Here is a 70157-nt window from a genome sequence, read left to right as displayed (position 1 = left end):
ATACAACAATGCTAACAAATGGATTTTACTTGGTATCCACCTCACAAGAGGTGACTAATCCAAGGATCCACGCACACACACACACACCTCCACTAATAAATACTCCTTTTCGGTAACTACCGAAGGCGGAGAAGCCCTACAAGACTCTCAATACAAGTAGAAGAAAGGGTAATAAAGAATAAGCAAAAGCTTACAAGAGATGCAGTAAAACCCCTAACCCTAGTTTTCTTCTTCTTGCTTTTGATCCGCCTCTTGACTTGGAAGAGCTTCCAAGAACCTTCAAGAACTGGCGATCTGGAACTTAGAAAGTGCTGTGGAGGAGCTGGTGAAGAATCGTATGAGCTGTTCGGAAGTTGTTCTAAAGGAATCGAGCGCCTGCAACCTTTATCGAAGCTAACGGTCGGATCCCGATCGATTGGAATGCTCCCAATCGATCGGGGAGGCTTTGTATCGCCTCTGTGCTCTGAAAATTCACCTGGATCGATCAATGGATCGATCCAAGGCTTGTCGCGACACACAGCACCTTCCCAATCGATCCACTGATCGATTGGGACCTATGGATCGATCCAGAAGGCTACTGTGCGCTCGCGACTTCCTCCCAATCGATCCACTGATCGATTGGGATGAAAGCTTCTCGCGGGGACACCCCAATCGATTGGCCGATCGATTGGGCTCCAGCCAATCGATCGGATGATCGATCCAGCTGATGGCTTTTGCCCAAAATCAAGTCCCAAGTCTCCCAAACCAACATCCGGTCACCTTTGACCTGTTGGTTCATCATGCCTAGCATCCGGTCACCTTTGACCTGCTAGGATTCCCTCACCAAGTGTCCAGTCAATCCCTTTGACCCACTTGGACTTTTCTCCATCATGCCAAGTATCCGGTCACTCCTTTGACCTACTTTGACTTTCACCAGATGTCTGGTCAACCTTGACCCATCTGGATTTCTCCGTGCCTGGCTTCACTAACCAGGACTTCCAATCTGCCTAGCTTCACTCACCAGGACTTTCACCTAGCTTCACTCACTAGGATTTCCATTCTACCTAGCTTCACTCACCAGGACTTCCACCTAGCTTCACTCACTAGGATTTTCACCTGGCTTCACTCACCAGGATTTTTCTCTGCCTGGTTTCACTAACCAGGACTTTCACTCCGCCTAAACTCCCAGTTAGGACTTCCCAGTCAAGTATCTGGTCAACCTTGACCTACTTGACTCTTCTTCAATTAACTTTTTATTGTCAAATATTGAAACCCAAACCAAGACTCAAACTTGGTCAACCAGGTCAACCTTGACCTAAGGGATATTGCACCAACAACGGGGAGGAAGCACAAGGCTTTTTACGCTTCACAACAAAGGGACCTTCCTGATCTGATGAGCTTGATGATTCCTGAGGTTGCTCAGATGGAGGTAGTAAACCAAGAGAGGAGGAAGGGTGATTGAGATGACAATCCCTTAATAATTCTTCTCCCATTCTAGTCAAGACTGCTCTTGTGAGTCGAGTATTCTTGTACATAAAAGCAAGGAGGATAACATCAGCTAGAAAAAGAGAGAAATTCATGTTAAAAACCATATGAAAATGATCAAAAAGCATACATAAGGAGAATAATCTTACCAAAGGAAATGTCCAAGGTTGTGTCGGCTGGGCTGAGACCAAAGGCAAATAATAAGCCTTCGGCGATTAAGGCAGACAAGTTAAATTTTGCTCCTTTTAATTTTCCCAGCGAAGAGCGAAGAGTGAGATCTTTAGAAATATTGCCCAATTGAGGAATGGAAGAAAGGTTTCAATGCCAGGCTATGAGATATGGTGGGGGAGAAGGAAGATACATAAAAAAGAAGTTGTCCCGCCATTCTCCTTGAGGGGGAATTCTATGGAACAGAGTGGTTTTAGGGTGTGATTGAAACTTAAAAACATTATCTATTGGATCGAAAGCACTAGGAGGGGGGGTGAATAGTGCTCATAACTTTCACTTTCGTTTCGGAAGACTTTCGAGTAAACGCAGTGGAAAAGTAAACAATACAAACGCAAACACTAAGGATTTTTTACTTGGTTCGGAGCTTGGGACGACTCCTACTCCAAGGCCCACGCTCGTTAAGCTTTTATTTTGGGCAATTACTATAAGTTCGCAAGAGTATAATTTTAGAGTACAACAATTAAGTACAGTAAGAAAATATACTAACAACTTTTAAGAATAAGAAATTCGAGGCTTCAGGTTGTTGGTGTCTTGCTACAGCTTTATTGGGTGGTTCTTTGAGCAGTGCACGGAAGATGGATCGCATTTTCGTTGTTATTTTTTGTTGCTGCTCGAGACTACCTTTTATAGCCTGTGGAGGATGCCTCCAACACCATGGAGGGAGCTCGCATCCGCGCTGAATCTGCAACGTGGATAAAGTCCGACCCGGTCACAGTCTATCCGCTTGAGGGCGCCCTCAACCTCCATGAGGGCGCCCTCGCGCCTTGCTGCGAGAGGGTCTTCTCCAGTTTACTTGAGGCAAACCACTCCAATACACTTCCTGCAAAATATGCTAGTACAACATACCCTGCAAAATATAGCTTAGCACAATAAAATAAGTTAAACATAAGAATTTGACAGTCACCGGACTATTCGATTCTGACTTTGGATTTCTGACTGGAAACCGTAGGTTGAACCGATGCCTACTGTTCCCTCATCGGGGAACGCATCCTCACCTACTCCACTCAGAAGAGTTTACTTGTTGCCAGTTGATCCTCCAGACTAACTGGACTTTTGCTCAACCCCCGAGCCTCCAGGACTTTCCGCTGGACGTCTGCTCCATGACCCCCCCCCCCAGTCTTTCACCTGGTTCGCGACACCAGGACTTTTCACCTAGAGTTCTCGACTTTAGAACTTTTGCCTGAAGCCTTCGGCCCGCTAAGACTTCCCGCCTAGGGTTACCACCCCCTAGAACCTAGGATTACCTAGGGTTTTCCACTTGCCTAACTACAACTAGGACTTTTGCCTAAGTATACTTAGGACTTTCTTGTAAGCTCATTCAAACATGTTAGATTACAAATAACCTTAACTTTGAACCCTTTGCTATTATCAAAACTTAGGTTCGATCATCATATGCTTCTCGCACCAACACTATCTTCCACTTGATGAGGAATGAAAAAATGGTGGAATAGTCGAGGAGATAAAGGAAAGTCAATTAGACGAGAAACAACAACAAACCCAACCATAATAGAGAATGATTAGGGAATAAATTGATTTAGGGGAAGGTCAAAATACCTACTAACATCAACAAAAAAGGGATGAATAGGAAATCAGAAACCATATAAGGTCTGCTCCCAAAAGATGGTCACATTCTCTGGAGGGGGAAGATGAGGATGATCTTTGGAAGTAGGGGTGGCTAGATACGGAGGAAAGTCATAGTTTCATTGAAGCTCATAGGCCTCCTGTATTGTAAATCGGGAAGAGCATTGAGCATACCACTCACCGGAGGTTGACATTGAAGGATCAGTGAGAACAAGAAGAACAGTTAGTGGAAGACAAAGAGTAAGAAATATGCACGCTGGAGGAAGAAGACGAAGTGTTAGGGATTTTTCTCTTTTTTCTCTTTAAAAACCTTAGTAGGGTATCGAAAAGGGTGTTTTAAGAAGGAACGTTAGATCGAAGTAAGAAAAAAATGGGGTCAAAGAGGAGTCGTTGGATGGATTGACAAGGTGGCAGACATAATGAAATAGGTACATTCCAGATGTCATGGGTACACATGTGTCACCAATAGAAAAATAATATTAGTAACGGATATAAAAAGTTACGTTCCCAAGATATTAAAGCCATTACCAAGGTTAAAAGTTTCAAGATCCCAAGAAAGACTAACTATGTATATATACTCCTCATATTATAAACTGGTCGGTCATTATTAACTCGGTCATCCGTTATTAGCCGATCGAGTCTGAAGGTTAATTAAAGTTACAATATCTGAACTTGATCGGTCATCGAAGGCTGGTCAAGTGTTAAGTTCGAGTGAAATTAAATATAGAAGTGAGCTTGTCAGGCTGGTAAAGGTCAGACAAGAATTGTTATTAAGAAATAATGTATAGATTAAAACAAAGATAATCTGCTTATAAGAAGATTAATAAACGATAACCCTAAAGACAATGAAACAAATCTGAGCGAATGTTAAAACCTGGATGGATGCCAATTCTGATTAAAAATAGTAACTTAACCCTTCAGTAATAAAACCAAGTCAACTAAAATCAATATAACTTCATCCAAGTATGCAAATTTCTAGATGAGGACAGAGACAAATTGTGCAAATAGTTAAACATCATAAGAGAGAGTTAACAACTAAAATTGTTTTACATCACAAAAACATATTGAAAATTAGATCCACAAGCTAGATCAGCTTAGGAAACAGATCAGGGGGTATGGTATCAAGCAATTTTCGACGATCAAGGAAATTGGTTGGAGGATGAGAAATTATATATCCTTTGTCTTTTAATTGTTTTATACCCCCCCCCCCCCCTTCAGCCCCATGAGTAAAGGCTCTGGCAATCGAAGCAGTAATAAGAGCATTGAATTCAGGAGACGCTAAAAGTATTCTTTTCCTCTTTTCAAATCGCTCATCTTCGCATGCCTAATAATCCATCAGAGCATCCTTAGATTCTTTCAATTCAGACTCTTTGGAGGAAATATTCGCTTGAGCTGTGGTTAAGGATGAACGTAGAAGGTCTAGCTCAGAGTCCTTAGATTGCAAAGCAGAGTCTTTAGCAGCCAATTCTAAAGCATGAGCATCCTCTAGTGCCTGTAATTGAGAGGACAATTGAGCATTTTCGGCAATATACTTATCTAGTTTGGATGCCAATTCAGTGCAAAGGCTGGTCTCTAATTTAACTTGAGACTCAAAATTCTCTGCAGAGACTTTCCATTGACTTGAATTTTTAGATTCTGCCTTAAGAAGTTTGCGGGTCTCTTGCAATTGGGTGGATAGCTCAGATATTTCTCTGGAGGCGTGAGAAGAGGACACTCCAGGGGTTTGCTATCTTAGTGCGTCATTTTCTTGAGCCAAATCATATAATTGGAGGACCATACTCATATTAATAACCCACCGCTGTTGAAAGGAAAGTTATTATTAGAGTGCATTAATGAAAAAACAAAGGGACGAAGGGCATGTTACCTTAGTTTTCTTGAAAGAAAACTTATCAGCCAACTTAACAGATGTGAGTTTTTCAAGTTGTTGACAGGCCTCTACCCAAACGGTGGTTAAAGACCCCCTCCCCCTGTTAGAGTGTATACTAAAAGTCTAGCTTTTTGTATAAACTTTTATTTTGAAATAAGAATCACATTGGTCAAATGTCTACATTTATGCTAAGTGTAGTTATCCATTTAATTTATATTGTAGATAACATGGTGTGAGAAGACACACAGAAGATCATATTATCAGTTCCTTATAAATTATAAATAGCAGCTCACAACTAAGATGGAATGGGACAAACCATTGGAGTGGTTGTAATGTAATTTGGTATTAGTTTATCTTGACTATAAAATTACACTAGTACACTATGAGTGTATTGAGCAAGACCATTTGAGGTAGTTTCTTTTTATACTGACTATATAAAAGAATAAAACCTCTGTTATTATGGAAGTGTGTACTCTTAATCATGATATAATAACAAGCATGTATACTTAATATTTATTTCTTTAATTTATCAAAGGGTGTGATTTAGTTCATTAAATTAATAGGTTCGATAAGTTGGGAAATGATATTATTTATATGGTGTGTTGTTGATTATAGAATGAAACTGTGTCCTAGTAATCTAGGTTGATGATGTCCCCTTGAGGAGCTCATAAGGATTGTCATGTAAACCCTGTAGGTGGATTTAGTCCAACATGACGATAAGGTTGAATGGTACTACTATTGGAGCTAGATATTAATTAAGTGAGTTATCAGTAACTCATTTAATTAGTGGGCATTCAATATCTTAAACACAGGGAGACTAACACACTCATGATAAGAAGGAACTCATATTGTAATATGGGATTGGTGCGGTAGTGCAATAATAACTCTTTAGTGGAATGATATATTATTGATGAACTTGAGTTGGGTGTTCGGGGCGAACACGGGAAGCTCAAGCTCATCGGGAGACCAAAATCAATTCCTCCTCTAGGTTCCTATTGTAGCCTCTTATATAAAGCCTTATATCCACCCAAAAGCCTAGCTTCTTAAGGCCCAAGCTTGTCCCCAGGGCGTAGCATAGCTGGGGACGCATAGTTTCGTGGCCGAAAGGTCCAGGGTTCGATTCTCGGGGTGTCATTGCCTGGGGTTAGCATCCCGGCCATGTGCTTTCAGCTGTGTACCTGCATTTACCTCCCTCCATATCCGTGGGACTGGCTCTAGGGAGGCCGCTGATGTGGCGGTTCCACATTTTTTTTTCTTAAGGCTCAAGCTAGGGCCGGTCAAGCCTTGCTTGGAGACCAAGCAAGGGGCCGACCAAGCTAAGCTTGGAGCTCAAGCTAGGGTCGGCCAAGCCTTGCTTAGTGCCCAAGCAAGGGGTCGGCCACATACAAGAAGAAAAGGAAGTTTTATTTTTTGTAAAATCTTTCCTTTTATAGAGATCCATAAAAAAGATTTAAAAGGATGATTTTAATATAAAACTTTCCTTTTTTAAATTGGTCACAAAAAGAAATAAAAGGAATTTTTATTTTGTTAAAAACTTTCCTTTTATGATGATTTAAAAAGAGAGTTTTAAATTTTAAAATCTTTCCTTTTATAGCTTTCTAAAAAAAATAAAAAAGAGATTTAAAATCTTTCCTTATTTGTAGTTATCTATAATGTAAAAGAAAGATTTTAATTTTTGTTATAAAACTTTCCTTTTTGTAACCATGTTTTATTTTAAATCTTTTCTTTTATAAGATATCCATAAAAGGATTTAAAAGAGAGAGATTTTAATTTATAAAACATTCCTTTTATAACTATCCACAAAAGGGATTTTAAAAGAGAGATTTTAATTTTGTTTAAAATCTTTCCTTACTTGGAGCACAAGCTTGTGGCTGACCATGTCATGGGAGAAAAAGAAGTTTTATTTTTGTTATAAAATTTTTCTTTTTTTGACAAGATCAAGAAATATAAAAGAGAAGGAGGAGGTGCCTCACCTCATAACACATCTTCTATTCCTCTCTATTCTTCCTTGGTGGTCGACCCTTGTTCTTTCTCTTATCTCCTTTTGTTTTCTCTCTTGGAGGCCAGCGGCATCAATTGTGGAAGATCTCTTGGTGGTCGGTTGCTTGAAGGAGAAGAAGAAGAGAAGGAAGCACTCTTGTCTAGCATCCCTTGGAGGTTATTTGGTGGCTGGATCTTGGAAGCCTTGGAAGAAGATTGAGTGGATTTCATCTTGGAAGATCGTCGCCCACACGACGTCCAAGAGAAGGAGAGGAATACAATAGAAGATCAAGAGGTCTAAAAGCTATAAAAGGTATAACTAGTTATTAGTTTCCGCATCATAACTAGTTCATCTTTTGTATAGATTTTGAAAAACCAAACACAAGAGGTTATCATTTTTAAGTTATCATTTTATTATCGATTTTTATTTTTCGATTTCATGTTTTGATAATGTATTTCTATTGAGGTCTCTATAATTAAACCTAGTTTACTGTAAGAAGTTAAATATTCGATTTCTTTGTGAGGCTTTGTCTAGGAAGTGGTAGATAATCTCATACCCAAGAAGGCCTAGTACCTCGTCATGTTTAGCCTGGAAGCCGATCTTTGAAATAGATATTTGATAAGTTCTGTAATATGGTTTAACTTAGGAAGATCACATCGGTTGAACTTCCAGTAAGAATGTTAAGTTTCATTCCCAATCCAAGTTTAACTTCTAAAGGGAAATTTGGATTAATAATATTAAGCATCGTTTGCAATCTAAATTTAACTTTAGTAGAGCACATGGGTAGCTAGGATAGTTCTATGCTTGTACAAATTTTTGTACAGGGGAACTAGCATGGTATTTCGAATAGCAACCAACACCCCCAATAATATTGGAAGGGTGGAAGAAGATATGGAGGAGGATGATAAAGAACTATGAAGTGAAGGAGGAGAGAAGAGAAGAATAGGAGGACCCTGAGTTCCATGGTTAGGTAAAGGAATTGGTTCTGGGAAGATCATCATGAACTCAGGATCTAAACTGGTACTTTGAAGGGGAGGATCTTCTAGTGGTTGAATGGAAGGGGAAGCGAGCATTGGGTATAAGGAAGATAGGGTAGGTTCTGGAGAAGTGGGTTGAATATCTCCTATAGCTATATCCTCAGGAACAGAGATAGCCCGTTTCTTAGGGAGGGGTGCTAAGGTTAACCTCCGCCCAGGGTGTTTTCTGGTAGGAGTAGTTTCTGGTGTCTGTTCTGGTAGCTCCAAAGGGGTATCCTCCAATAAAGGAGGTAAACTCGTGGATGTCTCCCCAGAGGTGGTATAAGAACTAAAAGCGAGAGTAGGTTGGGTAGAAGGTTCAGGCAAAGGAGCATTAGAAGCTTGAGTTGATATGGAATTAAGCTCTACATTGAGCTCCCTTTCCTTAGCTAGTAATGCCTCCTCTTCCAGGTGGATTTTCTTGTCAACCAAAGTTCTAAATATAACATCCACTACAACAAATAAAAAGTATTTTAGTTAGTAAAAGAGTGATGGTTGAAGTGTAAAGACTTACCAAAGGAACATTGCAAATTTTTTTTGAACAGGACTCAGGCCAAAAAGATATAGAAGACCATTACGTAGCCATTTATGGACGTAAAAGTGGTGACCAAGTAATCTATTATAATAATCAGAGAAGGTCGGTTGTTGATGAAGTTCTTTTACATCAGGAAGAAGAGGGAAAGAAGATTGTCATGTGGTAGACCATGTAACTGATCTAGGAAATTTTATAAAAAAAGAAGCACGATTTCCAATCCTCGTTGGAGGAAGGCATGTCTGTGAAGAACATTATCTTAGGACGAGACTGAAAAAGGAATACTCATGGCTCTGATTTTTTGGGATAGAAAAACATGAAGAAGTTTTGAGGAGTAGGAGGGATATTAAAAAGATGGAATAGCATGTATAACGCACATAAATATCTAAAAGCATTTGGAGCAAATTGTTGTAAAGGGATATCAAAATATTGGCTTATTTCTGACAAGAATGGAGGAACAGGGAAACGTAAGCTTGTTGCTAATTAGTCTTTGAAGAAGGTAACATAGTTATCAGAAGGAAGATGGGGATGAAGGTTGCGGGACCTGGATGCAATATTCTTTAGGTATTTCATACTGAGTGCGAATAGAAATTCGATCATCAGTGCTAAAGGAGGAACATACCAAGGAACTAGTGACTCTTCAGCCATGGAGAAAAACAAAAACACTTAAGGAATAGGTAAGTTATTATGTCCTTAAGGATGGAAAGTAACAGAAGGTCGGGGAAGATGAAGAAGTGCAAAATGTTGAAGAAGGTTGAAAAAGAGAAGCGCTAGAAAATGAGTAAAGGAAGACGAAGAGTAAAGAAATAAAAAAGAGTTAGGGTTTAAGAATGTATAAGGATCTCCGTCAAAATGAAACAGCTCGTGATGGGAAATGTGTTGATTTGCTAAGGGGCATGTGATAGGATGTCAATAAAGAAGCATGTTAAAGGTTGCTTCAAGAAATAGAAAAAAAAAGGTCACGTGGCGATCACCCATAAAGAGACATTTATAATAGATAGAACAGACCAAATCATATACCTAGACATTATATCTTCGAGCGCCTCTAACATTCTCTTTCTGTTGAAGAACCAATTACCAAAGAGATAATTTTGAAAAATTGTGCGATTCTCAAGGTATAAAAGGAGAAGATAGAAAAAAAATGACTTAGGCAAATAAAACAAACAAACAAAATTGAAACTCGTGTCTAGTCAATCGGTCATACCTCTTTCGACTAGACTTGAAGGGGAGGCTAGTGATGCGGGTTATGATAGGTTGGTCTGTTGAATGAAAAAGGAGTCAGGATCAAGAAGGATAGGAGAAGTGTATAGCCGGGTGAACGTATAATTAATAAGATAATGAATGACCAAGTAAAAGGCTTTTTTGCGGGCGCTCGGTCAGGCAAAGCCCGACCAAGCGTAAAGACACTTAGCCTTATAAGAAGCTCTTAATATATTACCCGCCGAGTAAAAATCGAGCAAGCACCCATGCGCCTACACATGCTCGGTTAGGCAAAGCCCGACCAAGCGTAAAGGCACTTAGCCTTATAAGAAGCTCTTATTATATTACCGATTGGTGAAGGCTAAGCGAGCATCCATGTGCCTACACATGCTCGATCAAGCAAAGCCCGACCGAGCATAAAGACACTTAGCCTCATAAGAAGCTCTTAGTATATTACTGACCGAGTGAAGGTCGAGCGAGAACTCATGTGCCTACACATGCTCGATCAGGCAAATCCCGACCAAGCGTAAAAACACTTAGCCTTATAAGAAGCTCTTAGTATATTACCGGCCGAGCGAGCACCCATGTGCGTACATATGCTCGGTCAGGTAAAGTTCGACCGAGCGTAAAGACACTTAGCCTTGTAAGAAGCTCTTAGTATATTACCGACCCAGTGAAGGCCGAGCGAGCATCCATGTGCCTACATGCGCTCGGTCAGACAAAGTCCGACCGAGCGTAAAGGTATTTAACCCTATAGAAGCTCGTTATATATTATCGACCGAGTGAAGGTCGAGCGGGCACCAATGTGTGCCTACACGCGCTCGGTTAGGCAAAGTCTGATCGAGCATAAAGACACTTAGCTTTATAGAGGCTTGTAGTACATTACCGGCCGAATGAAGGTCAAGCGGACACCAATGTGCCTACACGTGCTCGGTCAGGCAAAACCCGACCGAGCGTAAAAGTACTTAGCCTTATACAGGGAAATCCCGATAGAGCGTAAAGGCACTTAGCCTTATAAGAAACTCTTAATATATTACCGGTCGATTGAAGGTCGAGCGGACACCAATGTGTGCCTACACGCTTTCGGTCTGGCAAATCCCCACAAAGCGTAAAGACACTCAGCCTCATAAAGTTCATAAACATTCTCGGACAAAACATGCTTAGCAGGAGGTATTCTCAATATATACATAACCGGCTTGAACGATTCGTCGAAACATACTTAACAGAAGTATATAAGTATGACAACTTGGCAAACTTAAAGGGAAATATCTTCTAGAAGCTTCTTCAGTTATAATGACGTGTTCATATGCATATCTCATCATAAATAAGAGTCACAAATGACAAAAGAGGTACATCTAGGATACAAAAACAATTCCTTAAAAGATTATTGCACGAAGCTCAGGAGATGACTTCATCTCCTAACAAAAAATGTAGATCCGCTATATTACCGGTCTCCCTAGTGTCGGCCCCACGAATATGGAGGGAGGTACATGCAGGTACATAGGCATCAGACGCATGGTGGGGTAAACCCCAAGTCGTTAGTTCATGAGAATCAACCCCTGGCCATTACGCCAGAGATGTCATGCCCCCACCGTTTGTGTTACGCCTTGAGGGCACTTCATCTCCTAACAAACTCTAACAAATCGGGGACTACTTCATGACTATGGAGGTCATGTAAGGTAGTATAAAAATAGGGATCCTCTTCGTTGACAAAGTACGCAAATTCTAGCATTTAAACTCTATTTCAAAGTATTTCAGTTACAGTCCTTCTTCTTCTTCTTCACTTTTGAGAGAGAAACTGATTTGAGCATCAAAGGGCCTAGCCAGGGATCCCCACCCCAGTCTTAGGTCACTAACACTTTGTTGATTTGTCTCGCTGTGCACAGGATCGTGGAGAGGTTCTTTTAGGTCTCCAGAAGGTTATCTTCATCAAGGATCATCGTTCACTGGAGTCAACGTACCATTTTACATATTTCAGATAGGATCAATGATGAAATTTAAAATTCATCGTTAATCAGCTACAGAAGATTATTTCGATAGTTAATTTAGTGGGGGATAAAAATCTGTCATTAATTTCAGATTTTTTTATATTATAAAAAAATTCATCAGTTAATAGAACTCGATGTTTTAGGAGGTGCTTGGTAGGCGGGTTTCGGATGCTAGAATGGGAATGAAATCTATTTCATTCCCATTCTTGATGCTTGGTAGATGAGAATCGGAATCAAAATATGGATTTGATACCCTTACTTTCATAACCCACCCACCCCTAGATTATCGTTAAACTCATTCCTCCCTATCTGTGTGGTTTTTTTTTTTTACGGTCCAACCCCTTGAGCCGAACCTTTTCTTCTCTTTTGATTTTCGCATTTCTGCGTCTTTCTTCCTCACTTGTCGTTGAGCCTCAACTCGCCTCTTTGCCACAGTCTAGTTTGTCGAAGGTGAGTCAGTTGCCCCAACTCGTCTTTCTTTCTCTTTTGATTTTCACATTTCAGTGTCTTTTTTTTTTTACCTAATTTTCGTCAATCGGAATTAGTGTCCTTTATTTTCTATTGTCTCTTTATTTTCTATTGGTGAAAACAGTGATCCTTTTTCTAGGACTATGGAACTCGATCGTCGCTTTTGAGATCTCTCTCTTCAGTGGATGTAGTTTTATCATTTTCGTTCAATCACTTCGTCATGACATCTTTTATTTTCTATGATCTTCATTTACTCTATAAATATTTTTTGAAATGATTGTATACTACTTATTAGGGTAAAATGAGAAATAGAAACGGTCGTTACACAAAAGCTTTGCCGGGGGCAAAAGCGGTACTTAATTAGCGATGAATGATTAACAGGAAGAATTTAGGTCACGAAAAAGAAACGTGAATAAACACAAGATATATAAATTGACATAAAGTCTAGTTTTTTTAATAAATAAATAGACTGATTTTTTTAAGGAAAAAAACAAATTTTTTAAGAAGTACTATTAAAACAATTATTGAACTCTGAAATGTCAATTCCCATAGACCTATTTTATATAAATTTTCTATGATAACAAAGATAAATAAAAAAATACTTAGAGAGATTATTCAAACAGTTAATATTTTTAGGATTATCATACCATTAAAGAAAAAGCCTTATAATGTATCATAACTAAAATTCAACCCTCACATTCATGACTAATCACTTGAATGATATACTTGCTCACTTGGTGTGGCTCCTGACTCATTTATTATTTCTAGGAAAATATAGAAATAATTTTTAAAAATAAATTATAGATTTGAGTAGTCTAGGTTACGTTAGATTCGAGCCTATTCAAGACCTATCTGAACCATCCTCATCCGATTCAATCTACAAAATCGTATTAGGATATATTTGGTTGAAGATGTTCTAACGTAAAATTATATTATTTAATCCTATTTGATTTAAATAATAAATGATTTTTTTGATAATGGAGTATATTCATCATGTCAATAAATACGGGATATAATTCGGAATTTAATTACTTTGAAAGTATAAGATTTTACATGATTTTAAAATTAATAATTTTTAACTAAATAGATTATATATTATTTCCTGTAATCTTGATTATGTAATTATTAAATAATCACATAACTAAAATTTGTATCATAACTTGAATTGATGTGAGATTGGATGTTGATTTCCTACCAAAAATAACTACATTAATGGCACTATTCTATTTTGGGAGAAAGACAAGGTGATATTTTAAAATAATTTTATCAAAGTAGTTTTCATTAAAAAGGACTTTTTGTTTCAATATTAATATAACTACTTTAATTTAGTTAAAATTAATATAACTCTGCTCAAAAAATTACTATATATAATAATTTTATTAGTAGTTGTTTTGAATATTATATAACAACTTTAATTAGTTAAAACGACAATATCTTATATCAATTCTGAACAAAGTTACTATATACTTTTTTTTTTTTGGATAAACATTATTTTGAGCCTATTTGACAATAAGAAAAATAAGGAGTGTTTTTTATGCTGTATTCTATTTGTCAGAAGAAATGATTATTGGTGTTAAAATGCAACACCACATGATTATTGGTGTTAAAATGGACATCTTCCTAAACCTAACTATTTAAATTTGGCTTTTATTGTTTGGTAATTTAAAGTTAATTAAGAATTTATAAATTTTTAATTATTCTGATTCAATCGAGATGTTGTTGGAACATGCAAACCCACGTGACAGAGCCCCTCAACGTCGACGGAGAGACGACTTTTCTACGGCGCTGTTCTCCGACGACAACGCCGTGCGGCCCCACGCCAATTCAGCCAGTAGCGCAGGCCTCTCTCCGATCCTCTCACTGCCCATCTCCCTCGCTAGCTGCTGCTCTATATAAAGAAGCTGCTTGATATGGATCCGTCATCGATCGCCAGAGCATCGCCATGCAGACCTCTCTCTCCTCTCCTCTCCTCTCCTGTCAACTAAACATGGACAACAAGAAGACCGCACCTCCTAGTAAACTAGGGTTTAACAGAGGAACCTGGACTGCTGCCGAAGACAAGATCCTGCTGGACTATGTGACAGCTCACGGCGTAGGCAAGTGGGGGAAGGCCTCCAAAACTTCAGGTCGCTCTTCATTTATATAACGATCGAGGCAATTGATCATCTGTGTATTAATTTGATTGGTTTTGGCGGTTTGCTTTGCTTTAGGCCTGAATCGGTGCTCGAGAAGCTGCCGGCATCGATGGCTGAACTACCTCCGGCCGGACATCAAGAGGGGGAGCATATCGGAAGAGGAAGAGGACCTCATCGTCAGGCTCCATAAACTCTTGGGAAACAGGTGGTCATGTGTGTTTATATATAATTTTTCAATAATTCAAGTGTTCAAATTTTGTCCGACTAATCCTGAAAATAGACGGCCAATTTTCCCTCTTGATTCATCCATCGGATAAATTCGAAACACAATGCACGTTTAAATGCTCGTTATATCTAAAATTTAAGATAAATAATTTATTTTATTAAATTTAGATAATCATTTTTCATTATACACTATATTAATTATCTTAAAATTTCCATCATCCTTAATTTTTTATTATTTCTTCTCTTTCTTTTATTTTTTTATTATTATATTTATATAATGAATGAGAGAGAGATTGAAAAGAATGAATAGAAAAAAAGATTAAAAAGAAATATTATTTTATTTTTATGGTAGAGGTTTCATTTCCTAAATTTAGAGAATCTCTATTCATTACATCTAAATTTAGGAAATGGATAAAAAAAATTTAACTATCCTATCTAAAATTTAAGATAAAATCTTTGAATAGAATAATTAATATGAATATTCTTAATCATTTAAGTTGAACAACGTTAAAATTTGCAGGTGGTCTTTGATAGCTAGGCGATTGCCCGGTCGAACAGATAATGTAATTAAAAATTTTTGGAACACCGTGATGAAGAAGAAGCTCAAAGTCAAGTCGGGCACGAGCACGACCGAGTGCCAGAGCTCAACTTGCAAAAGTGAGTCGACTCCTTTAAGTGAGCATGGCGGTGGAAGGGAGCACTGCGCAAAAGAAGTCCTGATAAATGAAGACAAGACACTAGATGCTTCTTTCACACATTCGTTGGAACATCACGATGTTTTAGAGAAACTAGCGAGCTTTGATGCCGACGAACTCTGGCCGCAGAGAGATGTTTTTGAATTGGAATTCTTCGAACAAGATGCCGGAATTTGGGGAGGTGCTGATTCTCCGGTGACTTTTGGTGGTGATTTGTTCATGTAGCCATGTGCAATCTCGTATCCTCAAGCATGATCATGAATTCTAAATCGAAATTCTAGCAACTTTATCTACTCAAAAAGAAAATATATATAGGAAGCAGTATCATCGAAATTAAAATTATAGCATAGCAAAATTAAAACTGAAACGACCGTCCTCCACGTACGAAATCCAGTGAACCTGGGAAGAAGAACAGTAGGTGGATCGGATGTTAGTGCGATAATATCGTACTCTCCTCATCAATGGAAGATCTCGAATTACTCAATCCTATTGGGACCATGTGTATATAACAATGGAGCCGATTTTGTTATCAGTTCAGCATTAATGATCACAGAAGGAGTTGACGAGTTCTACTCATGTAAATTCATATCCAATGATACGAACTTACAGCATAGCCAAAGTGAACATGGGAGTGGAAAGGAGTGCACTGAAGCAGTACCAATCATTGAAGACAAGATACTATAATGCTTCTTTCTCACTTTCGGTTGAAGATGAGGATTTTTTTCAGGCAACTATAGCAAGCTTTGAGACCGACCAACTCTGACCTAGAGGCATTTTCGACATCGAATCCTTCGAATCAGATGGCGGAATTTGCTAGAGGTGCTGATTCAGTAGTGTATTTTGGTGGTGATTTGTTCATGTAGCCATGTGCAGTTTCATGTCCTCAGAACACATGAATAATGATATGATCTTACTATTTTGAAAGTTTCTTTTTCTTGATTATCGGAACGTTGCGAGGGTTGAGTTGTAAAGTTACAAATATAATTTTATAGTAAAAATATATGAAAAAAATTATAAATTTATAGGAGAAAGATATTTCTATTGGTATGGGATCTTTTGAATAGAGCCCAAAAATAAAACCATGAAGATTTAATCTCAAAGTGAACAATATCATATTAGTGTGGAGATATCTTAATTCTTTTGGTCCTAACAATTCTTTTCTTGATTAACGGAATATTGTAAGGGTTGTGTGGTAAAGTTACAAATATAATTCTATATTAAAAATATATAAAAAAAGATCATACATTTATAAGAGAAAGATATCTCTATTGATATAAGGCATTTTGGGTAAACTCAAAAATAAAACCATGAGAATTTAGTCTCAAAATAAATAATATCATACCATTATGAAGATATCTTAATTTTTTTATCATAACAATTGGTATCAAAGCTCAGAATGTCAGAAGGTCTAACCACCGACTGTGCACAAGAGTTATCGTCTAATCGAGCCATGTGAGTAAAATATTAACCTTAAACAAAGGAAGTGGAGACTCCCATGTCTGGATCAAGAGAACCAGACACCAGGTAAGAAATCCTAGTAGGTCAGTTGGACTGAAGGGCGGAAAGTCCTAGTTGCGGCTAGACAATGAGGTCATATAGGTAAGTTAGATCGAGAGGTAGAAAGTTCTAGTTGTGACTAGGCAAAGAAATCTTAATAGGTCGGTTGGATCGAGGGGTAAGACGAACTGGTGGGTCAAGAATAGGAAGTCAAATGGATAGGCTTTCCGGATAGGCTTTCCGCTTGAGGGGGGACCCTGTGGTTCTTCGTTTGAGAAAGGGATTTTGGAATTGCAAGGTTGCAAACATAGTCTCATTTTAAAAACATATGGGAAAGATCATGTGTTTATAAGAAAAAAAATATCTCCATTAGTATGAGGTCTTTTAGGTAGAGCCCAAAAATAAAATCATAAGAACTTTGGCCCAAAGTGAAAAATATCATACCATTGTAAAGATATCTTAATTCTTTTAGTCCTAACAATTGGTGCAATTGTCCCTGGGTCTAAGTTGGCCTAATATATGTAGATTGTAGGTGCAATTGTCCTTTTGGGAGATTTTTGGTGGTCAAAGGTTAACCAGTTTGATATAAGAGTGTAATCAAGAAGGTCAAGGTTGACTAGATACTTTACTGGGAAATTTTTTACTGAAGGTTAGACAAGGGCACGATCAATGGGATGGTTGAAAGAAGAAGAAAAACTTGTAAGTACCCTGTGGTTGTTTTGATGTGATCAACCAAATCAAGTTAGTTCTTGTTATGGTTTGATCCTTGTGTCTAAGTGTGCAGGAACTTAGGAGCACACGAAGTCGAGCGAAACACGCATCTAGCGAGAAGGATGGCACGGGAGAGAGTCGATGGCCTCGATGCGTCTGAGGGATGAGGCGCTGCGGAAGAGTACGCTGACGGATGAGAAGGAAGCATGGGACATTTTCGAGGGATGAGAAGCCGGAGCGGAAGGTTACTTGAGAAGGCCGGAAAATCGTTCGGGTGAGCCCTATTCCGGATGGCCGAATTCACCCAAGCAAGCGGAGCCGAAACGGAAGACCCGGATGGAAGTCAACCTGAAATTGATTGTGGTTCAAGCGCCCGGAGCTACTCCGGGTGCCTAGACCAGTTTGGTCTAGCCAGGGTGCCTTTGCAAGGTGTCCCTGTGCGAAGGCGCTCCGAGCGCCCGGAGCTGTTTTAGGCACCCAGACCATATAAAATATTATCTTTTGCCCATTGCATAGCCGTTGCGACATGAATAAACTTTTTTCCACACCAAGTCGCCTGGAGCCCTTCCAGGCGCCCAGACCATGCCATGTCAGTAACGGCCAGTTTCGGCTAGTGGACTATAAATAGAGCTCTGTTCTTCTCCTTTTAGAACAACACACTCTGTACTTCAATTCTCTTTCAGTTTTTCATTTTTCAGCATTATTTTTGTGTACGAGGCTTCTCCACCTCCGACGTTCTATTCGAGAAGGAGATCTTGATAGTGAGCTTACATTCCTTGAAGTAGCAATCCGCTGATTGCCAACCAAGTAAAAAAATTCATTTGTCTCATACTTATTTTATTGCTTTATATTTTATTTAAGTGTGTAATTGATAAAGCCTGATCGAGTTGAGAAAGGTATTGTTGTTTATTTTTTACAAGGCAATCCAGCTCCCTCTTACCATCAGCAAGGGACAAATAAGTGATATCAGAGTCCAACTGCTTTAGAAGGACTAATCGTCAAACAAAGTACAGAAGATAATGGTTGGACCAAGCATCCAAGCGCCTAAGTTCGAGGGAGAGTTCGCAATTTAGAAAAAGAAGATGGAGGTATTTCTTTAAAACTGACTTTGAATTATTAATAATAATGAAGTATAGTTTTGTAACACCAAAAGATCAGCAAGGGAAAGACAAAGAATAACATCAGTGGATGAAAAAGGAGCAAGCCGACTTCATGGCAAATGGCAAGGCAGAATTCCATCTGCTGAGTATTTTACCGCTACAAGAAGTCAACCGGATCAAAACCTACGAGTTAGCCAAAGAGCTCTGGGATAAATTCCTAGAACCACACGAATGGACCTCAGAGACAAAATTTGTGAGACGAGACCTGCTCTAGAACTATATTAGCAATCTCTGGTTAGAAGAAGGCGAAATCGTCACACACCTCCACTCGAGAATCGAAGAACTCATCACCGGACTCACAAATCTCGGAGAAAAGGTAACCAACCATGATTTGGTAAGGTACACGCTTAACGCTTTTCCTATGACTCCTGAATGAGCAACCCCTAGTAGATGCATCTTTCATCTCTAGAGACTTAGAGTAAGCAATTTAGAAGAATTGTTCTCTACTTTTGAAATTCATAAGTCTAAGATATACAAATCTAAAGGAGTTAAAGCACAACATTATCTTAAAGGCAAAAATGGATGCACCCGAATCTAAAACTCCTCTCGATGATGATGAAATGACATTCATGGTAAGGAAGTTCAAAAGTTTTTTTTTAAATAATAAGTTTAATCAAGTATAGGCCAAAAGAAGAAAAAGGAAAGTAAGGTGCTATCATTACAATGAAGAAGGGTAATTCAAAGACAACTGTCCAAAACTAAAGAACAAGGACAAGGATAAGGAAAAGGACAAAAGAGTGACTTAGGAGAAGTACAAGAATCTAAAGGCGACATGAGACAAAACATCATCATCAGATTCGAACGTCGTAGCATATGCTAGACTTGCATTGATGGCAAGCCACCAAGAAGACGACGAAGCAAGTTCATCGGAGATAAGCATCAAGAGCATCGATGAAGAAAAAGCAGCTCTACAGGGAGAGCATCAGATAATGAGATTGACAAGATAAGTCAGGTACGATCTTTACCTCCTGATAAGTTATTTAAGTTTATATAAATATTGTCAAAAAATTATTGTAAACTATAAATTGAAAATGGAAAAATTAAAAAGGAAAATGAGGAATTAAAACTAACCTCAGCAACATCTTGTTGATTAGAAGATTTCGATAAGATAAAAATTGAAGATGAAAAATTGAAAGTAGAAATAGAAAATTTGAAGAATTATACATGCGCACATGTTCAACAAATTAGAAATCATTTAGTACTTAATTGATATTTTAGATATCATAAGGGTCAAATTAGAAAATTATCATCAAAATATATCCCTAGAAAGTTTTTGATTAATCTGATTGGAAGAAACTTATTTTGGATTTCAAAATCATGTTTAAATTAAATTTTTATACATATCATACTTTTATATTGATTTAATTTTTTATTTGCTTATAAATATCTAAACAAATTGTTTCATATAATTTATGTTACAAATTATTTTTTTTTAATTTTATGAGAAAGAAGATATCATCATCACTTATCTGTAGGGAAAAGTTTAAATTTTTCTAACTGTTAAATTATTTTTTATGATTTTTTAACAAAAATTATTCTTTTAATTTAAAAATAATTTGTAAAGTAATTTTTGTAAACTTTATTTTTTTTATGAAATTGATTAGGTTCTCTATTCAAGAAAATATTTTCAAAATATTTGTACAATTATTGAATTTTATATAAATTATTTATCCAAATACTACCTTTTAATATTAAAAAGTCTTGAAAAGTGATTTTTTTAAAATTTATTTTTTATACAAAGCTAATTGCTATAATACATCTCAAAAAAAATTTTAAGATTTTTCAAGTTTAAAAACTATTTTTAAGAATTTTTTATGAAAATACATCTTTTTGTATAAAATAATTTATTACTGCTCAAATTATTTTCAGTTTTTTTTAAAAAAAAATTATTACTACTTTAGATATGTCTGTTTAACTGTTATAAAATTTTCAAAAATTTTTAATTAAAAATAATTTTAATAATTATTTCTCCAAAAATACATTATTAATTACAAAAGTTCCAATTTTTAACATTTTAAGTTCATAATTTTTTTTTTTGAATGTTAGTAAATTTTTCCTTAGCTATTCAATTTTCCCTTAGAGACTCTTTTAGATTTATTTCCAAGTCATTTTACGATTTTTCCTATTTTTAATGTGATCAAAGCGAGAGAATTAGAGATAAGGAGAGGTATATATATATATTTTTTGAAAATTATGTACTTGCTATTTTTACTGTTATTTGTTTTTATTTTACGTTAACTTAATTTGGTTTGTTCATATCAAAAAGGAAAATATTATAAGTACCTCATGGTGATTTTGATGTGATCAACTAAGTCAAGTTAGGTCCTGTTGTGGTTTGATCCTTGTGTCTAAGCGTGCAAAAACTTAGAAACACAAGAAGTCGAGCGAAACACACAGCTAGCAAAAAGGATGGCACAGGAAAGAGTCAACCAGCTTGGTACGTCCGAGGGGTGAGGCGCTGCTGAAGAGTATGCTGGCGGACGAGAAGGAAGCTCTTGGCATTTCCGAGGGATGAGAAGCCTAAGCGGAGGGTTGCTTGAGAAGACCGGAAAATGAGTTCGGGTGAGCCCTATTCCAGATAACTGAATTCACCCAAGTAAGTAGAGCTGGAGCAGAAGACTCAGATGGAAAGTCAACCTAAAGTTGACTGTGGTCCAGGCGCCTAGAGCTACTTTGAGCGCCCGGACCAGTTTGGACCAACAGGGGGCACCTTAGTGAGATGCCCCTGTGCGAAGGCAGTCCGGGCACCCGGAGCTGTTCTAGGCACCCAGACCACATAAAATATTATCTTTTGCCCATTACGTAGTCGTTGTGACGCGGATAAACTTTTATCCACACCCAGGCGCCGGGATCGTGCCACATCGGCAATAGTCAGTCTCGACCAGTGAACTATAAATAAAGCCTTGGTCTTCTCTTTTCAGAACAACACACTTTGTACTTCAATTCTCTTTCGATTTTTCATTTCTCAGCATTATTTTCGTGTATGAGGCTTCTTTGCCTCTGATGTTCTGTTCGAGAAAGAGATCTCGATTGTGAGCTTACATTCCTTAAAGTAGTAATCTGTTGATTGCCAACCAAGTAAAAAATTCGTTTGTCTCGTACTTATTTTATTGCTTTATATTTTATTTAAGTGTGTAATTGATAAAGCCCGATCGAGTTGAGAAAGATATTGTTGTTTATTTTTTTGCAGGGCAATTCACCCCCCCCCTCTTGTCGGCCGCAAGGGACAAACAAAACTAAGAGGGTCAATGTTGATCGAACACTTGGTGTGGGAAGTCCTGGCGAGTGAAATCAAGTAGTGAGAAAGTCCTGATAAGTGAATCCAGACATACGGGAAGCATTGGTAAGTGAAGCCAGGCAATTGGAAAGTCCTTAGTAAGTGAAGTCAGACAGATAGAATGCCCTGGAGAGTGAAGCTAGACAATTGGAAAGTCCAGGTGGGTTATGGAGGATCAAATACTTGACATAAGGAGAAAATCCAGGTGGGTCAAAAGTTGATCGGGCATCTAGTGTTTAGAAGTCCAAGTGGGTCATGGAGGACTAGACACTTGGCACAAGCAGAAAATCTAGGTGGGTCAAGGATGTTTGGAAGTCCAAGTGAGTAATAATCGTCCAGACACTTGGCATGAGGAGAAAAGTCTAAGTGGGCCAAAGGATTGATCGGACACTTGGTGGAGAAGTCCCAGCAGGTCACATTGATCGGAGATTAGGCAAGGGAACCCCTAAACTTGGATTAAGCAAATTAGGGTTGAACAATCGATTAGAGTAATTATTGGCCTTAAGCTAATCAATTAGGTAATCAATTAGAAGGTTCTTGTGAGAACACAGAAAGGGTCCGAATCGATTGATCAATCGATTGGGCTAAGCCTAATCAATTGGACCAATCAATTTGGGTCAGTAGATTCGCTAAGAGGAATTCATGAAAAGCAAGGCTAAATCGATGCCCAATCGATTCAGCCATTGCTAATTGATTGAGTCAATTGATTAGGTAGTGTTTTGTCGTGAGGAGAGGGAATTGATTGAGACAATCGATTAAGAAGGCTTAATCTTCTTAATCGATTGAATTAATCAATTAAGGCATTTTCTCAAGTAAACAGTGAGTTGCGGAATCGATTAAGTAATCGATTAAGGTTCTCTGAATTGATTGGGATAACTTATCAATCGATTAGGGTTCAAAAAATGAGTCGTTCTACAGGTTCATAGTATATTGTTGACGTGGTAATTGATTAAGAGGATTCTTAATCGTTTAAGGCACCAAAGGTAACCCTAGAAAAGGATTTTTCGTGACCGTTCTCTATACAACACTCAACGAAAATTCTTAGGAGTTCTTGGATCTTAGTGTTGTTATATTTCCTTCTACTAAGAGGCAGATTCAAGCAACAAGAAGAGAGAGTAAGATAAGATTTCATTGTTGTAATCTCGTGTAAAAATTCATTGTATTTGTTCTTACTCTTCTTGGTGTATTTCATGTTGTGAGTTTGTATGAGTCTTCTCCACCTCTGGATTGTTTCCAAGAATGAGTGTTTTCATAGTGTTCATGTGTACATTATATAGATCCTTGGATTAGTCACCTTGAGAGGGTGAATATCAAGTAAATCCTTAAGTTATTATCATTGGAGAGTTCTTCAATTCAAGTATTCCGCTGTAAATCATCTTCGTTGAAGCAAGAGGAGCTATTCACCCCCTCTAGTTCCCCTTAGTCCTAACAAGTAGTATCAGAGCGAGGTTGCTCTTCACCGGGCTCATCACCAGTAAAGGGAACGAGCTAGAGGAAGAAAAAGAAGTTGACGTCCTAAAGTCAGCAAGTGAAAAATTTATCTAGAGAGCTCAACTTCAAAATGGATTTCTGAGATTGACTCGAATTTGACACTCGAGCACCTCCACCATTCATATTGGCAAGCTTCGATCTTTGGAAATTAAGGATAAAAAATATCTTAATGATGGAGATAGAGCAATGGTTTGCTCTAATAAAAGGCTTTCAAACTCTAAGTGCTAACAACGACAAACTCATCAAGAGAAGAAATGGAGCAAGGAACAAATCCAAAGATGTGAGGCAAATGAAAAGGTAACCAAATTATCGGTCAATTTATTGCCAAGTAATATTTGAATCAAATTGGAGATTGTGAAGATGTCAAAGAGCTATGGAGTAAATTGGTAAAACTCCATGAAGATCCATCATCAACGGAATGCAACAACGAAAGCAAAGAGGAAAACTCTTTGTTTCATGTACATAAGGATTCAGAGGTTGAGAGATGCTCAACGTCCGAGGAGGAAATTGAAGAGACATCCACCTCGAAGATTGAGGGGGAGGGCAATTCATTGATACCGAAACAAGAAGAAGTTTCATCATCCTGAGTCAATGAGAAAGAAGATGGTGCCATCTCCACAAGTCAAGAAGGATCAAATGGAGAATCAAGTGCTACCCCTACATGTGAAGGTATAAAAATTTTAAGTTGTAATAATAAAAATCACATTATATACTTTGAGTATAGGAAAAAATGCACTACAAGAGCAAGTATCCTAATTTGGTTAAGAAGAAGGTCCAAGCGGCTTCCAAGACAAAAGAAAAATCAAAAGAAGCCGGAACCTTGGTATGCAAAGGCAAGGAGCATATTATTGTTTCCTATGTAATAAAAAGGGGCACTACTAGAATCAATGCCCAAGAAGAAAGATTTTGGCCAAGAACCAAGAAGGAAGCACAAATCAAGGGGGAGTTCTTAAGAGCAACCCCAATATATCATTTATTGATGTAATTCCTTTAAGTCATAATAAAAAAACATGTTAGAAATAATTTCTATCATTTTAATACTATTTATCATGAAAATATGGAGCATGATAGGATTAAGGAAAATTATATTGTGTATCATGCTTGTTGGTGCAATATTCCCTAGGTCAAGGTTGACCGGGTTGACTGAGCTTGAATTGAGTCAAGCTCGAGTCATGATGTTTGAGTTTCAATGTTTGACAACACATGTAGACAATACATGAAGATTGCAGGTGCAATTGTTCATGTGGGGAGATTGTGAAGGAGAGTCAAGTAGGTCAAGGTTGACTGGATACTTCACTAGAAATCCTAGTGAATGTAGCTAGGTGAAAGTCCTAGTGAGTGAAGCCAGACAAATGGAAAGTCCTAACTAGGAATTTAGGCAGAGGAAAGTCCTGGTGAGTGAAGCCAAGCAGATGAGAAGTCCTAGTGAGTGAAGCTAGGCAGAAGGGAAGTCCTGGTGAGTGAAGCCAGGCAGAAGGAAAGTCCTGGTGAGTGAAGCCAGACAGATGAGAAGTCCTAGTGAGTGAAGCTAGGCAGAAGGGAAGTCCTGGTGAGTGAAGCTAGGCACAAGAAAATCCAGATGGGTTAAGGTTGACCAGACATCTGGTGAAAGTCCAAGTAGGTCAAAGGGATTAACTGAATACTTGGCACAGCGAAAAAAGTCCAAGTGGGTCAGAGGGATTGACCGGACACTTGGTGAGGGACTCCTAGCAGGTCAAGGGTGACCGGATGCTAGGCACGATGAACCAACAAGTCATAGTTGACCAGATGTTGGTTTAGGAGGCTTTAGACTTGATTTTGGGAGAAAATCATGAGCTGGATCGATCAGCCGATCGATTGGCTCATGCCCAATCGATTGGGCGAGTCTTCGCGACAAGCCTCTTTCCAATCGATCAGTGGATCGATTGGGACGAGTGCGCGATCGCACAGAACAGCGTTGGATCGATCAGACGATCGATCCAGAGTCCCCAATCGATCAATGGATCGATTGGGAAGTGCGATCTTCGCACGATAAGCCTTGGATCGATCAGGCGATCGATCCAAGCAATTCCTGAGAGCACAGAGGTACTCTGGAACGATCGGTTGATCGATCCAAAGCCTCCCCGATCGATTGAGAGCAATCCAATCGATCGGGATCCGACCGTTGACATCGTATTTAGTTGTAGGCGTTCGATTCCTTCGGTAGAGCTCGCACTATTCATCTCAGATCTTCACAGCTTCTCCAGCAGCTCCTCCACAAAGTTTAGATCGCTAGTTCTTGAAGGTTCTTAGAGGTTTTCCAAGTCAAGAGGTGGATCTATAACTGAAGAAGAAAGTTAGGGTTAGGGTTTCTTTGTAAGCATGTGCTGTATTTTGTTTCCCTTTCCTTTTTCTTCTTGTAGTGTGAACTTGTAGGGCTTCTCCGCCTTCAGTAGTTACCGAAAAAGAGTGTTTCATTAGTGGAGGGTGTGTGAGTGTGTGGATCCTTGGATTAGTCACCACTTGTGAGGTGGATACCAAGTAAATCCTCTTGTTAGCGTTGTATTTTGTTTCTTGTTTTGTTTTCCGCTGCATATCTTTGAAGAAACAAGCACCTAGCACGCACCGAGCTATTCACCCCCCCACCCCCCTCTAGCTACATTTCGGTCCCAACAATGCTAAGACTGTCTCACCTAAGGTTAGAAAGGTAGATAATAATTTAGACAAAAACTTTAAGGATTTTAGGTATATGCCTAAAAATAAAAATATCTAAGGAAATCAAGAAAAATCAAAATTTATGGATTTAAAGAGAGAAAATCAAGTCTTAAGATCACGACTTGATAAATTAGAAAAGATTCTTAAAAGAATGAAAAATATTTTTAAGGGGGTCAAATGAACAAGATCGAAGAGTAGATAGGGAAGACTCATTCAATGGTAATAGAGGTTTGGGATATAAATCGAAAGCCAAGGAGAATGTGCCCTCATACCATAGAGTTCCATATAGCTATGGAACTAATCCTAGGTCTAGAAGTCAAATCACTAAGAATGTCACAAGGAAATTATCCCTAGAGTTGATTGTGAGGAATCTAGTGTGACCAAAGCTTCTAAGAAGCCAAGAAAGGTCATTAGAAAGATATTAAAGGAAGTTATCCCTAATAAATACCCAAAACACCTAAAGAGCACCAATAAATTTTGGATTTCTAAAAATGTATTCTCTATGCCCTAGATGAGTTTAGAGAGTGTCAACTCTAATTGGAAGGATAGTTAATCCAACCTTGATAAAGTTTGGCACTTTGGGATATTTTTAAGATATTGTTACATCTTGAAAATGAGAAGGATTAATTGTTTACTCTTTGAAATAGCAAAATATGCCAAAATTAAAGATTCAGACCAAATTGACTCTAGGGACCAACTTCAGGTGCTCGGATTGCCCTGGTGCCTAGCCAAGCACTCGCGAAGTTTGCCCGGGCGCCCGGAGCAACTTTGGGCGTCCGAACCACTTTTTGCCTTTCTCTTTCCAGCAATAAAAAGTTAGTTCAGGAATAAAAATTATCCTGTAAAACAGAGTTAGCACATTAAAAATATGATCAAATTATGATTTAGATCCTATCTCCTCGAAACTAGGATCTAATCAAGGTTTTAGCTTAGTTTCCCAAATAGACCTAAGCTTGATCGACGTCTACTATTCTCTCAACCGAGAATGTGTCCTCACTGGATCTCTCCTCCAGTTACTTACCTCCACTTACTAATTACAAACTTCAGGTCCCTTAATCCACCAGGACTTCCTGTCAGATTTTAACCAATCTGGACTACCTCCTACCAAATCTCAATATATATGGACTTTGTGCCAGCTTCCTCTTGCAAGATCTCAATCAATTTGGACTTTGTGCCAACTATCAATCTAACTGGACTTCCGCCTGGTGTTCCGGTCCTCTAGACCCATCATGTCCTACACACTTGATAAAGAGGTTAGACAAACAATATATCTAACTTTAATCTATTTGTCATACATTAAAACCTAATTATCAGTGCAACCTACACCAACACCTGTGACATCCTTCTAGCTCGTTAAGTCTTCCGCTCGACTTTGTGTTCTTAAATCCCTGCATATTCAGACATAAGACATCAAATACACAAGGTCTAACCTAACTCGGTTGATCACATTAAAACTAACCTAGGATATTTATAATCTTTCTATTTTTGATGTGGATCAACCCAAGTTAAGATAAGATAGAGAAGTAATAAATTTAAAATTAAAACAATCATCATTTATATTTATGCAATTAAGTACAAGACAAAAAAATTACAATTTAAAGCAACTAACCACATAAAATATTTGCCAGCATGAAAATTTTAAACTCCCCTTAACCCTTCTAATTTCTCTCCATTTGATCTATCAAAAAAATAAGAAAAAAATTAGAAAAATATTTAAACAATTTCAAGGGGTTGTAAACGTATTATTCGAGAATGTGTCTTTTACCAAAATTATTTTGTAAAAAAATAATTTTTAACAATTAATCCTTATTTTTTTCAAAAATAATTTAAGATTTTTTAAAAAAATTTTAAAAAGTCTTAAAATTTTTTATCAAGGTCAAACAGAAGCACTCAAATCAGGATAAAAATTTTAAAAATATATATTTTTTTTAATTAGAATAAATATTTTTAATAGAAATTGTTATTTTTTGAATTTAAATACTTAAAATAAATTTTTTACTTATCTTTCTAATGGTTCTAAACATAGAAAATATAATGGTTATCTATAGAAAAATTAATTTTTTAAAAAATCAATCTTTGAATTTTTTAAAATTTTAAAAATTCATATTTTTTATAAAGAATTTTTAAAAAATTATATATCAATCAAAAAATTTGGAATCAAAATAAGGGTTTGATACCCTAATTTCATAATCCCCTCCCCTAAGTTATCACTAAACTCATTCTTCTCTATTCCTTCCCTCTCTTTTTTTCAGACAGTTCAACCCTAAGCCGCCCGAGCCTCTTCTTCACCTCTTCTCCACCCCTCTTCTTCCCCACTGGCCCGAGCCTCCCCCTTCCTCTCTTCCTCTCGGATGTGCCCCTTTCTTCTCCCCCCTCTTTTTCAACGCCTATTTCTCCTCTTCCTCCCTGCTCGATCGTCCAAGCTGCTGCCATTGAAGCTGCTTCTCCCCCTTCCTCCTCCCTTTCTTCTCCCCCCTTCACCTTCTCTTCCTCCTCCCAATCGAAGCTGCTCCAAACCGAAGCTACTGCCATTGAAGCTGCTCCTCCCCCTTCCTCCTACTCCTCCCTTTCTTCTCCCCCTTCCCCTTCTCTTCCTCCTCCCAACCGAAGCTACTACCATCAAAAGAAACCGCAATCATATTTTAACATGAAGCACTCTAGAGCTAGGAATGATATTGAAAGGTGTTTTGGATTGTTGAAGGGTCATTGGAAAATCATAGCTTCCCCTTCATTTTTCCAATGAAAACTCAAGTTCATATTATCATTGCTTGTTGTTTGCTTCATAACTTGATTAGTAAATTCATGAGCCATGATCCTCAAGAGTGTATCCCACATGAAGATGAATAAAATAAAGATGATTACAATGATCACGAGATTGAAACGGACTACATACGGACAATTACCCCAACTAATTAGTGGACTACATTTAAGAATAATTTAACACTCCAAATGTTTAACAATTAAAAATATGAAGTATTTGATATGGAATGACTTCCATTATTTTGATTATCTTTGTAGATGTTTTGATTATGCAAAAACTATTGACATAATTGTTTAATACATGACAATTTATTTTAGAGATAATTATTGTGTTCTATTATATCTTTTGTACATTGAAAAAATACTCATCATATTATATATATTTTTTTATAAAAAAGTTCTGTTCATGAATCTTTGTAATTATTTTTGTATTTTACTTATAAGGGTAAAATAAAAATTTTGACTGATTTTTATTCATGATTTAAGGTAAACAACAACAGTAATAAAAATAATATCAATTCCCCTGTTCTAATATCTATAACAAGCATCATCAATTTAGCATTTATTCTAACTCGTCAATCAAAACTCATTTTCATTTCTATTGTCAAACGCCTAAAAATTCTCTAGGTAATTGTTGATATTATAATAAACATAATTTACTAGATTATGATGGAATATATTTTTTTTTGTTGAATTATAAATTTTCTATTAAATTTTGGTTTCTTTAATAAATTGTATTTTAAATATTAAGTTAACATATTTTAATAAATGTTAGATTATGTAAAAAGATTTAAAAATAATTAATGTTTTTTTCAGCAATAAATGAACGGCCACCGTCGATTAGATTCTGAATTATTCTTTTATTGACGAACCAGATTTATCGATATCTGATCATCCATCTTAATCGTCGATTTACCAAGTGCATCCTGACCGTACGATCTTTTGGCAAAACGCCATATTTACCATTTCTAGGGTTGTGTCGAAGGCGTGCGGAGGAGCGTTCACCGGAGGAGGCGGAGCTGCGGCGCGAGTGCAATTTGCCATGGTGACGCAGATGAGCAAGAAACGGAAGGTTTGCACCATTTCTGATCTGAATTTTCTCCTTTTCGCTTATGTTTTTGGTCTCCGACTCTAAGCCATTTGTTTTGATTGACTCTTCCGGCTGCCACACAGTTTGTAGCGGACGGAGTTTTCTTTGCCGAGTTGAACGAAGTCCTGACGAGGGAGCTCGCGGAGGATGGCTATTCTGGTGTCGAGGTCAGGGTTACTCCCATGCGAACTGAGATCATCATCCGCGCGACGCGCACCCAGAACGTACTTGGTGAGCTTTTTCTCTCTTTCAATTCTCACTTTTTTTGTTAATTTGGTTTGTAATTAGTTCTTAGTGTATGGGTTCGATTGTCGATTTAGGTGAAAAGGGGAGAAGAATTAGGGAGCTGACGTCGGTGGTGCAGAAAAGATTCAAATTTCCTGAGAACGGCGTTGAGCTCTATGCGGAGAAGGTGAATAACAGGGGACTCTGTGCCATTGCTCAGGCTGAATCGTTGCGCTATAAGCTTCTCGGTGGCCTCGCTGTTCGAAGGTTGGGACTTGTTTCATCCCTCGTTTCAAATCAAAGTGTTTATACTGATCTCATTGTCTGTTGCATGTTATTTGTGCATTGTTTTGTCAAAAGATATGTCTATTTTCCTGGATGTCTGTTCAAACTATTCACAAGCAATTTCAACTTCCATGCCTTGACATGTCAAATTTTACTCTCAATTGTTGCTCGATGGGTGAATAAATTGAGATTTCATTCTGCTTTTCATGTCATATAGGCGACATGTTATGATTTATCTCCACAGTTATCTACTTTTATTTGTTTGATTTGTGCTATAATTTTGCAATCTACACATGTGTCAGTAGTACCATGAAGCTATCCTCCTCTATGAATGTCATCTATAAAGCAAATAGGTTACTAGGTACCAACTTTCTGTGTCGGAAGGTGAAGGTGATAATACTGAGGTTGCCATTTTTTCAGTTATGGCTCACTTGATCTCATGTTGAAGGCATTTGGCACATGTTCTCGCATTCTATTGCTAGTTAATGTTAATATATGAATTAATAGGTTATGGTTTAGTCATCTCTGGTGTTCTTAGCTTTTCCTTAATGCAAAATTAACGATATCTAATAGTATTCCGATCATGGTTCTGGACGCTTTCTGTTCTAATAGTATTTTGTCATGGCTCTATGAAATCAATATGGCTTCTTTTCTTTTGAAAAAAAAGCAACATAGTTCTGTCACAACTACTGCTTATCGGTTATGCTTAAACTTATTTAGCTATTGTGTCCTGTCTATTTTATTAATAGATAAAATCTATTTTCTTATTATTCTTTTTTATTTGATCGATATTATTCTTTGATGTTATTTATTTTACCAGTGATGTTTTCGTGCTATGGTCTGGCTTTCGATTTAAAATATGCACGATGGATGATTTTCCTATTATTTGTTTCAGGGCCTGTTATGGTGTATTGAGGTTTGTCATGGAGAGTGGTGCAAAAGGATGCGAGGTATTCTTTTTTCATACATGCAACAATTATCATTTCCCGCAATGTCGATATTGATTCCTATTTCTTTCAGGTAATTGTAAGCGGAAAACTTAGGGCTCAGCGAGCTAAGTCTATGAAGTTCAAAGATGGATACATGATTTCTTCTGGTCAGCCAGTTAAGGAATACATTGACTCAGCAGTGAGGCATGTTCTCCTCAGACAGGTTCGTCTGCAAAATTCATATCCATTGAGTAGATCCAAACGCTCACCCAAACCTTAATTCGAAATCACATAAGCCATACTGCTATTTTTGCACACAACACTTGCTTGATCTCTCAGATTGACCTACTTGATTCTTGTTGGAAGTCGCACTGTTGGAAGCGAGCTAGTTACAATTGCCGAGTGGGGGGAGTGATTGAAGGACTTGGAGGCATAGCCATTTGGGGTAGTAGGCAGCACAAATGTTTGAAGAGGATGATAGCATGATCTTAGGTTTACAAATTAGAACTCTAACGATTTTGAGAACTGCATATAGTTCATTTTTCTTTACTTTTAGTTTCAATTCTGAACCCACAACTGTTTAGTTTATTCTTGCACTCGTTTAGGGTTTATATCTAATCCTCGTCAACGACTGCACAGGGTGTTCTTGGAATCAAGGTCAAAATCATGTTGGACTGGGACCCAAAGGGGAAGCAGGGCCCGACCACCCCTCTTCCGGACCTCGTCACCATCCACCCTCCGAAGGACGAAGAGGAATACGTCAGGCCAGCACTCCTTGTGCCTGCAGACCTTCCCGTCGCATGATACTCATCGCCTCTCTGTTTGCCTTCAGTCTTTGACACATCACTTGGATAAGCCTGTTTGTTTTTTTTGCTTGCAACTTCTTTGATCGTTTGTTTCTGTAATTTTCTTTTGATGAAAACTGAAAATTAAATGTTTTATTGTTTTTTTAAATCAATTTTGGTTCTTAGCGATGGATATTCTATTCAATTTTTATAAAAACTTGTATTCCTATTAGGTAACCCATCAGTAATACTTTTCTCCTCAAGTAATTTATTTAGTATGATTCTGGTCTATCAACACATTTGGCATGCCTAGCTTATCCGATCGACTTAATCAATTTATCAGAAAGTATAGTGGGCAAAGGAGTTTCATACTTCAACAGTGTGAGCAAGGTGAAATAATTGATATTTTCGGCCTTATGAAATGATGGCTAGACGCCCAAACTATATGAATGCGTCATTAGTAGTCAAAGCTAAGTTATGCAATGTAGAATCAATTAACATGAGAATGACCTGCAAGTGCTTCATATGGAAATCTAGCACACAGAGTACGTGAAAGAGACAACAAACTCAAGGTACCGAGGAACATCAGTCATACGCGTGCCTGCTTCCTGTTAGTGTCCTTCCTCGGATTCACGCTTTGGGGCGTCTTTGATCTCATCTCCGGCATCCTCCTGAAAACAAGGCATAAACATGATAAGGATGTGCCGAAGACTAAATTGATAGGAGGGGGAAAATAAACTTCAAGGGGGAAGAACTGACAGTGATATCAGAGGTCCATAGGGTCAAGTTGTCACGAAGAAGTTGCATGATCAATGTGCTATCTTTGTACGATTCTTCACTGAGAGTGTCCAACTCTGAGATAGCCTCATCAAAAGCCTGTAGAAGACCAATTTCAATAGTAAAACGACATATGATGTTTTCGTATCGCAGACTACATTCAGTAAACTGAAATGTATGAAAGTATTACTGATCTAAACATTGTAAAATCTATCTCATCTCTGTTGTTGAAAGTTTACCTAAACAAATACATTCAATGAAAGACCTCAGTTAAGAGAGGGTTCTTAAAAACTCAGCAATATTGACAAGTCGAATACAAAGTAGACTTGAATAGTCAATACCTTAATCTTGGTCAAGTGGCAACTACTGGAAATGGACTCAATGTGACTCTTAGGAACTTTCAATAAGAAAAATAAAAAATTATTAAGTTGATGTTTCCTCATTACACTTCAAGGTAGTGAAAGAAATAGAATTGAACAGAAAAAAGGAGACCATAGTATCCAAGGAAGATATCTTACTATTTAATATGCAGTTATACATAAGAAGATTGTCACTTGTCCCTGACTTAATTACATTAAATTATTTCATAATATAAGTATAATCAAAGCTAAGTACGGTCTACAAACTTAAGAAAAGGATATTAGAAAGTCAAACCTGTTTTGCAAGGCTGCAAGCCCGATCAGGAGAGTTCACAATTTCATAGTAGAACACTGAGAAATTAAGAGCCAGACCAAGCCTAATAGGATGAGTTGGAGCTAGATCAGCCAGGGCAATATCCTGTAAATTTTGGAAGAGATGGTTTGGTAAAGTTCATGGTGAGGAGACAATTGAGGATCAAACCTGAGCAGATTTGTAGGCTTGCAGTGTACTCTCTGCAGCCTCCTTCATCTCATCTCCAGTCTTATATTCCGCGATGTACCTATTCGATGATGCGAAAATTAAGCTCTTCTGATGAATGCATATCAGGCAAGAAGAGGAGGAAAAATTCAATCTTTTATATGTTGTATAACCTGTGGTAATCCCCCTTCATCTTCAAGTAAAACACCTTGGACTCTGCGGCAGTGGAAGAAGGTATGAGATGGGAATCAAGCAATCTCAGAATAGCGTCGCAGATCTTGCTGAGCTCAGTCTCGATCTTGCCACGGTAGTCCTTGATCGAAGAAACATGCCCCGCATTGCCGCGGCTCTCTTCCTTCTGCTCGATGGAGGAGATGATGCGCCACGAGGCACGGCGTGCCCCAATCACATTTTTGTAGGCTACAGAAAGGAGATTGCGCTCCTCCACTGTGAGCTCTTCCACGCCCACTGTCTTCGCGACCTTCTCCATGAACTCAACCATTTCCTCATATCGTTCTGCCTGCTCGGCCAGTTTGGCCAAGTAAACATTGTCCTCGCGGGATGATTCCGCGGGCACATTCTTCCTGGCTCTCTACGAATCTAGTGAACTACTATCGTGTAGAACCTTCAAGAAAACAAATCCAGAACAAGAGCATTATTTTTTTCACCAGTTTTTTCTATCCCAACACCAAATCACATACAACGAAGAACACTTTCCACATTGATCTGTATAAAAATGCGATTTTAAGTTCGGAAAAGGGGAAGAGAGGAAGCATTTGCTGAGACTTCCACCAGCAATCTAACCGTGAACAAAAATGAAGCATAAGAGCAAAACCTTTTCATCCAAAGTATGTTTTTCAAAACAAAAAAAAAAAAACTCAATCATCGATCATTCACACAGAAGATGAACGAGATGGTCAATGGCGATAAAAGGAAATCGAGAAATAAAAATGTAGATCGCCGAAAAGAACACCAAGAAAACCTATCCCGAGGAGAAACCCCATGCCTCGCAGCGCAAAGACTAGATCGATCCAATGGGAGAAAATGGAGATGAAGAGGAGAAATCGAAGCAAGAGATGAGGATCGGAAACGCACCTTCGCGATTGGATTCGTCCAAGCTCAACGCGGAAAACCTTGCGCGCGACTGTTCCCGTTCGGATTTAACTTCTCATCACGCTTTCTTAACTATAGACAGTTCACATCCGGTCAGCGATCCAACGACATATCGAAACGCGGTCGATCAGTGGAAGTGACCGGAATGCCCACAACTGTCTGCCCAGTACGACGTGAAAAATATTTTTTTAATTTGGGTAATAATAAAAGCAATTATTAGGTTCTTTCTATTTAAATGAAAATTTTGAATTAATCTCCAAATTTAAATTTTACTTAAATTCTATTATATAGACAAACAAAAAAAAATTGTTTTTGAAAATTACTTATCCTTTTAAAATTGGAAGAAAATAAAATCACTTAAAAATTAATAATAATTTTATTCTAAATGGCTATAGACTTTCTGATTAAACTCAGTGCAAAAACTACAAACAAACACACGAATAAACTAATATATAAAACACATTAAACAGAAATATGTCTATTTTCTATGTTTTTCATATTTCATTAGTGATGAAAAATACTTTTTAAGATAAGCCACCCACCAATGTCTACTAAGAGTCAATAGTTCTCTCAATAGAAGACTTTGAAGTGCAATAAAAACATCCCTACATGATCTTGGGTTATTTAAAGAGATCTTTCATGAACCATTTGATATTTCTGAAGATCATGTTGTGCATCAATGGATAAATGGAATATCTGAGAAACTGTTCATCCTGCTTCTGAAATGGGCAGCAGTCAAGAAATTGATTTTGAGGGAGGGTGGTTAAATAGGGTGTTTTGCATTGGACACTTTTGGCTAATCAAGGAAGAAGGATAGATAACATGCGCGCAAATAAGAGTGAGTTCTCTTTTCGAATTTTATGAGTTTTCTGCTTCAGATAGGAAGGACTGGAGGCCAAATATTAAGAAAAGGATGCCACTGGAGAGTGCAACCTGCAGTCAGATTAATGTGGCATTAGTTCCGGCAGCAAGTATAATTCAGTGTTTCAAAACTTACAGGACCAAGCTGTTACGCTAGTTAGACTGAGAATAGGAAGTGAAACTAATCTAGTTCATGGGATAAAAAGAATCGGTGTTGGATAAGTTGGGAAAACGCTGATATGAAAAAGTTTATTACCATTTTTTCTGAGATCTGTGATGCCAAGCTCTTTCCTCCCAGTACTGCTGCTGTTGTGCACAATGCTTGCCCACTGTGATCCAATTTTTTTTTAAAAAAAAATAATGTAAACACATTATATATTAGTATTTTTCTCAAAATGAAAAAGGAAATTAGGAGGGATAGAGGCTGTACACAATGCCCCCCAAAACAACACCCAATGGGTTAACATCAGAGGCCAATCCAATTGTGGCAATCTGCAAAAAGCAAATCAGCTTAAGATAGCCAAGACGCACTACAAGGGAGGGGATTTATTAGCTTGACCACAATTTACCTGGCTCTTGTCACCCCATTCGCCAAAGAAAGTGATGGAAAATGCCTGCATTAGTACATTAATATGATGCCCGAGTATTTAGAAGAATTTAAAATTTTTATTTAGAGACGATACCTTTAGAAAGATCGGGGAAAAGAATTGGGTTAGAAATGGCCGCTGCTGTTTTTTTAAGTCGTCATTCTGCAATTGATGAACAAATTTACATTGAGTTATCATGTATGTCGAATGCCAGCTAAAGTTTTGCACAAAAGAAAATATTGCATATGGTAGGAACAATGATGCTTTGAGGTTATTTTAACATTTGATAGAGGTGAAAAAACAACTGTTAGAAAGGAAATAATAATAATAATTGTACCATATCGAGAAAATTGTTCAACAAATATGTAGAAGAATCACAAATTCCAATTGTGTGCATGAGTTCAATGATGCTATTAAGAGGTCCCCGATTGTGTCCATGAGATCAATATCATTATTAGATAACTAAGCTCTATGAGACAGAAATAAGACGCCTAAACATTATTCTGAACAAGTTGCAAATTGCAAATGTGCTCGAGTGATTGATGCTCGAGCAAGAAACTGTACCACTATCATTATCTTTGTGTTGAAATTCTAAATTGGGCAAATATTGACAACCTAAAAACATCCACTAAATTAAGCACTAAGCACTGTATAATGCACCAGATAATTATATTCAAGTTCATGTCCATAGGGATGTAAATCCTAGTTGATTATTGATATGATCCAGGATCACTCCTGGGGTGAAGAGAGAACTCTAGGATCTCTAGCATTGTAGGTGCACAGAATCATGATTGTTCTTACTGGTATCACATTTTCCAAAAATTTGAGGTATCATCCTTATCAAATTAGTAGGATTTGAATCAGTACAAAAAATTGAAAACATGGGAGATTTATGTGAAAAAGTTAAACGTAATTAATAATATTAATGTGTTATAAATTATTAAAAACAAATTGATAAATGAATAAATAAATAAATAAATAATATAATATAATAAGATTTATTTGACACTAAAAACAAGTTAAATAAATAATAATTAATGCTATCAATTAATAAGTAGTTGGATATTAATAGGATTAATCTGATACTAAAACTTAAATATGTTTTACTGATTATATTATTATATGCACTTTTCAATATTGATTAGGTGTTAGCTATTTTTGTAACCTAATATTTTTAATTAATCTTACATTCATTATTTTCATTATTTTACAAATTCCTATTCTTGCCATATGCATACTATATTATTAAACTATTTTGTTACTACCACTGCTGGCTAACCCAACAAAAATAAGATGTTTTTATGACAAATCTAATTCAATTAAAATAGAAAAATAGAGTAGATTAAGGCATGAGGTGCAAGCATAAAACAAGACTGTCCAAGTTATATAAGATAGGGAAATCTATAATTAAAATGAAATTAATATTTTTATTATTATTATTTCTAATTTAATATATGAATATTTTATTATTACATAGTAATTTTTTTTATTAATTTAATAGTATTTAATAAAAAAATATGGTTGATTATTTAGTTTTTTTAATTTACCAATAGAAATTTACTATTAGTATAATTTTTGTTTGTAAACATACTAAGTAATGAAATTAGTATTAGCGTCTCTATGCCGTAGGATGATTACTTGACAATGCTGAGCCCTTCTCTTCCTCCTTTAGAACCGAATCGTCTTCAGAAATCCTTCAACAATCCACCTGAAGTCACTGAACCACCTCTGTTCTTCTCTGTAAGTTGAGTTATTCCTTCCTGTAGTGCAAAGTTTTGCTCTCCTTGATAAAATCTTTAAGATTCCTGTGTTGGAAAGTCGGGTCAACAAAAATTTGGCCGTTTTCCAACAAAATCATTTTTATTTATTTTTTATGTGATTCCATCAGTTTCTTTCAAGGTGTAAGGATCCCCATCGAGAGTTCCAAACCGTATCTTGATCAATTGAGTTTGCCAACTATGAAGAGAATTCCAGATCCTAAGTTGATACTAAACTATGATTTTGGAAGATTGTAAAACTTTTTCTTCTTTTTCATTCCTGTGTATAAATATAATCCCACCACATGGCTTACAACTAAACTTGCATATGCATAACCCCTAAGCAACTTCTACCAAAAATTCTATGATCTAATACCATCCCTCCTAAAAACCAAACAAGCCACACACACCTTTTCGTCAGACACCTATAGTTAATAATTAAATACAGAATATTAAGAACTAAACTAAACCATGACTCTACTAACAGTGCTTAAGATACCTTCTCAATGTGTAATTTGGAGTAACATCCACTGCTATGGTGTTAAATGACTCAATGGGCTACAAAACCAGTAACGTCATTCAGTTACATATAGGAGAATGAATATGGGTCTATATTCTACATTTTTATGCAAACAATATAAGACTGTTGAGGGATTCCAGGACAATTGATGATAACAAAATTTAGTTATTAAATGGATTTGAAGTTTGGTTAAAAATCTAGCCTTTAGCAATCAAGATGCAGACTTCTCCAATTTGAAACAGAAGACAAGCGCTAACTTGTACTGAGGAAACTCTTGGCTTGTGTGCAATAACTGCAGAATCCAGAGCCATCAGTGGAGTTTGATATAGTAGCGAACAAAAAGCAGCAGCACGAAGTTAATGTCGGTATGTTGGAAATTCTTCTCCTGTTTTGTTTTATCGCCTTAATGCAACTTTCCTGATTCACTTGATCCTGTCACTCATGCAGCTATATGGAACTCTTTTCTTGTTCTTTTTAGTGTTTGTATAATAAGTTTGCCCTTGGTTGCAATTGGTTTGAAATCTTGTACTATATCGGATGAAACAAACAAAATGTATTGTTTCTGTAAATCATCGAAATTTGATATCACTCATTTCAATCTTTGACTAGAAAAATACTATTCCAATATGCATGATGTAAGTTACAGATTGAAGTTTGTAGACGGAGATAAAACAAAGGAAAGAAACATGAGTGGTATTGAATTTTAATAATTTATTCAATATGGTACCAGATTTAAATTCATATGGGGCACAGACATTAATGTCTCCTTTTGTATATTTCATCTCTTTTCTTTTTCAAATCCAATCTCCATATATTAAAACATCAACACGGTATTGAAGCAGTATCTGGTTTTTGAACCTCGTCTGGAACCTAACATTTATTCACATACTAGGGTATTTTCCAAAATGCCCATATTTTTTAGTAGCTTTTTTAAAAAAGGTCCTTCAAGGTTTATTAATGTTAAAATGTCTTTTAAGTTTTCAATTTTATTGTCTAGATACTCCTTTTTAATTAATTAGTAAATGAATGATTTAGGTAGAAATTTAGAAGCTCTTAAATTGAAATGTTGTTGATGAAAGTGGTGTTTTAATATTTATTTAGCATATTGATAAGAGCATGATTTAAAAATATTATTCGTAAATATTATATTCATGAATATTAATATATATATTCAAATTTATTTATTTAATTTAATAAACTATTTAATTAATTCATCCTATTTATATTGAATAAATATAAATAAATTTTTATCAAATCAAATATTAAATTTATTCACAAATATTCAATTTATTTAGGATCCTATTTCCAAGATTAGTTGAATGAAATAGGAACACTTAAACTATAAAAAGAAAAGTTCATTGATTTTATTCAGTGTGTTTGATAGGGTAGACTTAATATGTTCCCGGTTGATTCATAATAAAAATATGTATCGCATTGTTTTATTGATTTGTTTTCATTACTCTACACAAAGCACTTATCGATAAAAAATTCAAAAGAAAGATAGAAGCACATTGATTAGTCACACGAACTGTATTGTTGTGCGTGCTTGTAACTATATACCTCATTCAACTCAAATGTTTGGTAACACCTTGAAAAACGCTAGCAACTTCCAACAGATACCCAATCCAAAGTTTACTAACATTTCAAAAACACATGGCAGAGTATAGCACGCAAAACGCAAACTTAGCCTAAAAGCGAGTGGTACGTACAGGATTTGAATAAATAGGAAACTAAGATAAGTCTTTTAGTGATTTCTTTTTCCTCGACATCAAAAGATATAGTTGCCTCTCCAAGAGCTAAACAGAAGGCTTTTACTGAGGCACTCAATCCCATCCTGAGGGTGCAATGTGAGCAGTATCGACAGCAGGATCCCATCCTGTGGGAGCAGCTACTGCGGGAATTTCAGCAGCTGGGGGTGGGGCTGCTGCCATATCCCATCCATCGGCAACAACACCTGCAAAAGAGGAAAAAAGAATTTGTCATGCTGGCAAAATGGCCAAAAAACAATCCTAAACGAGAAATCCTCCGCTAACTGAAAGAGACTCGGGTTTCCAAGTCATCGTTAACCTGGCTCGTCTGGTCTAGTTCTGAGTGAAAAAAAAACTTCTATTCGATTAAGTTAACAAGCCGAACTCGAGCTTAACAGTATTTAATTAGTGAGCTCACAAACATATTAGTTTAAAGACTTACAAACATATCATTTAGAGGCTAATTAATCTTATTTTATATATATATATATATATATATATATATAACACTAAATATCACATTATAAATATAATAATATCTTAATAATTAGACTTAAAAACAAAACACCATTAAGTTCAAGCCGTTAACAAACTATTTAATTTCATTATAAACCAAGCTCGAGCTTAAAAATTAAAACTTAGTCGAACTGAAACTGAGCTCAAGCTATAATATTATCGAGCTTAGGAAAAAACGAATCAAGCCGAGTTTAAATATCTTGTTCGGCTTGGTTCGATTACACCCCTAGATATCTACTTTTTAGTTAATACCAATACATCTAAGTTTTCAATGACTAACTAAGACAGCTAGATCATTTGAGAGGGCTCAACCTATAGTTCTGATACATAACTCAATTAAGGATTGGCATCTTTTGCAAAATGCACAAGCACTGCAAGTTAATCATACTATTATTAATGTTGTGAAATTAGACATAAATATTTTTAAAATGGATTGACTTTGACCTTGGTCAGCAGTCCAGTCGGCACCAGTCACTGCAGGAATGGCAGTAGTAGCTGGAATATCAGACGTCCATTGCTGGGTAGTCCAGTTATCGGTAGGCACCATTCCAGTGTATTCAGGTACGGCACCAAATTCAGGTGCCACAGGAGCTTCAGTTTCTTCCTGTTCCTTGGCCTCCTCAGGGTCTCTGTAGAAAAACAGATCTACCTGCAAATAACACAAAATATAATTCAAATTAGAAGATATAGAAATGCAACATTTGTTTGATAAATAAAATTAAGATAATTGAAATAGGAGCAATCCACAAGATACCAATACCAACAAAAAGGGATAAAAGAACAATAACAGTAGTTCACAGCAACTTACCATTACTTCCCACTTACGCCCAGGGGCAATGGTCCCACGCATTTGCAGAACCATCCTTGCCAACAACCAGTAGAGGCAACCAATGCTTAGTTTTCCCTTGTTATTAGCAGGAATACCAATGTCAACATATCTCATTGGTGAATCGGTGTCGCAAAAGGCAATAGTAGGAATGTTACCGAGAGCCGATTCCTTGATTGGCTGTAGGAAGCACCAAAAGATGAAATTAAGCTATCTCCCTATCTCCTTTCGTAATAATAAAATTATTCCAAGGTAATTCACCTGATGGTCTGTCCTTGGATCCGTGAGAATGAGCAAACGAGGTTCGCTGAAGGATGTCTGAAGTTGATTGGTAAATGTTCCAGGAGTGTGCCTCCCAGCAATAGGATGGGCGCTGGTATATTGGGCAAATTTCAGCACAGCTCTCTGACCATAAGGCCTGGCAGACTGAACAATGATATCTTGGGGATTCTCAATTGCCACAATCACTCTAGCTGCAAGCTGAAGCTTTTCCCAAGTTTTCCCAAGATTGATTATGAAAATACCTGACAGTAACAGTTCAACTATCCACTTCAGTGCGAGTAGTTGGATCAAAAGCAATATACTAGTAACAACATTATAAAAAGAAATAAGTGGGAACAAATCTTGAACATAGAACACATCTCATACTGTTAAAGCTTGCTAATACTTACCCCAAACTAGTCAGTCACTTGGGATTGTGCTTAGCAATAGATTACAAGTAGTCCTGTAAAATCTCAAGCTAGAACCTAAAATAAAAAAGGCAAATAGCACTTGGCCTTAATGTAGATTAAAAAAAACTCCTTTACAATTTCTAGTTACTTGGATGAGTTGCATTAATATGATAATCCAAGACCTTAATCTGTAAACAAGTGTGAGCAAATATAAAATGCTTGATGAAATGCCTCTGAAGCTCTATATAACTAGTTAGTATAAACTTCATCACATTGAAACACCAATTGCAACTAGATTTCATCCATCTGCCAATAAAGGGCCATTGTTTCTTTCAATAAATAAAAGTGAAAGATGGATACTTGGATGGATGAATTTGAGCATCCATCTTTGATGACTTGTTGAATATAAAGGAACAATTCATAATAATTTATTTCTCATATGTCAAAAGTATTTGATCACAGGGACTACAACGCTTGGCAACACATCCATTAGAATCATTGTGTGCAATAGAATCTGAAGTACGAAAAAGTAGAGAATAGATTGGCTCATCTTTATTCCCTTCTAGCTATCCACTATTCATCAACAAAATTTAAACATATTTTCATTGATTATACACCGTGTACAAAGTAACTGTGGCTTTACAAACTCACCGTTTTACCCCAAATCTTACTGTTTCGATGCCTAATTTTGCTAAACAGAAGATAATTATCGCATCCTACGGCATCCAGTGAGTGCATATGCTAATGAAAACTTAGAACGCGAAGACGGCAGCAATGGAAAAACCATGGCGGTTCCACAACACCAACAACAAAGTCCATAGATCCGAAAAGTAAGGTCACTCACCATCAGGTCGTCTCTTGTAGACGTATCGCTCCATCTGGAAGTCGCAATTTTTGGTTCCAAGGTGGACGTCCGCCGCCAGCATCATCTGGATGTCCTGCTCCCTCTGCGAGAGAACTCTCGTCGCCGCCATGACTGCTGCAACTTCTACAACGAAGGCCCAGAACCCTACGCGGCACCACAGTCAAAAGGTAGCCGAAATTCGTTCGAGGTGGGGAATTTATCGCTCGCATAAAAACCCTAATGACGATATAAGCAAATGACGAAAACAACCCTGGCACATTTGGGCCCATTAACAATTAATATGGGCCGGGTTCGGAGAATCAGATCCAAAATGTCTCAAATTTTGGCGGGACACATTACATATGAGTTCAAATAGGAGTGTAAATAAATCAAATCGTCCGTGAGCTACTCGAAATTTTATTTAATAAAATCTTATTTAACTCATTTAATGAGGTTCGTTAAGATAAATAAATCAAGCTCAAGTTTCACAATATTTAGCTCATTAGCTTGTGAATATGTTCGTTAAGCTCATGAATCTACTTTTAAATAAAAATAATAATAATTTTGATATTAAATTTATAGATTGTATACTCTATTTATGAGACATATAGACAAATTTAGAATTAAATTATAAATTTTAATAAGAATATTATAATTTTCTCTAAATATATAATTTAATTTTTAATGAATATTTAAATTTATAATTTCTATTTACTAAGCTCGTTTAGGTTTGATAAAAGTTCGAATAAGATCATGAACCATAAATATATTCGTTAAATAAAGCTTGAGCTCGGTTCGATTATAAACGAGTCAAACTCAAACATTCAAGAATTCAGCTTGGCTCGACTCGATTACACTCTTAAGTTCAAAAAAACATATGACATTATGTCATCCGTCAAGATTCATTTATGCTTCCTAATTTATTTTGATGATTTATAAAATTTTTTGATAAGTTTAAACTGATCATTTTTAAAATTAGTCGGATAGTAAGAATTAAATACCTTGATTATATAAAAAAAAAAATGGATGAGGGAAGAGGACGAGGAAAAGCTTCAGGTTGTTTGGAGGCATATAGGTGGTTGAGGTATAAGTATTAATCCACGGACGAAATGATAAATTTCATCTAAGTTGGTTGGCATGGGTTGACATTTAAAAGTTAAGACCATGAATAAAACTAAGATAGTCTGAAAGAAAGAGTCGAATGCTACACATGAGACTAAGCTGAGTTCCAAAGTATAGACATTAAAATTTTAAGCTAGACTTGCAACGGATATGCCGTCTTTCTCCAAGATTAGTGGGCAAAATCAGGATACATAGATTACTCAAAAAAACATACAATCAAGTGTAATCAAACAAATGGAAGCATCTAGGTCATTTTGAAGGGCATGATGGCTAAAAAACAGAGTTAAATATGAACCCATGGTCATGGGACTCAAATTTTGGCAAAAAAAAATACAAATTTCTCTAGTAGCAAAGTGCTAGAGAGCCGTCTCTCAAAGAATATAGACACTTATTTACACCAAACAGAGAAATTAATAAAACTAACACTTTCTAGTTATTTTCATTGCAAGAAGCAGTGCGTTCTACAAAATCATAATGGGGAGGGCTACTGATACACAAGGGTAGACCAGTCCCACATTCTTTCTCTAGACATTCATTTGAGCACATAAATAAGAAGGAAAAAAAAAGCGGGAAATTAAACTTGATCGTAGATGCTCCTAGATGATGAATTAGCGTGGCTATGATACAAACGCCCTTTGTCGGCGATGAACTACAGCATGACATACAAAAGAATGGCCTCTGGCAAACTCTGGCTTGTCGATACCTTAGCTGGTCGGCACAACTGGTTGCGCCACAATGGACTTCCTGAGTAGAGATGGAAGTGTGCTTTTCTGTTGTACCAGTGTGATCTTTTCTTGATGCCAACTGAAAGTGCATGTGGATACAAATTGCAAAATTTTGCAGAGTGGAGGTTGCACTATTGTCGAATCTGTGTAAGAAAAACACGTTTATATACAGTTCGTTTTTCTTTGTCAAGTGCTCCCTGCAACCTCAGCTGCCCGTTGTCGCATCATCTCCATCACTGCTGCCCGCCTTCTGGAATCAGACTGCTGCTGCAATCTTCTCAAGTGCTCTTTCAAATCCCTGGAGAGATTTGAAATGGTGTGTCATGCTGTCATGTAACGGCATGTTGGAAGTCTGCAAGGGTAAGAAAGGTACCTGCACCGCGGTACGCTGCATTCTGATTCTTTACAAGCGCGAGAATGTATTTGGAGGAGGTACCACATTTTCTTACACAGAACACAGCCTCCAGAAGCACGCGTCCTGCATTGAATTCCATGGCGGAAAAGACCTTTAACTTTGCGGCAATTTGGATATTGGCATTGAGGAGAGCGACACTGGGAAGCGTGCACCAAAAGATCCAACATTTTCCTAAGCTGCAGCACAAAATCAGATGAGTGAGCAAATGACATTGAAAAATGAGGCATCAAAAGTTTGGACCTGAGTTGGACTACAGAGAACTTCAAGACAATTTAAGATGGTGTGACATGTTATTGTACTGGGTTAAAAAAAATACTGCAAATTGTAAACTATTTGAAGTTGGGCTTCAAACTTTCATCACGACAATTTGCATGTTTAGGTTATACAAAAATCAACAATTTTGTAGTGTGTCTGCTTCTTTTGGAGTGGCATTTGCACATGATACTACGAGTAGAAGTTTAGCTAATGAGTTTAGACAAACAAATCCAGAAACTAAGAGCTAATCTATAGGTTGCTTTACAAGCTTGGCTATTATACACTAAGAAGTTGCAATGCTTGTGACAAAGTTAGCTAAAGTCTAATGCATGTAAACCTTTAAGATAAATCACTTTTTAGTGATTTATCACAAGTAAAATATTGAACTTACTAGTAATGAGTTAAGTACATATTTATTTTCTACAAGACAATTTAATAAAAATACTTTTAACAGCAGTATTGATTTGAACCATACTTGATTCACAATAAATATCTATATGATGTGTGTTAAATTATATGACAAATTGCATGCTAAACTCTTTTATCTAACGGAATTTTTGAATCAACTTTTCTTGGATTGCTTGTTCAGAATTCTTCAATTGATAATAAGAATAGCAGGGTTTTTTTCCCCATTAGCAACGCTCTTGTTCAAAGTATCTATTAACCCAACCCAAAGAAGGATTTTAGTTTGTTTGCCATTCCAAACAAATTAAAAGACAGTGATAGGATCCCCTTAGGCTACTGAAAATGGGTTGAGGAAACAAGATGTACAAAAAAATGTATGTGAGAATAGGTGGATGTGTAGAGTTACTAGACTAGGATTAACTCCATAGATGATAAAATAGGAGGAAATAGATTTAGATGGTATGGACATAACATTGGTACCAAGAGTTTCTATAGTTAGAAGAGTTAAATTTATTGGTGGAATTAGAGGCTAAAGAAAATATTAGTCAATGTAACCATAAAAAAAATCAAATATTTTGAGTATTACTGCCAATATAGTCTTTGCCAGAGCTCAATTGAGGATTGAGTTAAACATGGCTAGACGATGATAACAATGATGATGAATATCATTCCCAATGCACAACTAAATTACCTGTAAAACACGTTTTGCTCGAGCTTCTTTATTTTGTGCATCACGATCCGCCATTGATGGATGATTAGTCAACTTATGTGGATGGTCAATACCACCTTTTTTATAACAATCATTGCATACATCAAAATCGGGACAACTTTCACAACGCCACCCCAAACCAGATTCAATATCACGGTGGCAAACATTGCATGTGGTAACAAATGCAGGGGCAGCAGGATTGTGGAGATGGTATAAGATCATCATAGATGAATGCTTAGCACGCCGTAGCGTATCATACTGATAGTGGTTCCCTTGACAAAGGCTCAGAAATGCCTGCCTAGTGTCGAAAAACTCACTTTCAAGAATCTCATCTTTGTCCTTTGTGTCATATGCAACATCATTAATTTCAACCTACAAGGCAATGAGGCATACAGTTAGCCACCGAAGTTTTGTAAAAAAGAAAAAAAGAAAGATAAGATAGACAATCATGCCAAATCTTGCTTTCTATGATAAAAAATAGCAAATGCACAATTAAAACAGCAAGTAAAAACAGGAAACAAGCAATCTGTCAACTGAACTCACTGGATATAGCAGATGCTTTTCCCTACTATTAGGAGGATGTTTATCCCTTTCCTCAATTCTTAGTTCTGCTTCATGACACCTGCACACAAAACAGAAACCAATCATTTTCAGTTTTGAACATTTTTCAGCTACTTCTATAGAAGACATGTGAATATTACTGAAAGAGTGTGTCAATGAAATTATTTCATGGATGAGCTGTAAAATCAATATAGCACAACAGTTAAGTCAGGATATTTGACAATTGTTTTCTGGAATCAGTTTTTTATATATCTTTTTTTGGAAAAAAAGAATTTAAATAAAACAATTAATGCACATGTAAGCTTTGTCAAACAGCCAATTCAAGCACCTAGTTCCTTTAAGTCAAGACGATTAGTTCTTTCACTGTCTCTTCAATGTTAATGGTATTATTTATTCTAAAGGTTTAGACTTTACAATACTTACCTATCACAAAGTTGAAAGTTTTTGCATTGATTGCAAACCCATCGCGTCCCAGATACCATTAATATACAACAATGTGTACAGGAATATTGTAAATGGACCATTATAAAATCTTCCTTCATAGGGCATATAGTTTCGCCAAGCTGTGGAAGACAGAAAGATGGTTGAGATAGCTGGAATATTTGACTTTTCATGCGCGTGCGCACAAAAAGGATATAGCTAAACATGAACATAATCAAAGATAACCCATAAAAGCCAATCCAGATTTTACAAGGCTATCATTATAATAGTCAGAACATAATAATAAATTACTTTTTGCATTAGCAGGGCATCCTTAGAGGCATTTCCAGAAAGATCAGTCTGGCCAGCAGCTTTTAAAGCCCTTTTCGTAATAGTCTTTTTGGTTTTTCCTTTCTTCAGTTGTTTTCTACCGTCTTCTTCTTGACGAAGTTGGTTTATCATATCCTCAGCTGCACCAGGCCAATAATCTCCATCGAAATATGGTAAACGAGCTGCAGTTACTCTGGCCTTGCACTCACCCATAGTTGTAAAGAAATGATCATATAAATTTATCAGCTCAACAACAATATTCTCCTTAGAAGCTTTTCGTAGCATTGTCAAGTACCTGTGGACGGTATAATCCAAATAATACGCAGCTAGCAAATAATGATAGTGAAAGGAAAAAAGAAATAAATGCCTTAAGCTTACCACTCCCTAAGTTTGTCAGATTTTGGAGTCTTCTGAATCTCAGGATGGCAGTATAATATGTAGTCTTCACCCTTCAAAGGAGGACAAGCCCATATATAACAGCTAGTAAAGCCCCGTTTCTTGCAATACTCAAGGTATCCAATCTAGAGCAAAAATAATATATGTTACAGACAAATAGATTGAAACAGAGTTCAATCAAAGTATATCATTATTGCTTTTATGCCGGAAAAAAAAAGTTTCCACAGAGAAGAAACAGGTTTTTCTAAAACCTATCTAATACATGAAAGACATGAACACTGTCTATTAAATACCAGAATTTCATGATAGACAAAAGTTCGCAAAGCTTCCCCGCTCACTGCCTTGATCTCAGGCCTGAAGTACTTAACAGAGTCTAGATATGATAGATAGACACGCCTCTGATTAGGAAATGAACATTCTGAACTAAATTCTTGAACATACATCCCAAAAAGGCATACTTCTACACCTTCTATTTTCTGAAACAGCAATATAGCCTGAAAATGCAAAAATGAGCTCAGACATTTGGAGAATTAGTCACGAGTTCAAGCCACTTTTAACTATATTCAGGGGTTTGGTTAAACTTTTTCTCTGGAATAAAATAATGGTAAATATAATTGTCATTGATTACTCAGAATATGTCTATTCTACCTTGGATTTATAGGGGAACTCTTTTGGGTAATTTTCTTCCTGAAATATCTCAAGAAAACGCTGCTTTACTTCCAATTTTTTATCAACAGATGATACAACTCTAACCACAAGTCCTTCAGCACCAGGCACCTAATATAAGAGAAAAAAATCTCAAATTAGAAGTTAGAACAAAGACAAATGTTAGAAACAAAAAGATTTTTTTTTCAGAAAAAAAATAGTCTAAATAATTAAGTAAAAATTTAGAAATGCAAGTTAACAAAGGGATTAAATGATGGAGATTCCAACTATTGAGTATTCTGAAATTCTACCACAGGAACTAATCATCAAGAGAACTCCAAAATGGCATTGATCAACAACAACAACAACCACCAAGCTTTATCTCACTAGGTGTGGTTGGCTATACCAAAATGGCATTGATCAATGACAAAAAAAAATCATATTAGTTAAGCTTCGACAAAACGAATCTACAGAGCCAAACCATCTATTTTTAAATGTAGCTAATGAATCAGTCAAATGAAAAGAGAAACAATGAGTTTTATCTACAATAAAAGAAGAAAGAAGCATTATGTGTTAGGCTTTAGGTCCATGATAAAGCAACTCCATTGTTAGCTCCCATTCCAATATATGTGGAAATTTCCAGCTGATTCCAATCATGAAGGAAAGAAAAGATCAAAGGAGCAGTTTTAACATGTGTGGAATAAGCTGGAAATTTCCATTGATATATTCTTTCCTTCATGATTAAAGTTACTAAACAAGTCCACAAGCTTAACTAGAAACTTGGAGTATCAGTTCAATCTACTAATTAAAAATGGATTGAATAGTGACATACCATCAGAGAAATGAACAATAGCACAAGAAGAGATGAGAAAAATAACAGGATTGGAATAATATTAATAATAAGCAAGATACAACTATGTTTTTTATGCAACACATATAGAAGATAGGTAGGATCACTTATAGATAACCAATTAACTGTCTATAAATAATTCAATTTATAGTCTCCCAAATCCCTTTTAAGACCTCAATTTCTATAAAGAAAAGGTGCAATAAGTCAACAATATCTGGCTTACCTCATCATAACTTTTCCCAAGCTGCCTAGCTCTCTCTTGCCTCTCCTGCTTAAGCTGTCTAAAAAGCCGCTGCTCTATGTGATCACTCAGTATAGTTCTAGGCAAATCTTTTGCACCAAGAACAGCAGTTTCAGGCAAGGGCTTTCGTTCCCCTTTCTCTATCTCCTCCACACAGCAATTAGGGCAAGTATATTCTGCTTCACCGTCATTTCTTCGACCATTAAAAAGAGCACATACTTGGTGTTGCCAAGATTCACATTTATCACACTGCACCCACTGTAGTGGAAATATAGATGGGATAAGTTTGATCTGATCATACAAAGCCAGGCTGCATCTCAAATTCAAAGAAAATACAATAAAATATTTACCCATTCTTCAGTTTCCTCATCGTTTCTCCTCTTCTCTAGCCTTGCTTTTAAGAAAGTAGATCCTTCAGCTTCTATAGTGTCACCACGGGCTTCATTATAACAAGGAATACAGAAGTAAAGACGGGTTTCACCAGTCCCAACTGTATAATAAAAAGCATTTCGTTTTATTCGAGCGCCACATGGGGAACAATATATTGGAGGAGGGTCAAAAGTGAGTTTTTCTACTGCACAAAGCTGGCATGAGTTCTCTGTCATTGAGCGCTCCAATGCTTGATTCTTCTCAGCTTTTGCTTTACTCTGAAATCAAAACTATAACTTGCTATCAACAAGCATTAGGAATTTCCAACCTTTTGCAGGAAATGATGAGTGCAGAACATAGAGGAAGACAGTCTGAGACGGACAGATAGAGCTTTATAAGTTTTTCCATCAAATCCATTCATTCAATAGGAAAAAACTAGAACAAGCATCCCAACTATTTGGCATTCTCTGCATGGATCCTAGTCCAGTAGTAGTCGCAATTTTTTTAATACATGAACCTTATGGTGCATGTTGCCCCGGAGAAATAAAATTTCCACCATCCATGCATCGTGGCATAGGAACAGTCTGGAAATATGAAAATTTAACATACACCGGCACATACACTCACATGCACGATACTCATTGACACAGGCTGGAATTTTCATAAGCTTTTGCAGGAAATGGCAAATGCAGAAAGGGAGAGGAAGAAAATTTGGCAAGGACAGATAGAGATTTTATAAATTTCTTCCATCTAAACCATTAGTACAGTACAATGGAAAAAAAAACAAGAACATGCATCCCAACTATTATTTGCCATCCTCTGCATAGGATCTAGTCCAATAGCAGTTACAGTTTTTTTTATACACGTGGCAAAAGGCGATTCGCTCGCCCCTAGCGCCCCCGCCAACCTGTCCCTATGCCAACACGGAGGAGGTAAATCACGGATGGCTACTAGCTATTAGTGACAGTTTTTTTATACACAAATCTTATGGTGAATGCTGTCCTCGAGAAATAAAGTTTCCATCATAGATAGGGCTCTAAATGAATAGGACATTCATGAACAAACTTGGTATTAGGCTTGATAAAATTCGTTTATGTTCATTCAATCGTAAACCTATATATATAAAATAAACGATTGAGTAGTAAACTTGGTTCGTTAACATTCATGAACAAAGTTCATGAACAAAATTATTTATTAATATAAGTAAAATTTAATTATAAATTTATTTCTTAATTTTTTATTCAAATATACACAAATAATAATTTTTTATAATCTCAAATTATTCATAATATGTTATAAATAATAAAAGTTGACTAGATAAAAAGCTCGAGCTCGATAAGATTTTTAATAAACAAGCTTGAACAATCTCGATAAGTGAATAAACAAGCTTGAACACAGTTACATTCGGTTCAGTACGGCTCGTTTACACTCCTAATCATGCATGCCACATGGCATGGCTACAATGTTGGAAATATGAAGATTAGCACACACCTACTTGCATACATGCACCCCAACCCGCACGTGCACACACACACCCGAGTGAAAAAGTACATACAAGTAAAAAAGCCAGCAACCAGGAAAAAAAAAGTCCAGCCCATAATGAACATACCGATTTTTTTTAAATTATTGCAAGAGATCTGCTGCTCTACATCATTCATGTGGACTTCTAAAATCTAAGAATTGAATACATAAATAGATGTACCCTTTTTGGCAGTGAATTAGAGCTTATGATATACAAATAGTACATCAGCTTAGATGAACATAAAAAATGTATGACATGTAGGAAACAACTTCAGAAGCATCCTCCAGAATTGTATGCTTAGAAATACACAACAATAGACTTGTTTTCTCAGTTAAAGTTGTCTATGGATGAATTTGATATAGATTGTCCATTTGGAATCCAAGCAATTAAAATTATATTGATACCAAGAATATACTACATAATAGACATTATGCCAGTGGATGTAGGTGCAGCGAGGGAAAGGATTTTTGATAGACTTAAATAAATCTAGTGACTAGTAAAACTGGCTACAAAATAAGGACATGCCAAATATACAAATGATTATTTGCATTTTCACCATTATGGTTAAGTTACATCTTCTGCATTGCCTTGTCGACAGAATCATCACATGTTCTTTGCCTCTAACAGAATAATTGAAGAACATGTTTAACATGTAACAATCATTATCAACTATTAAGTTGTTTCAATGTGCCTTCTACAAATTGATTAGTGAAGAAAAATAGGTTCCATTTAATCTAGGCTGGTCCAAATATCTTGTCTCTATAAATTGTGTTCCAGTTCTTTGGCCAAAAAAAAAAGGACGTAGTGTAATCTCTGGTTCAAGAGAAAACTAATGCAAACTTTACCTAAAACATAAGAAGGTAGAAAGGACTCAAGTACCACAGTTGTGTAACTCCTAAGTTCAAAAGAAAAAGAATTTAAGATCTGAGTGCTCACCTTTCAACATAAACTTCAACCCCTACGAAAAGCCTAAATGCTAGCATATTTCTGGAACCTGAACCTCATACGACTCAAAATCAGATCTACACAAAGAATTTACAGAAAAGATTGAGACATTTCTTCTCAGATACAGAAATGCCTAAATCAAATACACACTCAGGTGCAAGTTCAACGCAACTTTTGAACTGACAATTAAAGTTACTTAAAGTAGTATAAATCAACTTTTGAAGGATTGCCTAAGGTACTAGAAGTTTTGTTACCTAGGAATCACAACAGAAACTAAAAGGTAGAAGGATGTAATATATAAATAATATAAGGCTAAACATGAAAAAATCTAACCCAGTTAACTTGAAGGAAGCAAGAAATAGTAGAGACAGAGGAAAATTAGTTATCTAAGAAAAACTACTCAGAAAGATAACTTAATATTGCTGCCATCAAACAAAATTAATGAGTGCCAAAAACCTAACCTGACCAACCCATTGCCTCAGACCAACTATGTGCTCCTTAATTTGTTCGGGAGTGAACAGTTCGATCAATGAAACACCTTTTATTTTTGGCTTTCCTGATTTATTTCCACTGACTAAATCTGTTTGTAGGTTTTCATGATCCTGCTGGATATTACTGACTGACTGGTCTGGCACGTTATCAACCAACATGCTCTCTTGTTTCACATGAACATCAACAGACTTAGCAATAGGATCTTTTTTCCAGTTTGGTGAACTTACAAACCCATTGCTTGTACTGCTAAGAGTTGGTTTTTTGTCTTGCCTGGATCCAGAAGATTCATCCATCTTCACAATCACCTCAGAAATAGCAGGAAGAGTTTGTTTGAATTCCAAAGACTGTGCCTCCTGGGGATCAGATGCTTGATTCCCAGATGAAAACTGAACTCGTGAAAAATCATTGTTAGGAGAAAAGGTTGTATTTTGAACCTTCAGGCGCTTAGCCAAATACTCTTTGTCCTCAAAATTTTCAGTTGGCATGGTATCTTTTTTTATTGTTTCGGTAACCTTTTGTGTTTCAGTTTCCCCAGCGGTACCAGATAAAGCATGAGCATGTGCTTTATAATTTGCAGCTAAATGGTTGCGTACTGGGATGCAGACAGGACAATCGAGCACTTTGCAATTGCGAATATGCCCAACAAGTTTCCTAGATTGGAAACAGCGTGGAAAATTACAGTGGTCATTCTTACAGGTGTCCATATGCAAAACCAACTCTTGAACTTTGGTGCAGTTAGCTTCTTTGCATAATCCCTTCGGTGCTGGACACCGGCGAGCATGGTGTATAAATAGCAGCCACCTTACTTGTTTAATATAATTTTGCTTGTTTATATAGTCTTCATGTTCAGAGTTCACATCTCTGGTAGATAGATCACATCGCTGAGGGTCATCTTGCCTTATTGTTCTTTCCAGCTCCTCCTCAAGTTGTTGACAAGATAATTTATCTGGCATCTGTGCATGTAATGGTTGAGAATTCCACTGAAACTGGAGATCCTCTGCTTGCAGTCCAGTTGACAAATGATCAAACTTGTCTGAAAATCCATCAGACTGCACATTTGGATGCAGCAGAGGTTGTGAATCCTCTGAAACTGAGACATGAAAACCTTGAGATCCCAGATGACCAAGGAATTGAACACTTTTAGCATGGTCCTCAGAAGAACCAATCTGGTGGTATTGTGTCTGAGACTGGTCCTGTGCAGATGATGACTGAATCAAAGGATCGGAATAGACTATTTTTGCATTACCAGGTATTAGCTGCTCGGCAAAATGTGAAGCCACTGAGGAATCTCTCAATGAATCAGTCTTTGGCATCAATTGTTGGTTCTGTATGCTACCTTGATGTCTCCGTAATAGTTGATACTGGTTTGGAACATACTGCGGGTAAGCTTGACTAGGCTGCTGTGAAGACTGTTCTGCATGTTGTGGTGATTGTAGTAAATTTTCACTGGTTGACTGGGATGACTGGTAATTCAATTTCTCTGATTGATCGAGAAATTGGGCTCTTACATTCAAAGGAAGCCTCATTGATTGTAAACTAGCATGATGATTTAGCAAACCTGAGTTGGTTCTTAACTTAGGATGCAAATTTACAGCATTCATGTTGTTCATAGCAGATAAAACAGATGAATCAGGTCCAGGAAATGTCTCAGAGGATGTAGCATTAGGTGCATTTGAGTTGTAGACATCATCAACGATAGATGATAGTTGATGTGACAATGATGCTGCAGATAGGGAAAAGGCTAACATCTACTTAGTTTGTTATGAAGAACAAAATCATACATTAACAATAGTAAATAAGTAAACTGGCTGAAGCTACAACATAGATAGTGACATTATATTTGATAACATCAATAATCCAATGAAAACAAACATAGAGAAGAGAACCAAAGAAGTAAACGTGCAAGAAAAGAACACAGATAGTATGCTTGTGATAGGAGAAGATTACTTGGCTCTCTTAGTTGGTGTTGTTGCTGATCAAAGTTCTTCTGCAGGGGCTTTAAAGAACTAACATAAGGAGGTGGGCCTACAAAACCCTCTGATGTTGCAGAGCCATTGTTCCCAACTAAACCAAATGTACCATTTGCAAGTCCATTTGAGATCCCATAGGGGGAACTCTGGTGAATAACATTGGACCTTATTCCAGCACCAATTTGATGCAGCATATGGCTGTTCTGATTGACTATGTATTTTTTTTGCTGGAGTGGATGTTGAGCCACAGCAGTGTCAGTGTTAGAAATTCCGACTACATTACAAGACTCAGAACTGGCAGCTACATGTTGATTATTAAATCCAGGAGTTGGTATCATCTGAGGAAATTGTCTTGACATGTTACTCGGTGTTACTGAGGGCATCATACTTCTTCCACCTGCACCAAGAGCATAATTGGCAGATTGTTGATGGTAACTACTTGAAACTGTTCCTATATGAATGTCAAAAAAACAGTCAGCAAAGGATACCAAAAATATTATTAAAAAAAATCTTATAAAGGCTTGCCATCTGAGAGGATGGAAGAGGAAAAGTTACCAGCATCATTAAGACCGTATGAGGTAAAATTTCCCATGTTTGTTGTATTTTGAGGAGCAATAGCATTATTGATGCCAGTAAGTGTAGGGTTCTCTGGTTGAACTGAAACAGAAGCATTAATACCAATATTGTTGGATATGCCCGGAGTTGGAATCATTGTGCTAGCAGTTGAGGAAGGTAAATTCTGATGCGGCAAAGATCGACTGTGACTGACAACATTCTTGATTATTGATGATAAACGATTTTCGATTGGTTCTAAAGCTAAATTCAAATAATCTTCCTGGTTGGAAATAATATCATATGTTAGATCAATGCAAAAATACAACCTTAAAAAGCATTACATTTTATGAAGCTTCCTTGGAGAAAACATTGTTTCATCCTAAGAAAATTCTAGAATTGAAGCCAATTAAGTAGTGCTTACAAAAATTATAAATATCTGATTCAAAAAGATAAATGAGGCACAATATTTTAGAAAAGAGATCTTATAAAAATGCAAAGGACCATAATATAACAAAGAAAGTTACCCTAGTGGGAGTATCCTTGTATATACGCTCCTCCAAACGCCTAACAATTTCTGGTAACTTCCGTACCCACTCTTCAGAAGACGTTTGGTTTCTTTTTAGAAGTGCATTATAGCTGGAAAATGTAAAGAAATAAATCAATATTGGTATACAAATTTAACAATTCATTTGATACTTTGATAAGATTACAAAAGTCCAAAATAAGTAGAAGAGTTACTTATGATGTATATTCTCAGCTCTACTGATGAGAAAAGCCTAACCCACAATTCCACAAGTATTGTTTTCTATTGCCATAATGAAGGCTCTTTCCAATTCTAGAATTTTATAAGTTCTCAAATCCCTGTATGAACTTGATACCATCTCTAGTCACTTTGTTGTAGTAACTACAAACAAATATGAATACTAGGGGAACATATTGCTCAAGATTCATAAGCTTGAGATAATAATCACCACGGATCAATAAATTTATCCCAGACTATTGATGCAAGTTGCAGATAGAATAAAAATAAAAAATAAAAAGCTGGGACAGATATCATATTGATATTCGAAATAAAGAACTCAATTGTGATTCTTACATAGATCATACTAATTCTTCTCAAAGAATGATGGGCTTAACTGAAGTTATCCCAAAATTAATAGATCAACTAGATGAACTTCGTGTAGCAATTGTGATTAAGATTTCAGTTTAAGCAGGACAGTATGGAGAATTAAACAATTGTGAATAGTTATGTATACGAGTGCACAGTGCACTTGATGTTTCTAAATTTTCATAATGAGAAAATCACTGTATAGTATTTATTTCTAACTAGAAGATAAATGATAAATCCTTCATGAGCAACCGAACCCCATAAAGATAGATGATAAGACTAGTCAAATAATTACTTTCCATGAACAATTTCAAATCTAATAAAACTTTCTTATAATATACTTTGTTGTGTCAGGTTTTATCAACCAGGCCTCCACAAGAAGTGCTAGACTGAGTTGGAGAGAACTTGAGATAGAAGCTGGCAGACACCAAGTAATGTCATGCTTAGGGGAAAGTAAAGATGCATGCTCATAATCACCATTTAAAATCTCAAGTCATGCTGAAGGCGAAATTTTCCATTCCAACTGTTGACCAGCATGCAAGGTTTTGGATACAATTTCTCTGAATAAATAATTGTGTCAAGCTCCTCCTCTTCTGCATCACGAACCCACTTTGCATCTTCTTCCAAGACCGGCATCAAACCACACATGCAACATAATGTATATTCCAAAGGCTGCTTCTCCAAATAATTGCAATGAGCTCCTCCTCCACATCTTCTCCTAAGGTCGCACCTTCATTTCTAAAACCCTAGCTTCCTCCTCCAACACCAATTCACTCTGCTTCTTCTTTCTCCTCTATTGTCGACTCACGTAATGTCTCTCCACATTCAAGGAAACTTCCTCGTCTTCTACTCCTCTTATTCCTCTTTTTCTGACAATGGCGCCCTCCTCTCCTCTGTTGGCACACCTCCAGCGTCAACAATGGCACCGATAGCACATCTCAAGCCGGCCAAGGACTAAACCTGTAGGTCGGCTCAAGATTTCAATCCTTGCCCGTTATAACACCACATCCGATTCTAGAGTTTACAATTTAGTGGGTTTTCTAGACCTAATTTAGCGAGCATCAGCAAACCTAATCATGCATTGAACAAAACTGTGATTGAAAACAATTTCCACTCAAGTGTATGGTAAAATTATGATAGAAACAATGTAGGAATGTGAATGACCAAAAAGGAATTGAAAACAAGTTCCTGTGGCAGATTTAGGAAAAATCTTATGCAATTAATTCAAAAAATTTAAGCAAAACAAGCAACATGTATGGAAGAGGCAACTTTTGTTGGAAAAAAAAAATTGTTGAAACCAAATCTAACTCACATAAGACAAACTAAAATTGAACATAACGTATGAGTATGCATGCAAATAAAACATAACTAATGGCGTGTTTAGTTAGGTAAAGATAGGAGGGGAAAGAAAGAAAAAGAAATGATTTTCCCAAGATGAAAGGAGGAAGGAATTGAATTCCATCAAATCATTTCAATTTATTTCACTCAAATCAAGAGGACGTGTCAAGAAAAAGTCTCTTTATTAAAGAGTCTTTAATAAACACAATATTTGCTTTTTTCCTTTCTATTCCATCGAAATAAACAAGATGGACTTTTTCACTCGTCCAACTTCATTCCTCCTTCCTCCTTCCTACCTTATAGGTGAAAACAAACATGGAAATGTCGTATGTAAAAATTATACAATCGAACATGGTTCTAAAAAAGCATCCCAGACAACCAGCTAAGCAGTTATGATAGGGCAATGCATAGCAAACCTAATACACTGTCTCATTTAAGAAGTAGTTTCAAGATGCAGTCCAGGCAGGCTGCTTAATAGGACGCTCAATAGGATCAAGGGGGCATTGGGGAGAAAATATTCGGTAAGATAAAAAAAAATATGGTTCTTTTGTGAATACCAATTCACTCCTTTAACAACAAAACCCTGACCTCAATCACTCTCCCATTCTCAAACTCCCTCTTCACCTGACTCCCTTTATGCTATTCATAATCTCATGAAATAGCGCACTCCAAACTTGTAGAACACCACCAACCACCAGAACCCCAAACCCAAATCACTGATCCAGTCATCCTCTCCCTTTTCTTCTCTTTTGAGAGGAATAGTCTCCACATTTTCTTTATTTACTTCTCTTTTAATATCAGGTTATTCTTCTTTAATCTTAGTTTTCTCTTGCAACTCCTTCGAAGATTTCTACTCTTTCAGTGTTGCAGAGTGCAAATTTCTTTCTCCTCAAAACAAGGTATCTTCTATCTTCTTCTCCACATCTCCTTTCCCCCAACCCTCCACTTTTAATTGCAATGTTATGCTCTTCTAATATTGCTAGAATTCTTTTCGAATTTCTCCTCTTCTATCACTGTAATGAGAAGAAAAATCCTCATCTAAATGAGATATTGTCTATCTTCTTTTCATCATCTTTTTGGTTATGCTTATTTTGAATTGGATCCTACAAAAGTCTTTGATTCTGTTTACTTGTTTGGTAATTTACTGTTTAGCCAATTATAGTATTTCTTGTTTACTTGTGATTGTGAACTGATTAGTTTACTTTATTGGATGGATAAGTTACTCATTTTAGTTTTTAAACAAATTTAACTATTATTTTTACATTTCTAAGTGTCGACCATGAATGCCCAATACCACATATACACTATCATACTGAGAAATTGGACACTAATGATTATAAACAAGTGCTACCAAAAAAAGGGAATTACAAAACTGTGAGACAAAAACTTGCTTACATCTTCTGTTGCATGGTTTTTCGAGCCTCCTGAAGTTCAGGATCCAATGGTCTAGGTCCGAGATTCTGCATCTGGGATGACATATAGTTTCCAATCTGCTGGGGCGGAACAGGCATTTGGCTAGACATCTGGTTAGCCATCTGCCCAGAGAAGGCATGTGCATTCATATTTCGCTCTTTGCAGACAATTACACCGATTGTCTGAAAAGTTTACCAGTTAGAAGCCAAACCATCAACCCCCTACTGTCAACTGTAACCTGGCCACCATATGTGATGAAAGCACAGGATTTCTGCAGAAAGTGTAAATTTTCCTGTAACTGAGAATGATAAGAGGCCACTTTCTACATTTGGGCAGGCCACCAGCTCGTGGGAAATGACCTAGAAAATCATCAATTTCTGTATAGAACGCGCGTTTACCAGAAGATTCAAAGGATATTGGCAAGTGTTAGCAACATAAATAGAAAAAGAAAGAAAACACAAATTGATGTATTATGTACCCAACTCTCAAGGTTCAGTGTCTTTAATCCACTCAAGCAACCATAATCAAAGTTATCAAACATGTGGTTTAGACAAGGATCGTATTCATTCTAGTGGATGCTATAACAATATTCAAGAACACTATATTGGGAATGGTTTAACTCGATAAGTTCGCGCACGTTCAACGACGTCGCTGAAAGCCGAGAATAAAATATGTCAGGCAAGAGCTAAACCACGAAAATAGTTCCAGGCCTACCAAAATTCCCTCTTTTCTGCACAAGAATGTGTTGCGCAAGATAGGCAGCTCAAAACATAATACTCTACAAGCCCCAAACCCTAGCTAGCTCGGCATCGATCGAAAGCACACTCACTTGAAACCCTAGAACCCGCAATCGAGCTTAACTAACCTCAAGATGGCAACTTTTTTGCAGTTGACGCCGCTGCTGGACGAGCGCCGGCGGCGATCTCCGGAGGTCGCCGGATCAAGAAACACCGAATCAGCAACCGAGATCCCGTGCAGGAACAGGGACGAATCCAACCGACAAGGAAACGAACCAAAGCCCCTTGATTCGGATACCCAATTCCTTGCTTGGCTTCGACTAAATTAATGCGGCCGGGCTCGTCAAATCGCGCTCTCGATCTCCGCGCTCGCGATCGATGAGTCCTTGTCCGAACGAGGCCTCGATCAAACCTGTGCAGTTAATCGAATTCGACCGCGATTCGGATTCAATTCTCTGCCTTCCTTTCGATTGGTTGGTGGCGCTGTTGCCCACCGCCGATTAAAAAGCGCGTCCGGAGGATGAAGGCCAAAGCTCCAGCCGTCGAACTCCCGGTGGAGCACGCGAGGACAGGTAGGGCAAGCGGATCCGCCCAACACTTCACCTGCCTTCTTATTCAGTTTATCCGCGGACCCTAATGGGCCCCGTACTGGCAAGCTACTAAAGAGCCAGGTGCCCGATGGAGGAAGTTCGGGAGCAGTAAATATAACGAAGACGATAAACTGGAGTGGGCCAGAGTTGACAAATAGTCAGAGAGGTAAGTGCGCGGGTACGACTCAGACTCGAGCTCCCAGCCAAAATTTATAGGTGATATTTGGATAACAGTCGTTAATGTTAACGGCAAATTGCGTCCTCTTTATTTCCGTTTATGGTTAAAAAGATATTTCTATTTTAAAATATACTAAATGAGCACTTCCCCTTACTTGTTGATTTTATACTAAAATCAAATTATTTTAATTTAATTAACATTATTACATATAAAATATTACTATATTAAAAAATCTTTCTCTTATCTTATTTATTAGGTAAATCTCTAATACAGTTTAAATATTCTTCTTAGTTTTAAATTTCAATTCTGTTATTATTTCTAATAATTTAACAATTTAATCAAATTACTTAAAATTAATTTAAATTCATTTATCTTTAAAATTATTTTAATATAACTTGATAAAATTCAACGAAGTATTTTATTTTTCATATTTTAGTTTTTAAAATGAAATTTTTTTAATAATAAATAAAGAACACTTTTAATTTTTTTATCCTAAATTTAAATGATATAAAAAATGTCTTTTATTAAATAGTGCCTTTGTCTGTTATTTAATTTCTAAAATTTAAAAAGATGTTATTATAACGTGGTAAAAAAATAATTAGTTCACCTTCAATATCCTATCAATTCATAAACTAACACTTATCATTAGTACAGTGGAAAAGATATTATAATGAACTTTAAAAAATTATCCTTTAATTTTTTGATAAATTTAATTACTGATTTCATTTATTAAGTATATTATTTTTTTGTCTTAGGTTATAATATCTATTAATATTGAATTAATTTTATATTTTAATAAATTCCTAAAAGATGCATCAATTTTTCAGATTTTTCAAAATGCGCACTTATTTTTCATTTTATCCATTTTGTCAATTATTGTGCTACTGCTTTCGATGAATGCCACAATTGTAATATTCTATTTCAAAAATCAATATTATTATAGTGTTAATTTTCAAAAATTAATTTTACTTTGGTAGTATTTTGATGTTGTATAATTTTTAAAATAAGTATCTTTATAGTATTTTTAAAATTCTATCATTTAAATGTACTTTTTGATCGATTCTAAAAAACTATTATAAAATTTAAATTTTGGTAGGGATGAATATTTTGTTGGTAATTTTATTGATTTCTAAAATTAGATTACAAAAGTTAATATGATTATGAGAAAATTAATTAAAAGGAAGTATCTTATTTGTCAAATACATTGCCTATTGTAGTTGAGTAACGGAGAGAGCCGCACCGCCTGTTGCTGGGAATAAGGGGTGAGCATTCGGTTAATTCGGTCCATAAATTAACCGAATTAACCGAAAACCGATTTAGTGTTGGCTAACTGAATCAAATCAAAATTTTACTAAAACTGAATTAATCGAATTAGTTATTTCAATTAACACCGAATTAACTAAATTTGTTTAAAATAACAATAAAAAGAATTTATACAAAATTAATATCAAATTAACCGAATAAACCGAATTAACCGAATGCTCACCCCTAGCTGGGAAACGACGCAAAGCCCTCGATTTCCGCGGCCGCCTGTCGCCGTGGCGCCAAACAATGATCCCAAGGGCTAATTTGCAAAATGTCGCGCCCTTTAATTTTATTTTTTTTATTACCCTTTATATATATATATATATATATATATATATATATATATATATATATCCTGTCCGAAAGCTGAATCAACGGACGCTGGGCACGTGGCACTCTCCGAGTCGCTGATGTATATCTCCGACGGGTCGTACGAACTTCCGACGAACCTGCACAGAAGTCGGGCCGGGAAGGGGTTTCCGGCGGCGACCATCCGACGCTCAAGTCAGGCAAGCTAACAGTGAAGAAGTGGCTCCAAGAATTGTAGAACGCGTACCTCTGGCGAAGTATAAGGCTCCTTATATAGAGCGGTGAAAGAGCTCACGCACAACTACCGAAGCAAATACGTGTCCTTAGCCCATACCTCGGTATGTATTTGTCAGAAAGCTTACCTGACACCATACTGCTACAGTCCAGACACGTCTTCGATGGGACAGCAGAACACCTTGCCGCCAGATTTGGAGTATGGCCTAGTTATAGGACTTGACAACTGTCATAAGATGTTCCTTGTCCTTCTCTCCCTACTCCATGCCGGGGCGTCCGGCTAGCCGGCACTCATCTCCCGTCCGACCGGCCGAAACTCGTCTCCCGTCTGGCCGACCGGCACTCATCTCACGTCCGGCCGGACGGCACTCACATCACGTCCGACCCTCCATATGCATCGGTATGCAGGGGAGATCCTCGGTAAGGTGCTATGTGGGGACTGCTAGCAGTATGTTACATTATGTCTACGGCCGAGCATGACTTCCGCTCGGCCCTTCGTTACTGTTCAATCGAGCGCCGGAACCCCGACCCCTGTCGGGGCGCCTTTTGCCATCGGTTATTCACCGATCGACCGGCCGGGAGGTCGACCCATCCTTCTCCGGTCGGTCGACCGGTCCACCCTTCTCCGGTCGGCTACCTGGCCCTTTGACTTCCACGTGGCGTTGACCCCTCAAAATGGGGGTCCCCTGTTCTAACCGCCGGATCACTTGCCTCCCCCTCAAGTCTAGTCGAAGGAGGCGAAGTCCGACTGACTAGACTGCCGATCTGACTGAGTAACGACCGCTGCATTAGTCCGCTCGGCCAGGCTTAGGGATGCTCATCCGTTCGGCGGTGTCTTGCCCGTGCCTTGTATTCCCTTGGAATCCATGCCGAATCCTCTCCCCTACTGCCAATCACGTGCGCTGCGCGCGGTAAGGGGCGCTCATTAAATGCGACCCGTGCCCTGCTGACACATGGCGACCTTGCTTCTGTCAGCGTATGGTGGTGGCGTTACGTCCGATGGGACAACCGCCGTTTGAAATGAACGGCTGGATGATGGCCTCGTTCTTCACGACCTGAATCGGACGGTGGAAGCTGCTTGCGGCCGACGTTATAAAGCTTCGCGACTTCTATTCTTCGCCGCATTTCGGCTTCATCGATCCCCGATGCCCTGCTGCTCCTTCCTTCTCCGGCGACCTCGAGGCCCTTTGCGACCATCCTTTTGCTCATAAGCCTTTCTTTTCCTCGCTTCCTCCCTCCTTTTCTTCCTGTTAGTTGTCTCTATCATTCTGCCCCCTTCTTTCCTTGCTTTATTTCCTTTTCCTTTCATTCCACGTTCGTTCCTTGCCTTATACCATGACTAGTACCTCACAGCCGACCACCGGCGCTCCCGATCTTTGGTACACGACCATGAAGAGCCGGTTTGACGAGGAGGACGCGCTGCGCCTCGCTCGGACCTATGAAATCCCTGCCGACCACCACATAGTATTAGCCACTCCCGCCGACCGGCCTCATGAACCGCCGCCTGGCACTGTTCTTTTCTTCCGAGACCAATTTTTGGCCGGGCTACGCTTTCCACCCCATAAGTTTTTCTTGCAAGTTTGCAACTACTTTCGCATCCCGCTCGGCCAGCTAGTTCCGAATTCAATCAGGCTGCTGAGTGGGGTGGTAGTTCTGTTTAAACTGAACAACATCCCGTTGGACCCCAAAGTGTTCCACTACTTCTACTACCCTAAGCAAGCCGAGTGGGGTACTTTTGTTTTCCAATCTAGGATAGGTTTCGTCCTTTTTGATAATATGCCGAGCTCCAACAAACACTGGAAGGAGCATTTTTTCTATATGCGCTTTCCCGAGCCACCGGCCTTCCGAATCAAGTGGCAGACGGTGATGCCAGCGCAACCGGAGCTCGGCAAGTTTAGGGGCGATCCGGCCTACCTTCATGCAGCCGACCGGCTGGTCGACCAGCGCTATCACATCGACAAGCTGCTCCTTCCGGGAGTACTGTATATATTCGGCTTGTCTTCTATCCCAGCCGATCTGCCTTGCAGCATGAGTAAGTTCTCTTATCTTCCCGTTTCTTTTGTTCTAACTGATTTATTCTTTGTTTCTGCAGCCGAAGTTATGTGGCGCGCAAAGGCTACCAAGCGGCTGAAACTGCGAGCCGCTGAGATCGAGGCGGCCAAGAATAGGGAGATCGCCGAGCGGAGCTTGGCCTCAGCTGGTCCGACCAGCGGCGAGGATGAGGGGACTCCGAGTGTCCCCGAAGCCTTAGACGCTTCTGCCTCTCTCGGCGAGGCTGCAGGCGATATAGAGTCTTCTACTCAAGTCGGGGTAGAGGGTCGTTCGGTTGACGAAGCTCCCCTGGCAACTCGGAAGCGAAGACGGCCAGAACTAGCCTCTCAACCAACTCCATCTGATGAACCGCAGTCCGAGCGGGGCGATGAAGCTCCAGTGCTGTCCGGGACGGTCTCTATAGAGAGTACCCCCACGCCGCGCGGCTCTCCAAGGGCTACCTCTGAGGTGCCGCCCGCCAGTCCTCCGCGAACCATGCGTTGCCTTAGGCGATTGGGCGACCTTCCTTCCGCAATAGGTGAGCCGTCCGGTAAAGCAGCTGCGCCACAAGGTGATCTGAGCGGCCCGAGATTGATAAAAACTATCCTACGCCTTCCGTCGGAGGAATATATGGCGGCTGCTGATCGGCCAGTGGTCCCCGAGCAGCAGATCATCCTCACGGGTCCTCTTGCCAAAGCCTGGGAGGATGCTCGGCTCTGAATTACAATGATGACTCCCGGTCAGCTAGACGACAGCAATCTACAGTAGGCGACCGGGGTATGTTCTTTGCCTTGTTAGTTATTTGGATTTAATTTCTAACTTGCTCCTGTCCGTTTGCAGAATTGGGTAGAGCAGATTGCTATCAGCAATCACCTAGCCGAACTGGAGGACGAGCTGAAAAAGCTCAGAGCCGCGGGAGAAAGCAGACAGTCAACGACCGCTCTGGAGAAGGCCAAAAAACTACTGGAAGCCGAGCGGGGTAAGTCCTCTGATCTGTCGAGTGAGGTGGCTCGACTCGAAGCTTTGGTCAAGCAGCGGGACAAGGAAATAAAGACCGCGACCACCCGGAAACTTAAAGCCATCGAAGACATGGATATGATGAAGGTAGAGAACCGGGGGCTAGAGCAGAGAGTGAAGGAATTAGACGCCCTGCTCAAGACTGAACGGGAGGGCCGTTCGGCCGACCAAGCTAAAGCGGAAGGGGCTCGGAAAGATCTTCAAGCTGCCCTCGACGCTTCTAAAGCTACTTTTAAAGAATATAAGGACGGGGAGCCTGGTCGGTCGGCGGAGGTGCGTAAAGCATTCGTCCGCTCGGATGAATTTGGCGAAAGGTTTAGCGACAAGCTATCCTTAACTTTTGAAGAGGCGATCAAAGTGGCAGTAGAATATCTGAAGACCAAAGGCCACATACCTGCCGAGCTGTCCATCCCCCCCGAAGATTTGGCGGCCATGATGGGCTCCATCCCCGACTCTCTCTTTAACTTTGATGATAGTGAATGAGGGGTTTATGTAATTTCTCTAAGTGTGCAATCTTTTGTATGCCTGCCGTTCGGGGCGAATATTATAAATTTTGTCGGTCCTCTATTCTGCGCAAACGAATTCTCTTTTTTTGTTATTTGTTTGTTCGACCAGCATCAAATCTTCAATTTTTGCCTCGGTCCTAATTTTCTTGCGCCAAGTATATTTTATAAGGGAGCCGCTCGGCCACACGTTGCCTTTATTCTCGCCTTATCGGCAGGCCCGATCAGAGGTCGGCCTTTACAACCGAGCAGGACCTTGCAGAAAGTTATCCGTCCGGAGGATTTATAGACTCAGGTTGCTCGCCTTTTAACGTCGAATTTTACCGTCAGCGCCTGACAACCTTCCGCTCGGCAGGTTTATAGACGCCGGCACGTCTCTCGATATTTAACGTCGGAGCTCGACGGTCTTCCGCTCGACGGGTTTACAGACGCCGGCTCGTCTCTCGATTTTTAACGTCGGAGCTCGACGGTCTTCCGCTCGGAGGGTTTATAGACGCCGGCTCGTCTCTCGATATTTAACGTCGGAGCTCGACGGTCTTCCGCTCGGCGGGTTTATAGACGTCGGCTCGTCTCTCAATATTTAACGTCGGAGACGAGCGATCTTCCGCCGGGTTTATAGACACCACTGTCTCTCGATTTTTAACATCGGAGCTCGGCGGTCTTCCGCTCAGCGGGTTTATAGACGGCTCGTCTCTCGATATTTAACGTCGGAGCTCGACGGTCTTCCGCTTCGGCTGGTTTATAGACGGCGCGTCTCTCGATATTTAACGCCGGAGCTTGACGGTCTTCCGCCGGAGGGTTTATAACGCCGGCTCGTCTCGATTTTTAACGTCGGAGCTCGGCGGTCTTCCGCTTGGCGGGTTTATAGAGGCGGCACGCCTCTCGATATTTAACGTCGAGCTCGACGGTCTTCGCTCGGCGGGTATAGAGGCCGGCTCGTCTCGATTTTTAACGTCGGAGCTCGACGGTCTTCCGCTCGGAGGGTTTATAGACGCCGGCTCGTCTCTCGATTTTTAACGTCGGAGCTCGACGGTCTTCCGCTCGGAGGGTTTATAGACGCCGGCTCGTCTCTCGATTTTTAACTTCGGAGCTCGACGGTCTTCCGCTCGGCGGGTTTATAGACGTCGGCACGTCTCTCGATATTTAACGTTGGAGCTCGACGGTCTTCCGCTCGGCGGGTTTATAGACGCCGGCACGTCTCTCGATATTTAACGTCGGAGCTCGACGGTCTTCCGCTCGGCGGGTTTATAGACGCCGGCACGTCTCTCGATATTTAATGTCGGAGCTCGACGGTCTTCCGCTCGGCGGGTTTATAGACGCCGACTCGTCTCTCGATTTTTAACGTCGGAGCTCGACGATCTTCCGCTCGGAGGGTCGTCTCTCGATTTTTAACGTCAGAGCTCAACGGTCTTCCGCTCGGCGGGTTTATAGACGCCGGCACGTCTCTCGATATTTAACGTCGGAGCTCGACGGTCTTCCGCTCGAGGTACCTTTTGGATGATAACCTCTCTGAAATTGGCTTTGAGCTTCTCAAAGGCTTCAGCATAGAGTTTGAGCCGAGCATTGTTAATCTCAAAAGTACCAGAGAGCTGCTGAGCGGCCAACTGAGAATCTGAATGTATAGTCACCCGTCCGGCTCCCACATGCCGAGCTGCCGGCAAGCCAGCTATGAGGGCTTCATACTCAGCTTCATTGTTTATAGCTCTATAATCCAGCCGGACGGATAAGTGCATCTTCTCTTCTTGGGGAGACAGCAATAATACACCAATACCGCTCCCGAGCCGAGTGGACGATCCGTCCACAAATATCTTCCACATGGCTTCGGGCTCTGGCCTTTGTACTTCGGTGACAAAATCCGCCAAGGACTGCGCTTTTATCGCCGAACGGGGCTGGTATTGAATGCCGAATTCGTTCAACTCTGTAGTCCATTTGATGAGCCGTCCGGACGCTTTTGGATTCAGTAATACTCGTCCGAACGGGCTATTAGTTTTGACAATGATGGTATGCGCCAGGAAGTATGGACGAAGGCGCCGAGCGGCGAGGACCAGAGCGAAGGCCAACTTCTCGAGCCCAGTGTAGCGAGATTCAGCATCTTTTAAAATATGGCTCAGAAAATATATAAGCTCTTCTCCGCTCGCTCTCACTAATGCCGAGCCGATTGCTTGCTCATTTGAAGATAAATAGATACAAAGAGGCTCACCTACGGCTGGCTTGGCTAGCACAAGCAGAGAATTCAGATATGCCTTCAGTTCTTTGAACGCTCGATCGCATTCTTCGTCCCAGTGAAATTTAGTGGCCTTGCGCAATATTTTGAAAAAGGGCAGGCTCCGGTCGGCGGTCTTGGAAATGAATCTGGACAGAGCAGTTATCCGACCGGTCAGACGCTGCACTTCCCTCAGATTTCTTGGAGGCGACATATCTTGTAGAGCTTTCACCTTGTTGGGATTTGCTTCGATACCCCGCTCGGTCACTATGTAACCCAAGAAACGCCCTCCTTTTGCTCCGAAAAGACACTTCTGGGGGTTTAGCTTGACTCCATATTTCCGTAGCATTCGGAAAGTTTCCTCCATATCTTCGAAGAGATTGGCCGCTCTGACAGACTTGATAAGAATGTCGTTCACGTATACTTCCAGATTTCGCCCGATCTGCTCCTTGAACACTTTGTTCATCAGCCGCTGATATGTGGCTCCCGCGTTCTTCAATCCGAACGGCGTCACATTATAGCAATAGGTGCCGTCGGCTGTAACGAAGCTGACTTTTTCTTGATCTTCACGGGCGAGCGGCACCTGATGATAGCCTTGGTAAGCGTCGAGCATACATATCAGCTCGCAACCTGCGGTGGAGTCCACCAGCTGATCGATTCGCGACAGAGGATAAAAGTCTTTTGGGCAAGCTTTGTTGAGATCCCGAAAATCTATGCACACTCTCCACTTGTTGCCCGGCTTAGAGACTAATACTGTCACGCCCTAGAGGAGTCCCTGTCCGAAGAAATTTCGGCAGAATCTCCCCTATACGGCGGACAATCTGAATCTTCTACATAACACATATACCTCAGCCACAGGCGGTTGGAATTATAACAATAAATAAAAAATAATCACCACGTAGTTTATATAGATATTCAGCCTCTGGCTGTCACAACCACGCAGT

General features: G+C 38.2%; 6 protein-coding genes and 1 long non-coding RNA gene across 12 annotated transcripts; 3 read left to right on the top strand and 4 right to left on the bottom strand.

The window, feature by feature from the left end:
* Nucleotides 1-14252: 14252 nt before the first annotated feature.
* On the top strand, nucleotides 14253-15674 carry LOC122000575 (transcription factor MYB23-like). Its single transcript, XM_042554945.1, has 3 exons — nucleotides 14253-14451; nucleotides 14536-14665; nucleotides 15206-15674. The coding sequence occupies exons 1-3, from the start codon at nucleotides 14268-14270 to the stop codon at nucleotides 15603-15605; spliced, it is 714 nt and encodes a 237-aa protein (XP_042410879.1). The 5' UTR covers nucleotides 14253-14267; the 3' UTR covers nucleotides 15606-15674.
* A 14225-nt stretch (nucleotides 15675-29899) lies between these two features.
* Nucleotides 29900-32448, top strand: LOC122002924 (40S ribosomal protein S3-3-like). The gene is made up of 6 exons (XM_042558325.1): nucleotides 29900-30021; nucleotides 30123-30270; nucleotides 30360-30531; nucleotides 31445-31499; nucleotides 31570-31701; nucleotides 32118-32448. Exons 1-6 carry the CDS (start codon nucleotides 29992-29994, stop codon nucleotides 32280-32282), a joined length of 702 nt encoding a protein of 233 aa, XP_042414259.1. The 5' UTR covers nucleotides 29900-29991; the 3' UTR covers nucleotides 32283-32448.
* A 197-nt stretch (nucleotides 32449-32645) lies between these two features.
* LOC122002923 (14-3-3-like protein GF14-C) lies at nucleotides 32646-35096 on the bottom strand. Of its 2 annotated transcripts, none has more exons than XM_042558323.1 (6): nucleotides 34973-35096; nucleotides 34051-34502; nucleotides 33881-33959; nucleotides 33695-33817; nucleotides 33023-33139; nucleotides 32646-32934 (listed from the first exon to the last, which is right to left on the bottom strand). In XM_042558323.1, the coding sequence occupies exons 2-6, from the start codon at nucleotides 34377-34379 to the stop codon at nucleotides 32875-32877; spliced, it is 708 nt and encodes a 235-aa protein (XP_042414257.1). In that variant the 5' UTR covers nucleotides 34380-34502; nucleotides 34973-35096; the 3' UTR covers nucleotides 32646-32874. The 2 variants fall into 2 exon arrangements, with proteins under 2 accessions (XP_042414257.1, XP_042414258.1); XM_042558324.1 differs by having other exon boundaries at nucleotides 34860-34974.
* Nucleotides 35097-35431: 335 nt separating this feature from the next.
* Nucleotides 35432-36998, bottom strand: LOC122000574 (GDT1-like protein 5). Its single transcript, XM_042554944.1, has 5 exons — nucleotides 36535-36998; nucleotides 36421-36465; nucleotides 36282-36343; nucleotides 36108-36180; nucleotides 35432-35923 (listed from the first exon to the last, which is right to left on the bottom strand). Exons 1-5 carry the CDS (start codon nucleotides 36634-36636, stop codon nucleotides 35849-35851), a joined length of 357 nt encoding a protein of 118 aa, XP_042410878.1. The 5' UTR covers nucleotides 36637-36998; the 3' UTR covers nucleotides 35432-35848.
* A 1571-nt stretch (nucleotides 36999-38569) lies between these two features.
* Nucleotides 38570-39207, top strand: LOC122000573. Its single transcript, XR_006117177.1, has 2 exons — nucleotides 38570-39080; nucleotides 39163-39207. It is a non-coding gene; the product is annotated as an uncharacterized LOC122000573 (long non-coding RNA).
* Nucleotides 39208-40230: 1023 nt separating this feature from the next.
* LOC122002921 (40S ribosomal protein SA-like) lies at nucleotides 40231-43524 on the bottom strand. The gene is made up of 5 exons (XM_042558322.1): nucleotides 43321-43524; nucleotides 42067-42329; nucleotides 41788-41985; nucleotides 41424-41628; nucleotides 40231-40669 (listed from the first exon to the last, which is right to left on the bottom strand). The coding sequence occupies exons 1-5, from the start codon at nucleotides 43448-43450 to the stop codon at nucleotides 40539-40541; spliced, it is 927 nt and encodes a 308-aa protein (XP_042414256.1). The 5' UTR covers nucleotides 43451-43524; the 3' UTR covers nucleotides 40231-40538.
* A 1328-nt stretch (nucleotides 43525-44852) lies between these two features.
* LOC122002920 (probable histone acetyltransferase HAC-like 1) lies at nucleotides 44853-61435 on the bottom strand. Of its 5 annotated transcripts, none has more exons than XM_042558318.1 (17): nucleotides 60972-61435; nucleotides 60089-60483; nucleotides 56772-56883; nucleotides 56248-56527; nucleotides 55670-56143; nucleotides 53692-55445; nucleotides 50745-51041; nucleotides 50377-50652; nucleotides 49307-49435; nucleotides 48952-49152; nucleotides 48641-48783; nucleotides 48245-48557; nucleotides 47936-48075; nucleotides 47495-47573; nucleotides 46934-47323; nucleotides 45541-45758; nucleotides 44853-45465 (listed from the first exon to the last, which is right to left on the bottom strand). In XM_042558318.1, exons 2-17 carry the CDS (start codon nucleotides 60253-60255, stop codon nucleotides 45354-45356), a joined length of 5085 nt encoding a protein of 1694 aa, XP_042414252.1. In that variant the 5' UTR covers nucleotides 60256-60483; nucleotides 60972-61435; the 3' UTR covers nucleotides 44853-45353. The 5 variants fall into 5 exon arrangements, with proteins under 5 accessions (XP_042414252.1, XP_042414251.1, XP_042414253.1 ...); XM_042558317.1 differs by having other exon boundaries at nucleotides 60089-60465; XM_042558319.1 differs by having other exon boundaries at nucleotides 60089-60377.
* Between the last annotated feature and the right edge of the window lie 8722 nt (nucleotides 61436-70157).

The sequence above is a fragment of the Zingiber officinale genome, chromosome 7A (genome assembly GCF_018446385.1).
Source record: "Zingiber officinale cultivar Zhangliang chromosome 7A, Zo_v1.1, whole genome shotgun sequence".
Lineage (NCBI taxonomy): Eukaryota > Viridiplantae > Streptophyta > Magnoliopsida > Zingiberales > Zingiberaceae > Zingiber > Zingiber officinale.
The sequence above is the reverse complement of the archived record's forward strand: the minus strand, read 5'-3'. Positions and strand labels throughout refer to the sequence as shown.

Excerpts from the sequence above, each read along its gene's own strand:
- LOC122000575 (XM_042554945.1), top strand. The coding sequence starts at position 14,268 with ATGCAGACCTCTCTCTCCTCTCCTCTCCTCTCCTGTCAACTAAACATG. Across the intron at positions 14,452-14,535 it reads GAAGGCCTCCAAAACTTCAG|GCCTGAATCGGTGCTCGAGA; the intron begins GTCGCTCTTCAT and ends GCTTTGCTTTAG. Across the intron at positions 14,666-15,205 it reads CATAAACTCTTGGGAAACAG|GTGGTCTTTGATAGCTAGGC; the intron begins GTGGTCATGTGT and ends TAAAATTTGCAG.
- LOC122002924 (XM_042558325.1), top strand. The coding sequence starts at position 29,992 with ATGGTGACGCAGATGAGCAAGAAACGGAAG. Across the intron at positions 30,022-30,122 it reads AGATGAGCAAGAAACGGAAG|TTTGTAGCGGACGGAGTTTT; the intron begins GTTTGCACCATT and ends GCTGCCACACAG. Across the intron at positions 31,702-32,117 it reads GGCATGTTCTCCTCAGACAG|GGTGTTCTTGGAATCAAGGT; the intron begins GTTCGTCTGCAA and ends ACGACTGCACAG.
- LOC122002923 (XM_042558323.1), bottom strand. The coding sequence starts at position 34,379 with ATGGTTGAGTTCATGGAGAAGGTCGCGAAGACAGTGGGCGTGGAAGAG. Across the intron at positions 33,960-34,050 it reads ATGAAGGGGGATTACCACAG|GTACATCGCGGAATATAAGA; the intron begins GTTATACAACAT and ends ATCATCGAATAG. Across the intron at positions 33,818-33,880 it reads AAGCCTACAAATCTGCTCAG|GATATTGCCCTGGCTGATCT; the intron begins GTTTGATCCTCA and ends CAAAATTTACAG.
- LOC122000574 (XM_042554944.1), bottom strand. The coding sequence starts at position 36,636 with ATGATAACTCAATGTAAATTTGTTCATCAATTGCAGAATGACGACTTA. Across the intron at positions 36,466-36,534 it reads TTTCCCCGATCTTTCTAAAG|GCATTTTCCATCACTTTCTT; the intron begins GTATCGTCTCTA and ends GTACTAATGCAG. Across the intron at positions 35,924-36,107 it reads CACAGATCTCAGAAAAAATG|GTTGCACTCTCCAGTGGCAT; the intron begins GTAATAAACTTT and ends ATCTGACTGCAG.
- LOC122002921 (XM_042558322.1), bottom strand. The coding sequence starts at position 43,450 with ATGGCGGCGACGAGAGTTCTCTCGCAGAGGGAGCAGGACATCCAGATG. Across the intron at positions 42,330-43,320 it reads CTACAAGAGACGACCTGATG|GTATTTTCATAATCAATCTT; the intron begins GTGAGTGACCTT and ends TGTTACTGTCAG. Across the intron at positions 41,986-42,066 it reads ATCCAAGGACAGACCATCAG|CCAATCAAGGAATCGGCTCT; the intron begins GTGAATTACCTT and ends TGCTTCCTACAG.
- LOC122002920 (XM_042558318.1), bottom strand. The coding sequence starts at position 60,255 with ATGAATGCACATGCCTTCTCTGGGCAGATGGCTAACCAGATGTCTAGC. Across the intron at positions 48,784-48,951 it reads TTGTCTATCATGAAATTCTG|ATTGGATACCTTGAGTATTG; the intron begins GTATTTAATAGA and ends TTTTTGCTCTAG. Across the intron at positions 47,324-47,494 it reads AAAAGCATCTGCTATATCCA|GTTGAAATTAATGATGTTGC; the intron begins GTGAGTTCAGTT and ends ATTGCCTTGTAG.